This window comes from Stenella coeruleoalba (genome assembly GCF_951394435.1).
Source record: "Stenella coeruleoalba genome assembly, chromosome: 11".
In the NCBI taxonomy this organism is placed as follows: Eukaryota; Metazoa; Chordata; class Mammalia; order Artiodactyla; family Delphinidae; genus Stenella; species Stenella coeruleoalba.
This window is the reverse complement of record NC_137157.1, coordinates 48,042,444-48,095,964: the sequence shown is the minus strand read 5'-3', so window position 1 is coordinate 48,095,964 and position 53,521 is coordinate 48,042,444. Positions and strand designations below refer to the sequence as shown.

The 53,521-nt window shown below is 37.6% G+C and overlaps 1 protein-coding gene and 1 pseudogene across 3 annotated transcripts; one reads left to right on the top strand and one right to left on the bottom strand.

Moving 5' to 3' along the window:
* The first annotated feature begins 6,348 nt into the window (after positions 1-6,348).
* On the top strand, positions 6,349-53,239 carry RAP1B (RAP1B, member of RAS oncogene family). Of its 2 annotated transcripts, XM_079938445.1 has the most exons (9): positions 6,349-6,792; positions 13,713-13,881; positions 43,129-43,210; positions 44,283-44,351; positions 45,609-45,665; positions 46,590-46,730; positions 48,746-48,889; positions 49,563-49,679; positions 51,915-53,239. In XM_079938445.1, the coding sequence occupies exons 3-8, from the start codon at positions 43,154-43,156 to the stop codon at positions 49,647-49,649; spliced, it is 555 nt and encodes a 184-aa protein (XP_079794571.1). In that variant the 5' UTR covers positions 6,349-6,792; positions 13,713-13,881; positions 43,129-43,153; the 3' UTR covers positions 49,650-49,679; positions 51,915-53,239. The 2 variants fall into 2 exon arrangements, with proteins under 2 accessions (XP_079794571.1, XP_079794570.1); XM_079938444.1 differs by lacking the exon at positions 13,713-13,881 and having other exon boundaries at positions 6,353-6,792.
* On the bottom strand, positions 39,136-43,104 carry LOC307194950 (small ribosomal subunit protein uS8-like; annotated as a pseudogene). The gene has a single exon. The product of its transcript is annotated as a small ribosomal subunit protein uS8-like (transcript).
* Positions 53,240-53,521: the final 282 nt, after the last annotated feature.

Genomic DNA, 53,521 nt, shown 5'->3' with positions numbered 1-53,521 from the left:
TTTGGAGAGGTCAACCAAGGAAAGCTTTCCAGGAGGCAATTGGCCCTATGCAACTGGAGCTTGGCAAAGAAGTCTGAACTGCAGATACAGATCTAAGAGCCACTGGCATTTAAATGGCATATAAAGCCATGGGAAAGACTAGAAATGCCTAGAAGAAAGTATCCAAGAAGAAAAGGACCCAGAATCAAGCTCTGGGGACTCCGACCCTTAAAAGTCAGGAGGAAGAAGGGATAGCATAAAGAGGGGGAGATGAAAAAGCTAGAGAGAAAAGAACAAAACCCCAAGAATAAGGTGCCATGAAAACTAAGGGAACAGTGTTATAAATGCTGATTAGTAGCAGTTGAAATAGTACTTTTGGAACTGTGTTTTTAGTGTCAATGGATTAAAACAGGTTTTTTTTTCAGCTTTCTTAATAATCAGATAATATTTTAAGGTACCCACACCATAAACTTTATAGCATTGTTTCCACTGCGTAAGTATTTTTGAGTTACAAACTACTGACATAAAGAAACTTTAGAACACAACCAATCCTTCACTGAGAACTGTCATAAGCAAAGCAAAAGGAAAGTTTAACAAGGATCTGTTGAACTCTTACCATGTTTGTAAAAAGTTTTATTGTGCCAGAGGATGTAGTAGGAACCAATATTTATAGAGAATCTTTTCATGATGACGTACCTAACATTTACAGAGTGCTTACTTTGTGGTGGGCACTATTCTATTTGTATTGTTAACTCTTTTAATCCTCACAATAATACCATAATGTAGGTTCTACTGTATTCATTTTACAAATGAGAAAACAGGCACCAGAAGTAAATTCCCTAAGATGAATGGAGCCTCCATTTGAATTTGCAATCTGACTCCAGAGCCAATCCACTTAACTGTTACCCTGTATTACTTCCGTTTTTATACCTGGTCCCTTATTATTATTATTATTTTTTTTGCAGTACGCGGGCCTCTCACTGTTGTGGCCTCTCCCGTTGCGGAGCACAGGCTCCGGACGCGCAGGCTCAGTGGCCATGGCTCACGGGCCCAGCCACTCCACGACATGTGGGATCTTCCCGGACCGGGGCACGAACCCATGTCCCCTGCATCGGCAGGCGGACTCTCAACCACTGCGCCACCAGGGAAGCCCCTGGTCCCTTATTTTTAAAAAAATTAAAACCCTACACTTTAGATACTTTTATGTACATTTTTAAAGATTACTAATAAACTCTGAAAGGTTAAATAACGGCCAGAGGTCACAAATCCACTATGATCAGCTTGGAGAATCACACCAAGATTAGCAAGACTCCCCACACTACATTTTATTTATAATATGTGATGCCAGGCAGTATGGTAAATACAAAGAAGTGTAAGATATGCTTTTGGTTCTCAAGGATCTCAGGATAGAGAGAAGACAAAAGCAATTTAAGTAAGGCAATGTCTGATAAGTACCAAATGAGTGGTACAAACAATAATTATTAGGGAGACTCAGAGAAGCAAGAAACCACTAGATCTAGAACAATGACTAAGATTTAGATAAATACAAAAGAGACAGGAAAGATTTTCTGGCTGAAAGAACAGCATTAACAGAGGAATAATAGCACAGCATGGTGCCAAAGGAAGGCAGGCAAACTAAGATATAAATTTCAACTCTGCCCACATATTTATATATAGCCTTGGTCACTTAGCCTTCCTAAGCTTTAGGCTTCTCATCTGTATAATGGATCATTCAAACCAACCTCCTGAAATTTGGTCATCATTATTGAGGTATGTGATTCATACACAAGACTTGGGAGTGACTGGGAGTAGAAGCCAGGACTATCATAATGATAAGTTCTAAGGGGATGCCTAACTCTTGAGCATCTTTGGCATGATTTTATTAGCTGTTTGATTTGGAGACAGCCCAGATTCTGAAAGTATTTATATGCGGTTTTTGAAGATTTTCTTAACTTAAATTTCTTTTGAAAATTCATGACAGGGGGAATTTCATGAAGCTGGTTCTTCCAGTGGTTTTCTACTTCAACATTCATTTACATGATGGCTCTGGGAATGTCATTTTCATTTGTATGGTTTTTCTCAGCTACAGCTTAAGAAAGGGGGAAATTTTAAGTATAATCTATTCCTTACACCATAGACATTATCAATGACAAAATTACAGAACTGTTAGAGTTAATGTGGTGTAGGCAGGTTTGGCGGTCAAGACTACAACTGCTGAAAGAGAGTACAGACAGAATTTGAAATATGTCTTGAGACAAATAAGCAGTTATTATAGCTATTACACAGAGTAGAAAACATGCCAAACTGCCTCATTTTTCTTATATATAAGTACATGGTTTCCCCAAAACAGAAATCTTAGAGAAACACAAACTACCCTAGGAGAGTATGAGTCCTGAGTTGTTCTCCTATAATAGCAATGATCTAATATGCTCTTACCTGGTCTCTCATGTGATTAAGTGCTAGAATTTCTAAAATAACTGCATAGCATTTGAAACAATCTTAGACCAAGGAAACAGAACAAAACTAACTTGGGATTTAAGTCATTGTTTTTCCTCTTTTGTATCAACAAGCAGCCCTCTTATCCTTCTCAACCTCCAACCCCAGCTATGCAAGGTGTTGCAAAGAAATAGAACTACCTTTATATAATCATATACTATACACACACACACACACACACACACACACACACACACACATACACTTACACGACAGAGGGAAAAGCCAGTAACAATGTGCCTTGAAGGATCAAATTTCAATATTGTTCATTTGTGAATGAAATAACATAATAATATTTAGGGTTAATGACTCTCAATGCTACTGATAACCATGCTTAATTGGAAGTTAAACAGCATGACTCTTGTTAATGCAAATAATCATTAACCATTAATTAGGAAAATTGTAAGTGTGAAGGTTTTTTTAAATCTAATTTTGCAGACCTTTACTTATGTGGACTTTTTAAATGAAACTAATGAGATATAAATGGTATTTGAAGTAAAACTTCTAAAGAGGCAAATACATGGAAAATCAGAAATACCATATCAGGTTAAATACAGCAAGAGTTATGGGTGAGCACACTATTAATTCACTTCCCCTAAAGAGGGAAAAACTAATTTTGAGCTTCTTCTAGTCTCAGGGGCTAAGACATGGCTATTTTCTCTACTTTCTCTTACAACAGTTCTGTAAGGCAGAGGTTATATATCCCCACGTTGCAGATGAGAAAACTATGCCTCGACACGATTAAGGAATTTGTGCCAGACTATGCAGCTAATAAGCAGTGGAGCTGAACTCTGACTCTCGTGTTGTCCACTATTCCACAGTACCTTAGGAACAGAAAATTCAACAATGCCTGTTATATGAAAACCACCATACCAAACATGAGAAATATTTATCCTTATCTTATGGACTTTATCTCCTAGTACCAGTAGGACCTGCTACATAATTTGAGGGACCTAGGGCAAAATGAAAATGCAGACCTCTTGTTGAAAAATCATTAAAAATTTCAAGATGGTGCCATCAGAGCATGAAAAGGATCATGGGGACTTTCTAAGCACAGGGCCCTGTCACATGCCCCCGAAGCTGGCCCTGAGTACAAAAGGGCAAACAATGACAGCCTGTTTTTGTTACAGACATGAGCTAGGATAGTTTTCACATGTTTAATGATTTTTTTTTTAAAAGAAGATTTGTGAAACATGAAAATTACATGAAATTCAAATTAGTGTCCATAAATAAAGTTTTATTAGAATACAGCCACACTCATTCTTTATGTATCCTATGGTTGTTTTTGCACAACAAAGGATTGAGTAGTTGTACCAAAGACCATCTGGCCCACAAAGCCTTAAATATTTACTATCTGGCTTTACAGAAAAAGTTTGCAAGCCCTTGTTCTAGTAGGAGGGTAGAAAACAAGTGACAAAAAAAGAGAGCAATAGTGTTATGGGGATTCAATAGAGGAGAGCCCACATTAAATTGGAAATATCAGAAAAGGTGCTCTTTCTTGGAGAAAGTAAATGGACCTTGAATAACGGGCAGAGGTGGGAAGGGGCATTCCAGACAGAGGAAATCACCTCTGCACACCAGAGAAGTGGGAAAGCACTATGTCTGGGCAAGATGAGAAGTCTACCTGACCGTAAGGCATTTTTTAAGTGAAAGGGAAAAATAAGATACAAGGATTTTTAACTTCAGTAGGGCAGGGGAGTAAATGAATGCTCTTTGGCAAAGAGAGTGACTTGGTCAGTATGCTTTAAGATAATTCATCTGGCAACAATGTGTAGAATGGATCACAGCAGAAACAGACAGGAGGCCACAGGCAAGGTAGGAAGGTTCACCTGAAGTCCAGGAGTTGAGAAGTAATGCCAACCCAAACAAGTGTGGTCTCAGTAGAAATGAATTGCTATCTAATAGATGTGCCAATTGACTGATGGTTTCAGGAAAGGCAGAAAAAGGAGTATCAGGATTGAAGACTGGGTCATTTAAAAGATGGCGATACAGTTAACAAAAGGAGAAGAAACTGGTTTGGTGACAAAGGTGATGAGTTCAGTTTGCACACATGACCTGTTCAAGTTGCCAGTGGAATATCCTGGTGAAGTTTTCAAGGGGATAGGAACGAGGAGCTCAAACCCATAAGTGAGTTCGGTGCTTAAGAGATGTACAGTCTGGCATTCTCTGCATAGAGATAATAGCTTAATACGAGTGAAACGATTTCCAGTGTAACAGAAGAAAACAAATGTATTTTTAATCTAACTATTTTACATATTCTCTCAAATTCTAAATAATCCTAGCTCCAATCTTCTGAAACTGACTCTTTCTGGGGAAAAAAGAAAATCAATTGCACAAAGGTCAAAGAGTTAAAAAGAGAGAGAGAGGGCTTCCCTGGTGGCGCAGTGGTTGGGAGTCCGCCTGCCGATGCAGGGGACACGGGTTCGTGCCCCGGTCCGGAAGGATCCCACATGCCGCGGAGCGGCTGGGCCCGTGAGCCATGGCTGCTGGGCCTGCGCGTCCGGAGCTCCACAACGGGAGAAGCCACAGCAGTGAGAGGCCCGCGTACCGCAAAAAAAAAAAAAAAAAAGAGAGAGAGAGACAAGAAAAAACAGTATACCCAGGTAACATTTTCTCCCATGAACTCAGTTTCAGGCTTTCAGACTTCTCAAAGTTTCATGCAATAATTGAAAAGTTAGTAAAGTCAATTTATTTGAAATTCATTCATTCAGAATTTACAATATTTCCTACAGACTGCTCTGACACGTGCCTTTGAAATTCCCATCAAAAAACGGTTTTTCTAAGGAAACAAATTACCAAAATATTCAACATATTCAGTTAACCTAAATCGTGAAACACCTAGAAAGCACTTATACAGAAAACTTAGGATAATTATAGTTCATTCTTATCTGTTCCTTTAGTTTTCAATTACTAGTATTCTTAAAAGGAGTGAAATTAATCATATTTTTTGCTCATCTTCCAAATTCATAAAAGTTCATAAAAATTTATTTCAAGAATGCCTGATACGGCTTCCCTGGTGGCACAGTGGTTGAGAGTCCACCTGCCGATGAAGGGGACATGGGTTCGTACCCCGGTCCAGGAAGATCCCACATGCCGCGGAGCGGCTGGGCCCGTGAGCCATGGCCGCTGAGCCTGCGCGTCCGGAGCCTGTGCTCCTCAACGGGAGAGGCCATAACAGTGAGAGGCCCGCGTACCGCAAAAAAAAAAAAAAAAAAAAAAAAGAATGCCTTATAACACAGGGCCCAGTTAAACTCTGAACTAAGCAAAAATTAGCCTTTAATGACCCCCCAACCCCTACTTTTCCCTGCATATTTGCCCATCTTTGAATATTTTTGCTCTCTCTTTGAATATTTTTGCCCATCAAAACCCAGTTTTCATAAAAAAGCTAATATCTTGTATAAAGGGTAGTCGTATTTTAGTCTTTTCTCTAATAATGGTAAATTCCACTGTTAAGTTCCCACCCATTTTGAAACAAGGCATTTGGAACAGAAAGTCCTTTCTGTTGCCCAGTAGTTACATCATAGACCACCTATGGGTAACCCTTTAAAGTACTCTAGTCACGCATTTAAATGTGCGATTTATTTTACTCATATAAATAGTTGATTTAGGTACAAAGTTGTTTGGAATCTTGGATTAGTTAACTGAGTTTGACAGGATAATTTGCAAAGAGTTGTCCTGGGTGAAGACGCTTGACAATTCACGAGAAACCACTTCAAGAATGAAAAAGACTGTGCCCTATTCAAGGCACCCTCACGGGAGCTCTAGGTGTGGAAATTGAGCGCTGTTACTTCTCCAGCCACTTTCCCCAGCACAAAGGAGTACGGGAGCACCAAATGTTTGGTGGCGTTGGTGACTGAATTACAGTTTGCATGAAAGGCACCTTTTGAATTCGTACGGTTTTTAAGCTCTTCGCACCGTTGTAACCCGCTAGGATTTGGGAAGCCGAGGGAAGGCCGAAGAGGCAGTAAGAGGGAGAGAAAAACACCGCGGGTGAAACGCCACGAAGAGCGCCGCGCGCTCCCGGTTTGCGCTGCGGGGACGCGGAAGGCCCCGCCCCTCGGCTCCCCTCGCCCCTCCCCTAGGCCCCGCCCCTTCCCGGCCGCGCACCCGCGCGCCCCGCCCGCGGGCGGAAGCGAGAGCGAGGCTGAACGCTTGACGTCAAGGCGACACCGCCAAACCTCGCCCAGAGTCAGGCGTGTAAGCCAGCCGGAGCGGCGGCGGCGGCGGTAGCGGCAGGACCGCCGTGGCGCCGGTAGCAGCGACCCGGAGGGAGCGCGAAGCGACGCTGGCTGCGGGGACCCGGTGACAGCGTGAGAGGTTCGCAGAGTGCGTGCGTGGCCGCTGAGGGGAGCGGCGGCGGTGGCCGCGCGGGGCGGGGGCCGGGCGCCGGCAGAGGGGAGCGGGTGGGGTGCGGCGCGGGCCGGGCGGGGCGCGCGCGCGGCGGTCAGGGGGCCGGGGCGGCGGCGACGGCGGCCTGAGAGCGCGGCAGGTGGTGCGAGGGCTCGGGCCCGGCCGGCGAGTGCGCTGCCTCCCAGGCCGGCGGGCATGAGCCGCCGCCGCCGCGGGGGAACAGCGCGCTTTGCGGAAGGGGTCAAATGTCTGAAATATGGCGGAGGAAGTGAGAGCCCGAGGACCCCCCCCACCCCCACCCGCCTGCTCCCTCCTGCCCGCGGCCGCCGCAGCCTCTCCCGCTGCCCGCGGTCCCCCGCCGGCTCCCCGTAAGACTCGTCCCCCCTGCCCCGGAGCCCCCTCGCCGGCCGCCTCTTTTCCTCCTGGGTGTGAGTGGAAGTTAGAACGGAAACCAGAAAGTTATCCTTTGAGGAGACCCAGCTTCCCCCAGTCCCGAGCTGGGGCGAGGAGCGTTCGGGGAAACCACTCCCCGGCGTCCTGCGGGCTCGAGCCTGACAGGGAAAAAGTTTGCCTGAAACGGGGCTGGTTTGCTCCATTTGTTGCGGGAAGTGGCAGGAGGAAGGCAGCGGAGGGAGCCCCACCTAGTCTGGCAGCGGCCACCGCGTAGAGAAAAACTGTTAAAGGGGCCTTTCCCTTCGTCAGCAAGAGGAAATCTCTTTCTCTTACAGAGGGAGAGAAAATCCAGGAAGTTTGTCTTCTCTTTTTCGCCATCTCGATGTGTGTAATCCTAACGTTGACTGTCAGCGCCGTGAATCTTATTTAAAACTACCCCCAATGAATCGGGCCATCCGAATATTTCTTGTGGAAAAAAGAAAAAAACCTGATGGCTTTTGGAGAAAAGATCATCCTTGCTGAGTTTAAGCAGACGATTTTCTTCCCCTTCTCCTGATCCCCCACCCCCTTTTATTAGTTCAGAACCATTTTTGCCCTGCAGCTCTTGTGTGAACATAAGCAGTTCTGTGTTACAGTAACGGGAAATCACATTTTTAACGGGGTAGAAAGTTGACCCTAAATGAAGATTGTGATTTTAATATTTTAAAATTAATTCAACCTGATTGGATTTTTGTTTTGCTAGTAGCACAGCATCTAATATATAAATATCTAAAATATAATTTATCATGCTTATAAAACTTAAAGGTTCCAACTCGTAAATTCATTTTTTAACCCTCTTTTTTGTAATTAGAATGCTATTTGGACTTGTTCAACAAAACCTTAGCTTAGCAAAAAGTAACATAAAAAGGGTAGACGTTCATTTAACTTAAGGCTGGTATTACTCCTAAAAGCTGACCCTTGAATTGTGTTTGAGTCATATGGAGTCATGGGACTTTTTAAGGGCCGGAAAGGGCTATTTAGATCATCCAGTCCCACCCTCTGATTTTACGGAGGAGGAAACTGAGGCCTGGAAAAGATAAGATAACTAGTCAGTGGTCCTGCTGACTTGTAGGACAGTAACGTACCATAATAGAGAACCTGGAGGGAAATATATGACATTTTTATAGTGAATTACATTTTACAGAGAATGGTCGTCCCATCATACCCCAAAAAAGGTGAGTACGTTAGTCAAACAGTGTAGAATCATTTGGGTAGTTTCATTACCAGGTTTTAAGAGAGGAAGTTGATATCAGAATGGTGAATTAACTTTAAGGACACAGAGCCCTGAATGATAGTCTTATTTGAGCCCATCCCTGCTTTTGATCTCTGCACTACGGGAAAGTAGTTTCACTTGCATTTTCTTTTTGTCATTCATAATAAATTGTGAAGCTCCCTTATCTGAAGAAGCCGGAAAGTAAGTCTTTGAAACACGTGTATCCAGTTTGGTTTTAATGTGCCAAGTATGGGAATACAACTGAAGAACCCAATAATAAACTGGCTTAATTTTAAACTTTGGTGTGGGTTCATGAAAATGATTGCTCTTTCTGCCCCTTCCCACCCTCCCCCACCCTATGAAAGTCATCTCTCTTCCTTTCTATGACAAGCGTCACTTCCTACCTCCTGTTATCATTATATGTGTTTTTTCTTATCCCACTAAATTATAGAGTCCATGGACAGGATGTGTTCTTTGCACAGAGACAATACCAGTTTGTTAAATGTAAACACCATGAGGGTAGGGACTTGGTGCATTTTATTTTCTACTGTATCTTAGTTACTAGAACCTTGCCTGTGCACATAGTAAGTGTTTAGCACTTAGATTTAGGGATTAACTGTAATAAACATTTAAAGAGATGATATTTGAAGAGAACTTTGTCTTCCTTCAAAAAGAAACATTTCCACATTGGTTTTGGAACCATTTTAAGTTTACAAATTGATTTCGATTTTATCCTCAAAACAGTCCTTTACTGTGGAATTTCAGTATTTTCTCTTAGCTGTGTAAAGGGAAAGTGAGCCCCCATGGTAAGGAGCCACCATGTAAGGAGGGTCTAGCGAGGTGTGATAGGGAATTCATCATAAAAAACTTTGATCCATGTACAGTAGGATCTTACAGGTGTATCTTCCAATATAATTCAAGATTGGTAGAAGACCTATGCAGAGATTGATAACATAGTAACTAATTATACATGTTGTTTTAAATATAAAGTCTAAGATTTGAATGAGAAACTGTCCATGTTCAGTTTTCTTTGACTTCTGTTGTAGGTATTTGATCAATATTTATTAAGGCAGTGAAATTAAATAGGGAAACTGGATCTCATACAAATAGGATTTGACTGATTTTGCAAAGGTGTCGTTTATTTTTCTTCCAAAAGTGTAAGTAGGGAGTTTTATTATTGAATATCAAGGTCTTACTGGTATGCATTTGTCGTCATTTTCCCAAAGGCTCAAAATAATGTGTTTCTGTGTTATGTATTGGTAAAGAAGGGGTGGGTATTGATCTGTAGTGTTTAGATTTGACTGGCACCAGGAATAGTTTAGTATTTATGAACTGAATATTCAAAAGCTGTCTTTTGTATTATGGCAGTAGTGTCACATGTTCAGTCTATAGAAAATCTTGATGAAGATTGATCTTAAACTCTGTAAGACCATATAGGGTTGTGACTAAATTTATGCCTTGATTTTTCTTCCCCCTCCTATAATTTTTGAGACCCTTAGAGTCAGAGATTAGGCTGAAGTTTTTACAGTTACCCTTTTCAAATTGGATTTCTTTTAGAAAAAGTTAAGAAACAGATATTTTGGCTGATGCAATGATTCATTGTTAACACTGGATAGATTTTTCAGCAAGCAGGAGGTCTGTACTGTGGCTTACCCTTGTGCTGAAAGCCTGATGTTTTTCAGTGTTAAGATATTTTGCAATAGTACTTAAAGGTACTAATTACCATTTGAGAACTTAAGTCTTTTCATTTATTAGTCCTTTGGAAATGTTATGAACACAATGGAAGCATTAGGTGCAAGGAATAGGATGAATTTATCTATTTGCAGTAAAGACTGGCTTGCTGTATAATCTCTTGTACTTTGTTTGAACCTAGTTGATCACTGGATTCTAAGACCAATCCCTTTAGTCATAGAATTTGTATTTTAGAGAAGAAAGACTATCAGGAACTTTTGTGCTGCCTTCAAAAAATTAAAATCACTTCTTAAAATACACCACTAACAAAAAGAAATACCACTTCTCCATACTTCCTAACACTGGTGTGTTTATTCCCAATGTTAGTCAAATTAAGGCTACAACAGCAACTGATTATTATTTCAGTAGCGATTTATGAAGAATTTTTCTTTGCATCAATAGTGGATCAAAATTTGTAAACAGTTTCCAAGGAACCTTAAAACTTATAAAAGAAAGAAATGAATATTTGGGGAATTCCCTGGTGGTCCAGTGGTTAGGACTCCCCACGTTCACCGCAGAGGGCCGAGGGTTCAATCCCTGGTCAGAGAACTAAGATCCCACAAGCCGCGCGGCGGCCAAAAAATAAAAAATAAAAAATTACAACATAGATTGCAGAATTTCCATTTGGTTTTTACTATACAGAACAATATTCTGGAGTATTACCACACTTAAAATTATATATGAGGTGCTCAGGTACTAGAAATGTGTTCACTTTCAAATTAATCTTAGTCTAACTATACAGAATAATTATCTAACGTTCTGATTTTGAATTTTATATTGGGCTGGTTCCTAACGCTTAACTCTTGTAGTTATGCTGTTTTGTAATTTTGTAGTTGTATGTGTGTGCGTATGTATGTATGTATTTATTTATTTCAGTGAGACATTTTAAATTTAAGCTGGATTCTGATCCCATGAGATAACTTGCTAGGTAATCTTTTCCAGTGGTGGGGATAGAATGTTTTTAACTGTTGTACAGGCAGACTAAAGATGTTAAAGGAAGAGAGCATCCATTAAAAGTAGTTATACGTAATTTTGAACATTTTCAGTTATTGACTTCTTGGAATCATCACTTTTGCTACATCATGGAGCGTCTTGCTGAGTTTTTCAGTAGTTGCCTTGAATATTTATTTCAGTAAATATGTACTTTTAATTAAATAGTTTTCTCTCCTCTATTTAAAACTTAGCATTTTGTTAAGTAACTTTATTTTGAAAATATACAGTGAACTAATTGCCCCATTGGTGGATCACCTTTACCTGTTGCTTTCCTCCTCTTTGCCTTGTGGGAAGGGCACAAAGATGAAAGAAAATCTGTTTGTCCATTTAATAACAGTTTTTGGCAAAAGCTTCTAGAAAGGAAATGGAAAATGTTATGCAAAATTCTAATTATCTGAGTTTTCTATAATTTATCCTTCTTATTAGAATATATTTTTCAAGTCACTGTATTCTATAAAAAGGGGGGGGAGTTTCTAAAAGTTCTTAGTTACTGGGAATGAAGACTATAAATATAAGCTCTTTTTGTTTAATTAATAGTTTGTAGGTGTCAAAGTGGTGTGCATATCGCATCCAGCTGTTACCTACGTGTTGTTAGATTGCAGTGAGACTACATTATGCTAACATAGTTATAGCTGCTGCTTCTAAGATTTATAAGTTATCATTAAGCTCCTCAGTAACTATAGCAAAACTTGGGAATTCCTCAGGAACTTTGAATTCTGTACTGTACAGATAATAACAAGGGATAGTAATGAGGTATATAAACATGTGCATCTGTTATTCTGCTCTTGAAATTGTTGAACTTGAGATTTTGCACTAAAGTGTTTTGAATACAGAAAAGTATAATGAAGAAAATAAGTATTGCTTGTAATCATACCAGTGCAGTGAGATTTTAGGCAAAGTTTGTAAGCTTTCCGAACCTCTTTGCTTCCTCAGTGGGAAAGATGACGTATAAAGCTTCTGTTCACCTGTAGCATCGCTAGTGCCAATTGAAGTTGATTAGATTGCTTAATTTTTAAGATTCCTATTAAGGTATGAATGAGAAGTAAGGAAGAATAATTGTGATTGTGACCAAATAAATTGTGTAGCTCAGTGGTTTTTAAAGTATGGTTCAAGGAATCCTGGGGATTGCCTAGACATTTTGAGGGAGTCTACAAGTACAGAACTGTTTACAATAATACTGAGATGTCCTTTGCCTTTTCTCTGTGTTGACATCTATACCAATGTACAAAAGCAAAGGTGGGTAAAACTTTTGACATCTAAGAACAAATCAGGTGAGAGTACCTCCCTGTATTAGCAGTCATGGTACATATCCTTCAGTGCCATGCACTCACAGTTTAAAAAAAAGTCTAAATGCACTTGATGAAGAAGTAAAAAAAAAATTATCAGATCTCAACTTTGTACATATCATTTTAATGTACTGTGACAAAATAGGAAGTATGCTTAAAACGCTTTTTCTGCTGTCATACTGAAATATGGTTGCCTCTAGGGAAAGCATTTGTGTGATTTTTGAGTTGCAGGCTGAATTAGCCACTTATTTCATGAACACCATTTTTACTTAAAAGAATGCTTGACAAACTGAAGAAGTTTTTCAGACTTGGGTATTAGACTGACATTTTCTCAAGAAGCGAACCTGGATCTTTAAAAGGAAAAGATTGACAGTATTTATGGGCAATGATAAAGTTCTAGTTTTCAAGGGAAAATTAGAATTTTGGAAGATTTTTCCGATGATATTGGTGATGTTAATGGACATGATTTTTAAAATAATGTATAATGAAATATGTCAATATTTGAAGATCCACATGACTCTGTAAGCCAATATTTTCCAAGTCACCAGTGCATGATATTATAAGATCACGCAAGGATAAGAAACAAAGTTCTAGCTAGACCAATGGATCATTTTTTTTTTAATTTATTTATTTTTGGCTGCGTTGGTCTCCGTTGCTGCGCACGGGCTTTCTTTAGTTGCGGCGAGTGGGGGCTCCTCTTCATTGCGGTGCATGAGCTTCCCATTGTGGTGGCTTCTCTCTTGTTGCAGAGCAGAGGCTCTAGTAGGCACGTGGGCTTCAGTAGCTGTGGCACATGGGCTTAGTGGCTCCGCGGCATGTGGGATCTTCCCGGACCAGGACTCGAACTTGTGCCCCCTGCACTGGCAGGTGGATTCTTAACCACTTCACCACCAGGGAAGCCCCCAAGACCAGTGGGTCTTAATGTGAATGTAGAGTTTATTGATAAGGTTACCCATTCCAATATATTTCAGCCAATTGAGTTTTGGTATAGTATCAAAGGAGAATATCCACATTTATCTGAAAGGCCATTAAAATATTCCCAAATGTCTGGTTATTATTTACTTTTTTGTGTGTATTACTCATTTTTCCATGCTTTGCAGTATATTGAACATATTTTTGTTGGAGGAGTAGAGAAGAATAGGAACCATAGATAAATGTGAGGCAGTGTTTTCATGTGCTTTATCTTAGAATCTCATTAATATATAATCATTTTAAGTTTAATTTCTTTGCAGTTTTTTCCATTGAGCAGTCCATTCAACTTGCTGCGCTGCGCTGCTTGTGGGATCTTAGTTCCCCAACCAGGGATTGAACCCAGGCCCTGGCAGTGAAAGTACCAAGTTCTAACTACTGGACCGCCAGGGAATTCCCCCCATTCAACTTTGGATTGCAGTAGGAGATTAGGTAATTGTTATTTTTTAAGTCAATTTTTGGTTTTAATACTTGTTTTGTACGTCTGATTACTCAACCGTAGATAGGTTGCTTATATGTTCAAGTTTTGACATAACCCTGAACAGATTTTTATTAGTTGACTTTCACAATTTTAGGATATGTAGTAGCTTTCATGTAGTAAAGCTATGTACTTTTTCCCACTTCTAGTTTAATCATGTGTCCTTGACCTGAGAATTTGATGTCCTTGACCTGAGAATTTGATGTTGTCTAGATACTTTTCCAAAACAAATAAGAATGTTTTTACCTTCTGGGAGAAAGTTTTTTCTTTTTCATGTTTATTTAAGAATAATTGTAGCAATCCTTGTTAAACAACTCTTTTCATAAAAGTCATGTCTTAGGACCATTCCAAATTTTAAAGGATTTTTAGGACAACCTGCATTTGGTTCAAGTAACAAGTTTCAGGTTATGAAAGAAGTAAGATACATAAGTTGTAGTTTGTAGTTTGTAGTTGTAGTTTGCACCCAGTTTCTTGGAAATTTAGTGCCAGTTATTTCCCTAGGAATAATAAAATGGGTGTGAATAAAGAGAGTATTGAGTCTGAACACCACTGTTTGTAAGAACAGGGTTGGCATCAGAGAAAGAGAAAGATTCGGAGTGGTTTAGGGAAGAAATAAGTGTAAAAAACTAGCTTCAGGATAGCTTCAGGGAATAAGCCCTATAGAATTCCTGCCCCCATGAGCTAATCCCACAGTAGGGGGCGTTCATTTAATAGGAAGCTTTAGTTCTCCCTATATTAAATAATTAACTGGTCAGCTGTTCTGAATTAGGGAACATACTGAGATCATATTTTATGTCCTGGACATCCAAATTAGTCACAAAGTTGCCACTCACTATTGCTTATATAGTTTAAGTTGCTAGCTGAAAAATGTTTGAAATTCCCTGTATTTTAGGTTTTTTATACTTAAGTTTTTTTTTCCTCCAAGAGCCTTGTCACCTTACTTGATCTTCGTTGAACAAAGAGAATACAGGATTTGCAAGCTTTTAAGGACGGAAGAGCATTTATAAAAGTTTTCTATTGTTTCCATGAAAGTGATGATGGTGATAATAGTGAAGAGGTGGAAGGGCAGGAAGTAGAACAGAAAAGAGTGAAGACGGTGATTAAGAGGTTCTCTTTCTAATGAGCAGGGCTGCTGTTACTGCTATTCACTTTAGAGTTCTGGTTGAGCAAAAATGATAAACTCCACTTTGAAAAGCACTTACGGTGCTTTAGTGATTGATACGTCTTGTCCACCAGTGGGTCCTATGTAGAGGATAAATTGATATTTTCTGTCAGTTAGAGATTATGGTATTAGAGTAGAAGTTTCATAATTATGCAGTGTGAGTTGAGAGTACTTTTGCTCTTTTTACTCCCAACAGGCCCTTATGCACTTTTCTCTGAACCTTCAGGTGCTCGGATTGGACACTTACTTATTTCACTTTTTCTCATAAGTTTTAACTGATTCCATTGAGCATGAGGGCTAAACTGAGAAATGATGTGCTAGTTTTGCTTTTTTGTTTGTTTGTTTTAGAATATGCTGTATTTATTTTTTGATGTGGACCACTTTTAAAGTCTTTATTGAATTTGTTACAATATTGCTTCTGTTTTATGTTTTGGTTTTTTGGCCCCGAGGCATGTGGGATCTTAGCTCCCCCACCAGGGATCGAATCTGCACCCCCTGCATTAGAGGCAAATTCTTAACCACTGGACCGCTAGGGAAGTCCTGATGTGCTAGTTTTGACTAGTTTGATTCTACCCTGTTTAAGTAGCATGGTTTAGTAGTGGTAACTTTGACCTGTGTGATCTAGGCTTCAGTTCCCTCTGGCACAGGCCATGAAGCCTAGAACAAGTTAACTCCTCTCTTAGAACTTATCTTTATGTAGACAAAGTTTGATTAACAGTTAAGGTATTTTTGAGCTCTAAAATCCTGTGTTGCTGTGATATCACCCTTGTTAAAGCCGCAGTCATCTTTGCCTGGACTCCTGCAGGAACTTTCTAACTTGTTGTCATTCCTCAGTCTTCACCCAGAAGACAAAGTCATCCTTTAAAAATGTAAACCAGATCATGTAATACCCTCCAGTCCCAATTTCCTACCCCAGTGGTTTAAAATAAAAACCAGGTCCATTTCTTGCTTACTTCACAACTTTATCTTCTTTCCATTGCTCACTAAGCTCCAGCCATACTGGACTTCTTTCTGATCTCGACCCCACCAGCCCTTTACCACCTTTTGAGTTTTTGGTGCTTACAACTGCTTTCTGTCTGTCATGCTCTTTCTTCAGCTGTCCGCAGTTCTGCCTTAGTCTGAACCTTACATCTCAGTTCAGATGTCTCATCTGCAGAGAAGTTTTTCCTGATCACCTTATATAAAGGACTATCCCCTCTTTATTACCTTCACAGTTCTTACCAAATAATTATATTTATTTATTCATCTATCCTCTCTTCCCCTCGAAAATGTTTCAAGAGAGAAGAAACACCATGTCACTTTTCCAACACAGTCTCAAATGGTAATTGGCACACATAGTAAGTGCTCAAATTTGTTTTATTTTAATTGAAAGAATACATGAAGAGTTCAGTGGTTTGTCCTTATTAATTCCCATCATAGGCTACTTCTTACACTAATTTTTTTAAGTGTTACATTTATTTCCAACTATAATCCCTCATTACTTAGGGCATCTGTCTTTTGAGGAGTCGTTCATCTGACTGCCTATAATTGGAGCTGGTTGATCTCAGTTGCTGTATGTTATGATTAAATTGAGTAGTTATGCACAAAAGGTTCTTAGCAAAGACATGAAAGTTTAATCATCATGAAATGTAAATAGTTCAAAATAATAATAATACCCAAATGAGTGATATAGATGAGTGCTTATAGAATCAAAGGAAGAAGTGAAAACCTTTAGGCTTTCGTAGTCCAAGAAGACATTAAAAATGAGGTGGGGGCTTCCCTGGTGGCGCAGTGGTTGAGAGTGTGCCTGCTAATGCAGGGGACACGGGTTCGAGCCCTGGTCTGGGAGGATCCCATATGCCGCGGAGCAACTGGGCCTGTGAGCCACAACTACTGAGCCTGCGCGTCTGGAACCTGTGCTCCACAGCAAGAGAGGCCCCAATAGTGAGAGGCCCGCGCACCGTGATGAAGAGTGGCCCCCGCTTGCCACAACTAGAGAAAGCCCTCGCACAGAAACGAAGACCCAACACAGCCCAAAATAAATAAATAAATTAATTAATTTAAAAAAATGAGGTGGGATCTGTACATGATATTAAAAGGGTACGTAAGTTTTAGACTAACAGTGAATCAGGGTAGACAACAATTTAGAAATTGAAAAGTGCAGAGAATGTTTAAGAGAGTATTTTGCTCTAGTACATGTTTGTGAAATGGATTATAGGTCTGTAATACCTTACCTATATAACCCTTGGTGCCAGGTATTTTGGAATTCAGAACTTTTTGGAAAGATTTATTTTGCATATTAGTAAGAGTAATCAAGCACTTAATATTTCTAAAGTGAAATATGAATAGTTACACTTAATGGGATAAATAAAAACTAAATAGCCGCACATCAGTGCTTGGGTGAAGTTTTGCTGTGAAAAAAATTTATGTTGGGTCAGGTTTTGCCGCTAAATTAAACTTGCAGATTTCAGAGATTTTCTGATTTCAGAATTTCTGTGAGAAGTGGGTCTGAAATAGTTGGAAAGGCTTTACTCTTTATTACTTTGTGTCTTTGGGGAGGACATCAAGGTCTGAAAATGTTAGTTTGAGGCAATTAGCTTAGAAACAGTTTCTGCCAAGGAATTTTTGACACAGACTCAGGGTGGAAGGCACTACTGAGGGTGATGAGTCTTTACAGGTATGGGAGAACCACCTAATTCCTTAGAGTCCGGTTAAATGTTTGGAAGTAGTGGAGATTCATCAGTGTATATAGGTGCCTGGAAAATAGTAAATGTTAAAAAAAAGTGTAATGCTTGAGAGCTCATATTTTAGATGCGATTTCTTCTTTATCAGTTTTTAAAGTCTTAAACACTGCAGTTTGTGTCCCAATTGATAGATTTGTAAGAATTACATAATACATATAATTGTGAGGTAAGAGCACAAGAGAAGGTTAGAATAGGAATACTGTAGGACTAATGTAATCTGTTTTAACATCCTTGATGGAATCACTTGGTATTGACAAGGAAAGAAGTAAATATCTGAAGATGCTACTTTGAAACTCAGGATTGATTATAAGAAGTGCCTGCTAGCTTTCTGTGTTTTCCCCACTGCTCTCCTTATTCTTGCAACCTAATTAACACCCAGATTCAGTCCTCATTGTCTTTATCCATTCATTTGGTGTATATTAATGTCCAAGAATGAAGACATGTGTGTGCTATTTTTGTATATTGACTTGTATCTTATAGAATTGCCAAGATAGGCATGTTTCAAAACTACTTTATAAAAAATAAAAGTGCTTACTGACCTAATAATTATGCGAGTAAGTGGAATAATGTATGGAAAAGCCAAATGTAAGCATTATTTATGGCTTACAAAGTGTGGCGTGCCTTTTATTTTTCTAAGTGGTCTTTATTATACTGGGTACTAAATGCCTCTTTGAATAAACTGAAGAGGCTAGAGTATAAAAGGAAGAACTGTTACATTAGTCTAAAACAACTTTATAAGACAGCTAGCTGCACAAGCCAGTGTGGGCATTAACTAGCATAAACTGCTGATTAGATTAAGATGTTAAAATTATTAGAGAAAACTATGAGAAGTACCTGTGCTTCCACTGTTTTTTGTTAGTTGGTTAATTTTTCTCCTCTGAACTTGTGGCACATTTACTAGGGGATTTTCCATTAGGAATGTCCTGGTCTTGAAATTTCATTTAGAATGTAATGCAGATTATAAACCCACAATCTGAAATTATGGCATTCTTATTATGGCTTCAAATGCATTTGGGGGCAGTCATATTAAGCTTTGTCTTAATCTTAGGAAGGTAACAGTAAAATGAAATAAAAAAATTGTAGTCATTTTTTCCTTCTCTCATGAAAGACTAATTCTGTTTATTTCTGAATTCAACCTTGTGTTGAAATAGACTGTAAAATTGTTTAAAAAATGTTCCCCCATCCTTGTGGAGGGTGGTGTATTATAAAATCTGAGTATCTATGTTAAAAGAAATATTTGTGGCATTCTTCCAGTCATAAAAGTGGGTGTGGTTTGTTCTGGAGTCCTTACCCTTAACTTGAATTCTGGTCTGTCTGCTGGTAGTAAAGAGCCTCACTTTGATTTCTTAAAATGCATGAAAGCACATATTTTCCCTAACTACTGGGGATATCTCTGTGGTTGATGTAATCATCTCATTCTGCAACCTATTCAGCAAACATTATTGAACACCTTCGGTGTAAGTGTTACATTCTGGAATCACAAATTCAGGAGACTTGGAGAAAATGTGGCTTCACTAGGAACAGAGTAAAACATCTGGTTAACCTTCTTAACCCTTTGCAGTGGTGTTGTCCTTTTTTTCTGTGACATGTGGAAGCTAAGATGTTAAGAGTGGATTATTTAAATGACTGAGGATTATTTAAAATACTGATTTCTGGAGACCTGAGGAACACAGAGACCTTCCTTTTCTGTGCTAAATTAGGGGACACTTACTTGGAATCAAAGAAGACTAATAATATGAGCTCTGATAGACCCTGATCTTTCTTTGCTAGGATATAGGTCTTAGGGTCTTAAGGAGGAAGGGAGGTGTTAAGAATCTTCCAGAGGTGCTTTTTAAAACTTACACACACACATACACACTCCCACTCCCTACAATAATCACAGAAACCACTGCTCTAATGTCACTTTAATTTCTCCCAGGCTTCTGGGTCTTCAGATTTAAATTTGATCTGACCTTGAGACATCGCCTCCCACCATTCCCATCAGTGATTTTGTTTTGCCACCTCCTCAAATACCCTATGCCTGGCTCCTTAACTTCCTATCATGCCAGGGTGTGGCCCATATGGGCCAGGCTACATCTAATAGAAACATAATATCTGATGAAAAATGTCTTATTATATGGACATACAGATGTGTGTGTTTACATTTATCTTTAGAGAGACTCATCAGTGTCTGAATAGATACAGACCTAAATGAGTCTTGATGTATAACCTTGCTTTATAGAAAATGAAAATGGTAGGTTTTTCAGCCTCTCTTGGTAGCTAGGGTGCAAGTACTTAACATAGGACCAAGACACAAAGGATTTTTCTGAAACAAATCTGAAAGGAAACTTTGCAGAGCCCTAGTGGCATGAATGCTTTAATCTTAAGCTGTTTATTATGTTAACTACTTCCAAAATCAAAGTGAGCAGATTTAATAGATCAGATTTAGCTCCAAATGTAAAAATTTAGTGCTTTACCCAAGATGCCCTTTTCAGTTTTATCTGTAAAGCTTGATGGAGTTTTGGGATATGTTGGGGTCCTACATTAGGTTCCCCTAATAACACTGTTTTTTATCATCCTCACAAATGGCCTTGACAGCTGAATCTGTTGACTAAGTGTATAAGGTGCCTGTTGAATGTTATAAAATAGAGCAACATCAACTATGCCAGAACCAAAATTGTTTTTGATAGACAGTCTTAAGCATTCAGGTGGACCATCCTCAGTGATTCCTTTCAAGGTTTTTGTTGTTGTTGTAGAGGTTTTTGCGTATTATTTTGCAGCTAACTAATTCATCTTTGTAAAACTATCAGACAACATGTTAGCTATGTGAAATATTCTACAGCAGAAATTTTCAAATGTTTTTTAGTTACAGTCCTGTTTCTCCTTTCCCTAAACCATAGTAGACATTGATAATTGAGAACTCTTTCCCTTTGAGTCCAGAATCATTATTAACACTGCACTCCAGGTAGCCATTAATATTTTGAGTTGCTGTTTGAGCTAAAACCCATTTGCCACCAGTGAATTAATGGACAAGATCTATCCTTATCTCTTCCAGGGCATATCAGCAAACTTTCTGTAAAGGGCCGGTTAATAAATATCTTAGGCTTTGTGGACCACGTATTCTCTGTCACAACCACTCAACTCTGCTGTGTTAGTAGGAGTAACCATAGACAGTACGCAGTTGTATGGCTGTGTTGCAACAAAACATTATTTACGAAAAACAGACATGGTGAAGTTTAGCCTGTGGGCTGGAATTAGCCAACCCCTGCTCTAGGGCAAGAAACTGGTTTTGATTCATTCAACAAATAATTGCCTTGTGTATTCCAGGCACTGTGTTAAGTGTTGGTTATGCAACAATTAACATTATACATAGATCTCTGGCCATGAACTATTTAAGCCTTAACTGAGTATTTTTTATGCTTTAGGCATATCCAAAGGGGCTTTTTGAGGAAAAATATGGCCTGGCCCATACATCTGCCTCATTTGTCAGTACAAGTGAGATCTTAGGCAAATACCCTAAGTACCATGTTCTGTGGTCGTGGTGTTAACTAAAAGTAATCTCATCTCAGTATGCTTTAAATATCAGATGCTGTGGTATCAAAGTGAACATCCTGTTATTAAAAGGGGGAGGCTTAAGATGTGTGGATCTAGTATCTGTACTGCCTGAACATAGTAGGTACTTAGTGTTCGTACGGCGTTGTGGGATAAAACTGAAATTACCAGTTGTCTTAACTATCTTCTGCCAGTCCCTTGCAACTTCTTTCCTCTATGCAGCATATTGTTTCTGACCTCTTAATTTTGGTTTTCATTTTGTTACAGGTTTTTCTTGCAAATCAATCCATGCATTTTAAAAGTAGGCCACATATTAATCATATTTAATAAAATGCTTAACTTTTCTAGATGTATTGTCCAGATTTCTGTTAGAACTCCTTTTATTTAAAAAGTAGCTTTAGGGCTTCCCTGGTGGCGCAGTGGTTGAGAATCTGCCTGCTAATGCAGGGGACATGGGTTTGAGCCCTGGTCTGGGAGGATCCCACATGCCGCGGAGCAACTAGGCCCGTGAGCCACAACTACTGAGCCTGCGCGTCTGGAGCCTGTGCTCCGCAACAAGAGAGGCCACGATAGTGAGAGGCCCGCGCACCGCAATGAAGAGTGGCCCCCACTTGCCACAACTGGAGAAAGCCCTCGCACAGAAACGAAGACCCAACACAGCAAAAATAAATAAATAAAATTAATTTTTTAAAAAAAAGTAGCTTTAGTTTTTCTCAATATTGGTATGTTTTTCTTCAAAATATCCAGTACTGTTGATTACAAAATGAGTCAAATCTCTTGACTAATACTCAGAGATCTTCATTATCTTAACTGTAGACTCTCTTGCTATTTTTTTTTCCTGTCCCTTTGTACCTTGAGGTCCACTCAGACCGTGCTTTCTACTGTAGTCTAATCATATTCCTACATTTTGCTGCCGACCTTTTTCTGAATTTCCATAGTATTTTTGTTTTTCTCATGATATTTTCCATGATTTTTGTCTCACCTTTCTTACAAAATTGTAAGCTTCTTGAGAGCAAGTATGTTTCGTTCATCTTTGTAACCCTTGTGATCACTTGCACTTAATGCATATTCAGATACTAATTCTATGAAAGCTATACTTTTCTAATTAAGGGACAGTGTTCCTTCATGACAGATTCCTTGAATTTTTATCCAAATGAGAAAAGTCGTGTCAAAATACATTGTAAATTGTAAAGGCCATACAAATATTGTTTGTTACCATACACACTCAAACTTTGCTCTTATACTAAGTGATGTACACAGTTTGGTTTTTAGTGTCCATGTTTTATTTCAGAGAAGAGTATGATCACATTGTGAAAAAAAAATAAGCTTGTTGTACATTTGCAAGATTTTTTTTTTTTATTGATTGCCGGGAAGATGTTTTTATTTATTTATTTGGTTGTGCTGGGTCTTAGTTGTGGCAGGCAGGCTCCTTAGTTGTGGCAGGCGGGTTCCTTAGGTGTGGCATGCGAGCTCTTAGTTGCGGCATGCATGTGGGATCTAGTTCCGTGGCCAGGGATCGAACCCTGGGTCCCCTCGCACTGGGAGCGTGGAATCTTAACTCCTGCGCCACCAGGGAAGTCCCTGCAAGATGTTTTCTAAGCCTTCACAGTTCCACATCTTTAAAATTATGAAACATGAGAGGAAGCAAATTCCTATCAATATGTATTCCACAAAAGACGACCAGCCACCTTGTTTTTCTCAAGACTGAGGATTTCTTGGGACATAAGACTGAGTGCTAAAATCAGGACTATTGGTCACCCTGATTTCACTTTGATGTGGCTATCTTTTTTGCTTATCACTGTGTTAGCACAGTTTAATAAATGCCTGGTAACTAGACAGTTGGCTTAGTGGGAGAGGGGTGTTGGGACACTTGGGCTTTTATTTCTTAAGTTTCTGAATATTATTTATTTTGGATAGATGTTCTTTAATATTCAAATGAAAATACAGAAGTGCATTTGATTAATTATTTAGGAATATATTTGTGTATGACATCATGGTGTCCTTATCAGAAGGTGGTGCTACTAAATTTCTTAAAATTGTATCATCTGTCGGATGATTAATGCTTTATTTAAATGTACTTTATTAGATATAGCAAAGTCCTAGGCAGCTTGAAATTTTTCTCTTAAAGCGGTTTAAGCTTTGATCACAGATTAACAGAGACAGTGTTTGTAAGGAAACATCTAGGGTAGTGTGTGCCTAGTCATTCCTGTGCTGCAGTTAGCTTTTGTATGTGTTCATGTTATGTAAATCAGAGAACACCATGGCTGAGATCTCTCTAATAGCAGGTATATAACTTAAAGTGGCTACTAAAAATCCTTACAAATTTGGTCAGCAGTTGAGCCATTGTGGGACATAAACTATTCTGAGACATGCACTGTGCCTGGTAGTATTGATGGAAAGGAGCCATTAAAAATATTGTTACTTATACCAAAAAGATGTCCTTAATTTGATTAATCTATTGGCTAAAATAGGCTCTTCTGGGATGGTGTGCTTGGTTGTTATCCTTTCATTATTTTTCTTGTTTTAAGAATGTGAATAGAGTCCTTTTGTTATTTTAGCTTTTTATGGTTCTTTTTGCCACCTTGTGAGACTTGCCAGCTTATATCATGGACATTGTTGAGCCTTTAAAGCAAGTGTATCCAACATTATATTCCTGTATAGAAATGTAAAGGTCAGATTTGGGTGATGAAAAGACTTGAGAAGACAAGAAAATGGGAACATTTAGATTAAAGTCAAAAAAGAATGGTGTCCTTTTCACAAGAGAAGGAGGAAATCTGCATTTCTTTGCTTGTAGTAGTTTTTGTTGATTTTTAATAGATACATTTTATTTTTAGACTAGACCTTAAAAGAATGTTGAGTAAACACTAGCAATGGTGTCACCATAGCCGTAGTATCTATTTATTCCTAGAGAAATCAGAAATAGGATGTAAGGTGCTTACTTCTGCCCTGTTTACAGAAGGCTTAAGATAAAGAGGAAAAGGACGAAGGACCAAGTCCAAAGACACAGTCTAGGCAAGTGATTTTTATATGTTATGGTTTATTGTACATACAATACAAGCTAGTCACTGAGTATTTTACACTGAGAAGCTCATTAAGCCTAGAAAGATTTTTGGTTTTGTACAGTGCTAATTTTTTCTGTTCATATTCCTTTTTCTCATAAACTGGCAAAAGACTCCATCAAAGATAAAGGCTTACAACTAAAATTATAAAACCTTAAATTGAGATTTGTAATCATCTAAATAAATTGTATATTTCAAATTAATACACCAGAAATATTGAGTGAAACAAATTACACATGGTACATTTATAATCTTCCTAAACAAATCAGTGTCCGTTCTGTACCTGAAGCCTTTTGAACACAGGCATTGAGCATCTTCTTTCTAATCGCTTTGAGAATAAAAGATGCTACTGCCATGTCCATACTGTTGTCAGTTTTTCCTCCATTGTCTTTGAGACCTATTCCAAAAGATAAAAGATACCTCCTAAACCAAGTGTGTTCCTCTTAGGCTCCCTATCTGTTTTAATGGTGTCACTATCCATCTTTTTGATCATGCTGCATCTCATCTTCCTTTCCTCACCCAGTGTTGTCTGTCCTCATGTTCTCTTGAGTCTGACTTAGAAATTTCTCAAATATCCTTTCTCTTTATTCCTTCTGCCACTACACTGACTTAGGTCACCATCTCTTACCTGCATTAAACTCCTACTGAATTCCCAGAGTTCAGGAAACTAATACTCTGCTTCTGTATTCTTTCTAAAACACAGATATGTTCATATCATTTCCCAACTTGCAAACTTTGTTTCTGTTTCTTATAGAATGCAGGTCAAGGCTCCCCTTCCTCTTGTACCTAACCCCCTTCCCCATGCACTCATGATGTAATGAATTCTCTCATGCTAGTCCTTTTTCCTGGAATGCCCTTATCTCTCAGTGAACCTCCCTATTCCCTTAAAATATCCACTGGTCTGGCTTAAATATCCACTTAGTGAAACCTTGCCTGATATATCCTTACAGTCAGACAGTTCTCTTCTCTGCACCCATAGCATTTTGTTCTGTAAAATTGACTTGATTGCGAGCTAACACAGTACAAACACTATAAACATTTTAAAGTTCCATACTTACAAAGCATCTTCTGGGATGTAAAAGCCACCGAAATATAGCTGTCATATTTGTTTTTTCTCAGATTTCTGGAATGCCCTACCTCTTTGTCTTCACAGTTAAAACTAACATCTCTAATCTGTTCATGGACATTCAAGTGTATAGTAAATTAACGTTTTCCCTTCATATTTGCATCCTGTATCCCCCCTTTTTCCACATGAGAAATGAGAGTTCTTATGAGGTAATGGAGTGGAGAGAATGGAATTGATTTCAGAAACATCAGGGTAGAATGGATCAGACTTGGTAATGGGGTGGAGAAGAGAGACAAATGACAACTCCTTAGGGTATACAATTTTCTGTAGTATACTATAGTATGCTTTTGAAGTCTTATAGGTGCTTCAAGTTTTAAGCACTGTAGACAGCTAGATAGGATAAAAAAATTTTCAAGTACCATTTACTGACTGCTTATTTTGTGTTAAGCATTTTGCATGGAATAATTTATTTTATTTGAAATTTTTTTTAATTTTAAGAAGTACTGTTTTTTCCCATTTTCAGATGAGGAAATGAGGCACAGAGAGGTTAAAATATCATGACCAAGGTCACTTAGCTAATATGTGTTAGAACTGGCATTCTAATCCAGGAAATCAGATCTAAAGTCTATGCTTTTTTTTTTTAATTAATTTATTTATTTTTGGCTGTGTTGGATCTTTGTTGCTGCGTGCTGGCTTTCTCTAGTTGCAGCGAGCGGGGGCTACTCTTCGTTGCACTGCGCAGGCTTCTCATTGTGGTGGCTTCTCGTTGCGGAGCATGGGCTCTAGACGTACGGGCTTCAGTAGTTGTGGCATGATGGCTCAGTAGTTGTGGCACACGGGCTTAGTTGCTCCGCAGCATGTGGGATCTTCCCAGACCAGGGCTCGAACCCGTGTCCCCTGCGTTGGCAGGCGGACTCTTAACCACTGCGCCACCAGGGAAGCCCTGTGCTCTTAACTGTTGTTATATTTTCCTATTTTACCATTTGTTTGTTTGTTTTTTCAATTTAAAATACAGTTAACTAAGGCCTCCGTGTGAGTGAGTGAGTATGTGTGTGTGTGTATCAGATTCTAAGATATATAGCAAATAATACAGTTAATGTCCATACTTGGGTTACCTAAATTCAGTTCAGAAGACACAGCAGATTTTGAGTTATGTATGCCTATAGAATTTACAGCTAGATCTGACAGAGGAAAAAAACTGACAGGTTAATTTTTAGGACATGTCCAAGGACCTGGGGAGCAGGGGAGAGGAATCTGTCAGATCCCTCCAAATCCAGCCTGTTTGGAGGGATCTGATAGAAACTAATATGGTGATCTTGAGCCCCCATTATTTCTTCTTGCCTGATTTTGAAACATTTTTGGGATCTCTGTTTTTTTTGTCACTTAACTACGTTGCTCATGTATTGTTGACTGAGAAATCTATTAAGATTTCTTTATATGGTTTTTCTGCAGTTGTTAGATTAGTGATAAATTTTTATGCTGTAGTTAATATATTCTCTCAGAGATGTGATCAAGTACTGAACTTCGAAAGGTAACTACAGTGAAAAGTCCAATAATAAAACTGGAAACATGACTTTAAATTGCATGTCATAGTATATGTTAGAATAAGCTTCATTTACTGGCAACATTAGTCCATGAAAAGGGTAAAGGAAGAATTTTATTCCTCTGTGAGGTGTTATAAATATGGTCAGAATAGAGAAAATGCTGTAAAACAGTTTGACAGTCTACAAATTCTATGCTCGACTAGATTTAGAAATCTAGTTCACAGAGAAGACCTTTCTTGGCAGAATTTAAGTTAGTAAGATTGGAAACATTTTTAAAAGAGGGTGTGAGGTAATGTTTGGACCTCTTAATTTTTCCTCCAAAAAATAATTTTTTAATCTGCTCAGAAGTTTTGAACACTGTCATTGTGTCCAAAAGATTAGTCCAGTTTCTTTTAATGTTTGAATTAGTTAATTTTATTTAGGAGTGAGAAGAGAGCACAGTAATCCTCTTTAGCTGCTAAAATACTACTTCGGGAGTTGGAGGCGGAAAGGAGAAATCAAGTATCATCTCCCCAGAAAGTGCTTAGTGGGAGTAGTGTCACTTGACTTCAGGAACCAGTAGTTAAGTGTTTTTACTTAGCCCTTTATTTATAATTTAAGATCACAGAATTTCAAACTGGGGGGGATGAAAGGGGGGAGGTCGTAGCTGAACAACTTGAGGATAGGAAAATTGCTAGTTACCAATGTTTTGGAAGAATTTTAATTTGACTGTAGCTATTTGGAGAATTTTAATGGAAAGGAACTATGAAATGTCGCTGATCACTTTTTAAGTATTGTTTCTTATTATAACCTATTTTTTACATTTATTGAGACTGATTTAAAGAATAAGTCAGATTAAAAATAATAATAAATAAGTCAGATTATGGGGTTGAGAGTAGGTGTCTCTGGAACCCAAAAGTTGTTGGTTTTAATACTATTTGTGCTGTAGAGCTTTTTTTTTTTTTTTTTAAATTCCTGGCTGCTTTGGGTCTTCGTTGCTGTGTGCAGGCTCTCCCTAGCTGCAGTGAGTGGGGGCCACTCTTTCACTGCGGTGCACAGGCCTCTCATCGCCGTGGCCTCTCCTGTTGCGGAGCACGGGCTCTAGGCACCAGGCTTCAGCAGCTGCGGCACACAAGCTCCAGAGCGCAGGCTCAGTAGTTGTGGCGCACAGGATCAGCTGCTCCGCCGCATGTGGAATCCTCCCGGACCAGGGCTCAAACCCGTGTCCCCCCCGCACTGGCAGGCAGACTCCCAACCACTGCACCACCAGGGAAGCCCAGAGCATTTTCTTTTCTACTGAAATTTCAATTCCTACAGGGCAAATATAAGAAACTAATATTAAAAAAAAATTTTTTTAAAGATATATGCCCAAAGCATCTCAAACGTTCTTTCTTCTCCTCCCCTCCCCCCCTTTTCCTTTTCTTTTTTTTCTTTTTTTATTTTTTTGGCCACGCTGCGTGGCATGCTGGATCTTTGTTCCCCAACCAGGGATCACACCCATGCCCCCTGCAGTAGAAGTGCGGAGTCTTAACCACCGGAACTCCAGGGAAGTCCCCTCATTTTTTTTTTTTAAGTCTTCTCTTTTTTATTATTTTTATTTATTTATTTATTTTATTATTTTTGGCTGCATTGGGTCTTCGTTGCTGCACTCAGTCTTCCTCTAGTTGTGGCTAGCGGGGGCTACTCTTTGCTGCAGAGCGCGGGGCTTCTCATTGCGGTGGCTTCACTTGTTGTGGAGCACCGGCTTTAGGCGCACAGGCTTTGGTACTGGCTCAGTAGTTGTGTCTCGCGGGCTCTGGAGTGCAGGCTCAGCAGTGGTGGCGCACGGGCTTAGTTGCTCCACGGCATGTGAGAATCTTCCTGGACTAGGACTTGAACCCGTGTCCCCTGCATTAGCAAGCGGATTCTTAACCACTTTGCCACCAGGGAAGTCCCCCTCATTTTTTTTTAATGTCAAGAATTCCATTGGAATTCATGACATCTGTCAATAACTGATGAACTTACATGGCAATTTACCTAAAAAAGTAACTTGTTAGTGGTCTTTTAAAAATCTAAGTATTTCTTTCCTTTGCTGGAAATGAATTATTAGTCTTTAGATAGTCATTCTTTTATTCAACAAACATTTCTAGACCAAATAGGGAACACCAAAATAAATAAATAATGGCTACTCTGCATCTAATTGATAATGTTAATGACTAACACTTAAGGCTTTTATAGATAATATATATTCTTATTTAATCTGCCCATCAACTCTGTGAAATTGGTATTATCATTGTCCACATTTTACACATAAAAACACAAGCCTAGAAATAAGTGACAGGTCACTTGTAAATTGCATAGGTGGCCAGTTCTAGGTTTTCTTATTTCTAGAATCCATGTTTTACCACCCTGGGCTGCAAAGGTAGTATAAGTTTTACTTTTATGGTATAAGGAAAAACTAAGTTTGGTCCTCAAACTTAGCCAAATGGCTTCTTTATTTATTGATAATGAATTAGCCACACTTGGTTAAGGAATGTCTCTAAAAATATCAGTTGATTATTTGTTTTGCTTAAAATATAGGATTGCTTTGTGTTATTGAAACATAGGTCCATCATTTAAAAACAAAGAATCAGTGTATTTGCTTTTCAAGATAATCTTGATTTCAAGCATTTTCAAGGTAACCTTGTGGATACAAATTTTGTTACTGGATTAATATAACCAAAGTTTCCTTAATTCCTTTGGTTTGATGGTGTATTATATTTTATCCTGGATAGGATTAAAGCAGTCTTTAATTAGAATCTATTATTCAATGTTTTATGGGTCAGCCTGGTGACATTTGGTCCCCACTCCACATTTTTTGCATATTTTATATATAGACTTCTCCTTTACAACCACTTTTTACTTCTTTTTATATTTTACTTCCCAATCTTAATCCCCATAATCAATATGTATAATCCCCTCTACAACCAATCTCTTCTTTTGGGGTGATAGTTGAAGAGAAGTATATTTCCTGAGGGAGAATCTCATGCCCATGCCCTAATCTTAAATTACTTTGAAAGAAGCCTTAACTGCACAAAGCATCTTGGACTAGCATGCCAGAAGGAAGAAGAAAATGTAGAAGGCGTTTGCATCTTGCCTTGGTTGAATGCCCAGTAGTTGTTGACAGATTTTCCCATAGGACAGCCTATGAATAGGGAGATTGTCCTTATTGTTTCCAGTCTTTTATTTAGTTTTATCTATATTATATTTGAAAGATGATAATTCTAAAATGTCTATATAATATTAACCCTCCATTATGAAGTTAGGAAAAGAATATTTACATTATCATTAAATTTTATTACAAACATAGAATTTTACAATTGACCCTTGAACAACACGAGGGTTAGGTGGACCAATACACGTGCAGTCGAAAATTCAAGTATAACTTTACAGTCAGCCCTGAGCATCCAAGGAGTCAACCAACCTCCAATTGTGTAGTACGTATTTATTTTTAAAAATTCATGTATAAGTGGATCCCACATGGTTCAAACCCATGTTGTTCGAGGGTCAACTGTGTATCGTTTTTTATATTAATTAAGAAGAGGGAATATAACGTTAGGATACTTTAAAAATTATATCTGAATTATAATTCTTCAAAACTTGATGTAACAGTACATTTTGGAATTGAAAGGGACCTTAGAGTTCATCCAGTCCAGAAGTAAAAAACTGGTGTCCAAATCTCCGTAACTCAAATAGATTTGTTGGTTTTCACAGTATTCACAGTTTTTAGAATTTGAAAGATTTTAGCTGTATAAGCATTCGCTCTATTTGGCTGCAATCCACACCATTCCCTAATATTAACACCTTGCTGCTTGAGGCATTTGCATGCCTACCGGGCTGAGTAAGGCATCTCTGCTCAATACTTCACTTTCCCTTATTTCCTCATTTTACAGACAAAGGAACCTGGAAATTGAGAATAAATTTATTTATCTCAAATTATTTAACTTCTAAAATAGAGCCAAGCCTCTTAAATCACAAGATAATGTTGCTTTCTACAACTTTTTTCCTCCTCTTAGAAGACAAGATAGTGTATGATTAAATCCTAAAGTATTTGGTACAGCCTGTCAGAAAGAGGAACGATCAATGTGGGCTGAGATAGTGCGAGGAATACTTCAAAGATGTTTCCTGGACACTACCCTCCTAAGGACTGCATCCTGAGTATTCATGAGTCAGGAGCATTCTCTTCTATCCTGATCTATGTGTTATTCTTTCTACACAATGGGGGGAATCATGAATATCCTCCTGTCCAGAGCTGGCAAAGGAAATCACCGAGGGGCATTTTGTACATGTTGAATAACGGTACCTCCTAAGACCAGCTAATGTTTAGATTCCTCCAGAAATCCCATTTATACCCCTATTAGCAAAGGAAGAAGGGGCATAGAAGCCATGAGCTCTCTCGTGGATCCTAGACAAATCTCTGTGACTCTCCCCAATCCACATTTAACTTCAGCCACAAATTAGTTGGAACATTATCCCACCAAAAATATTAAAGTTACTGAACAGAACAAAGCCTAATGGTAGAGTGTTTTGTTAAAAATAGGATTTAATATCAATTTGTTGAAATGACTGGGTACTGAGCTATAATCTCTCCATTCCCACACTATCTCCCTTAACTTGTTTTATATGTTTTTCTCCATAATGCTTGTCAGATTGACATATTTTATATTGATTTTATTTGTTCCCCCACCCCACCCCGGGGCAGTAAATTATTGGGGCAGTGTCTTTTATTCACTGCTTTATTCCCTTTGCCTGGAACAGAGCCTAACATACAGAAGGGACTCACATATGAATGTTGAATATTGAATGCTATAATACAGTAATCTTGATTAGAAGGTGTCATGTCTTAGGTTTTCTTTTTTAATCATCAGGTTCTAGCACAATTCTTGGTTCACTGTAGGTCTTCAGTAAATGTCAACATGAAGTAAATAGCCAAGAGGTTTTTTTTAGTACATCTGTTTATCATTTTGTAATGCTTTTTAAAATTCCCCCGATGATATTTAGATTTACTCTTATAGTTCTTAATTGGGGACAGTAATATCTGAACTTGGGTGTGCCCTAGGTCTTGTTAAGGAAAAATATGCAATACAGAATGGTAGATAATTGAATCAGTTGTTTGCTTTTTGATATGTACTTTTATATAGTGAATACATTTAGACTAAAACTTTACTGATTTTTATTTTCTTTGACTCATAAATGTCTTCAGAATTTTCTGCTCAGAATCGTTATAGCATCCATTATTGTTTTGTATTTTTGTAAAAATGCCAATCATTTCTGATTGATGAAATATTATCTTAAATAAATTTACTGAACTTTATGTAGAATATGATTGTGTCTTCTTTCCTCAACTTTCATTTCAAGCAATTACAAAGCCGACACTGAAACTTGACTTGAGAAGGAACCATAGGGGTTTTATTTTCTTGTCATTACATATCTTTGCTATGATTTTTCTCTGAGACTAGAATTAAACACTTGCTTAAACTGATAAAAAGAACCAGTGAAAGCAAAGATAAGTCTCTAATGTATCACTTACTTCGATTGATCCAGGAGTTGGTTGTAGTCCTACAAATTTTAGGGGATCTATGTAAGTAACTAAAATTAGGAATCTTTAAATGCAAACGACATATAATACCGAAAATTACCCCCTAAATTTTTTATTCATAGATAAGTAGCAGAAATATTTATACATTTGAAAAATTAGTGTAGAAAATAGTTCCAGTTGTAACCATAGTGGAATTTTCCGTGTTTTGATAGTTCTTTACAAATGTAATTGATTTTCTTCATCTGGAATGTTAGATTGTTGGAGAAGCTGTGTGAATCATGCTTCATATTTATAACTGGATAAATGTCTACTTGTATATATGCACTTTCTCGCTGATGAAGAAGTATAAATGAGAAACGGCACTACTGATAAATTCATTTTGCACATATTCTATGTTCTTGCCTGTTTAGCCACCCCCCAAAAAATGGGCATTTGAGTTTCCCTCATTAACTAATGAGTTAATATAATTGGTGAATTCATAGATTAAAGCTTGATTCAAATAATTCTGGAATTTCAGATTAATATATAAACAGGTTATTGTTCATTTATAATTCATTACAGATAACTTCCAAACTGCATTCAGATTTTTTGGATAAATGCCATTACGTGCAAGAAATGCCATAAAAGAGAGCATATATAAACCAACAAAATCAAATCCCATCACCTACAATGGAAATCAAACTAGAATGTTTTACAGTTGACCAATAGCACCATAATTCTTGGCAAAATGTTTAGCCGAGATATCCGCCATTGCTGACATCTTCATCTAACACTTTTTGATGGTGTTGCCGTTAACTTGAAGGTTGTTAAAGTCTCTTTCAGTGTCAGTTTTTCTGTTGATTATAAAATAGTTTTAATTGTTCTTCCCATCTCTTTAAATGGCAGTCCACTGCAATAATACATAATAGTCAGAACTCTGTAAATTTTTTTTACTGAAGTATAACAATGTTATATTAGTTTCAAGTGATTCAACGTTTATATGCATTATGAAAGTTATGATCACCATGATGTCTAGTTACCATCTGTCAGTAATTTCTAATATACTTCTAATAATTTCTAAGATACTTTGTATCTTTGTGTGTGTCTTAATCCTTATTTCCTACTTATGTACAAGAAGGCACAACAGATCAACAGGCTTCTCAGAATACAATCCAAGTACTTAGAACTTAAATACTTTGCTACCCTATTTATCTTTTCTTTCCAGATTTTTTAGCATGATAATTAATAAAAAAGACAAATACAGCTTATATAAGAGAGGAAAATGTTTAAAATGTCAATATTTACATTGTATAGAGTATTTTTCTATAAAGCACTTAAAATAATAAGTTTAATTTTGTAATGTTTAATAGTTAACTCTTAGCCCTTTTTGAGAAGAGGCATACTAGTTATTAAGGTTTAAAAATAGAATTGAAAGAATTTTAATTGGTTCTTTTAAGCTTGTCTTTTCTTTAAACATACATCACAATCAGCATGTTATTTATCTGAAAAATTCCCTTTTTTGCCAACATGAATATTTTATAATTCATTGTGAGTTGAGTGACAGGCTAAACTTGGCATTTTTGATTTTCTAATGGCCACTTTTTTTCCTGGTTTTATTGAGATAAAGTTGACGTACAAGCGCTGTATAAGCTTAAGGTGTGCAGCATAATGAACTGACTTAGATACATCATGAAATGATTACCACAATAAGTTAATGAACATCCATCATCTCGTATAGATACAAAATTAAAGAAATAGAAAATAATATTTTCCTTGTAATGAGAACTCCTAAGATTTATTACTCTATTAGGAACTTTTGTGTAATATAAGCAGTGTTAATTTATCATGTTATACATTACATCCCTTTTATGCACTTATAACTGGAAGTTTATACCTTTTGACTGCCTTCATCCAATCCCCCCCCCTTTTTTTAACTGCCAGTAGTTACCAATATATATATATATTTTTTTTTCTTGCGGTACACGGGCCTCTCACTGCTGTGGCCTCCTGTTGCGGAGCACAGGCTCCAGACGCGCAGGCTCAGCGGCCATGGCTCACGGGCCCAGCCGCTCTGCGGCATGTGGGATCTGCCCGGACCGGGTCATGAACCCATGTCCCCTGCATCGGCAGGCGGACTCTCAACCACTGTGCCACCAGGGAAGCCCCATTGTAATGTTTTTTAAAGACTTACAGGAGAGTTATTTCCCAGTCTTTCTCCCTAAACTACATTTTTAAATGATTAAAAATACTGACATATAATTAGCTTTTTGTATTGACAAGGGAGTTTGCTATAAGGTACATTCCAGTTTCAGAGATGTTAAAATGTATTCTAAAAGTGCCTCTTAGAAAACCATAATTCAAAAAGAGTCATGTACCAAAATGTTCATTGCAGCTCTGTTTACAATAGCCAGGAGATGGAAACAACCTAAGTGTCCATCATCGGATGAATGGATAAAGAAGATGTGGCACATATATACAGTGAAATATTACTCAGCCATAAAAAGAAACGAATTTGAGTTATTTGTAGTGAGGTGGATGGACCTAGAGTCTGTCATACAGAGTGGAGTAAGTCAGAAAGAGAAAAACAAATACCATATGCTAACACATATAAAAGGAATCTAAGGAGAAGAAAAAACAAAGGTCATGAAGAACCTAGGGGTAAGATGGCAATAAAGACACAGACCTACTAGAGAATGGACTTGAGGATATGGGGAGGGGGAAGGGTAAGCTGTGACAAAGTGAGAGAGTGGCATGGACTTATATAAACTACCAAATGTAAAACAGATAGCTAGTGGGAAGCAGCCACATAGCACAGGGAGATCAGCTCGGTGCTTTGTGACCACCTAGAGGGGTGGGATAGGGAGGGTGGGAGGGAGGGAGACCCAAGAGGGAAGAGATATGGGAGCATATGTATATGTATAACTGATTCACTTTGTTGTAAAGCAGAAACTAACACACCATTGTAAAGTAATTATACTCCAATAAAGATGTTTAAAATAAATAAATAAAAATGCCTCTTAGATGATGCTTAAATAGTAAGTATAGCTAAAGAATTATAATATAGTTCAGTTGATTTTAACATGTTCCAAACTGGTTGTAGTGACAGGAGGACTAAATTAAGGATAGAAACCCACATATGATTGGAAAATAGTTTTAGGCTATGCATTGTATAAAATAGTTCTGGCTATGCATTGTACCTTTTTGCCTAACTAGAAGAAACTTTCTAAATTAGACAGAAGCTGGATAGCAGCCCTCCTCCTGCATTCTTAATGTTTTATTAAGCTAGTAGGTAAAAGGGTAGAGCAGTGATTCTCAACTGAGGGAACATCAGTTCTCCTACACTGTATTGAGCAGTAGCCCAGACCATTGCTGTTATAATTATTTTTAAAGCTATCTTTTATTGATTATTACTATGTGTAAGTACTCTTGAGGGAAATCACTACATTTCATTCTTTAATTAGTTGAGCACATACTATATGTCAGTCACTGTTTGAGGTTCGGGGATATTATAAAACAGACAAAAATTGTTGTTTTTGTGGAGTTTATGCTCTTGTGTATCCATCTCACAACCTTACCATGTAGGCATTACTGTCTCCATTTTCCCTGTAAGGAAAGGGAAGCTCTGAAAGGTTTCATGACTTGCCAAGGTTATACAGAACGAGGATTTAAAACTTAGGTGCTGTGAACCACTATGCTGTGCTGTCAAAATTGTCCCTCTTTTGGAGTTCAGTGAAAGAGAACAGTTGTTCTCAATGTCTCAAACAGCAGTTATCACAAATCCCTTTGAAATTCTGTTATAACTCTACCCATCTTAAAATTGTGCATGAAATTTTTAAAACAGAAGTAATGGTCATTGCCAGTCAATCAGAGTTGGCATTCATAATGAAATCCACGTTTTATCCCAGGCTTAGAATATGTGAACAGTTTTTCAAAGCTGGTGTAGTAGAAGGCACAGATTTGAAAAACAGGTATTAGCTCAAATCTTGGCTTTCATACTGCTAGACTTTTTTTTTTTTTTAAGGAAAATAATATCCGTAGCATTGGTATTTATTAGGATTTAAATAAAAATATTTTGGTCGTTTGTCCATATTAGGAAATACTGGCCAAAAAAATTAATGAAAGAGAATGTTCATTTGTGGTTGTTACTTACCAGTGTTCCTTGTTAGAAAGCTGCTTATTGGTAAGTTAGATGTGTTTTGTCACTATGTTTTTAAATTTGAAAGTCTATTGATGACTTTCATATTTCCTACTTCAAAATTTGAAATGTTCTCAATTTCCTGTGATCTTAGAGATCTGCAGTAAAAATTCTTGGTTGAGTTACTAAAATTAAAACAAATTGATAAGCATTATTTATAATATCCACAAGCTGGAAACAAACCAAATGTCCATGAGCGGGTGAATGGATAAAGAAAATGTTATCTATATCCATACAGTGGATCTGCTTTTTATCAATAAGAGATAGAAGGAACACAAATTACTGATAGAAGCAATAATATGGATGAACCTGACTCATTCTAGCAACAAGTAATACTCATTTATGGGTAAATGAAGCAACTGGGAAGTAGGACCCCAGGCATCGCATTAAGAAATGCAGTTCACATAAATGTTTACTTTTTTTAGTCAGTATGTACAAGTTTCCTCACCCATAGGCCCCCATTTCTTAGAAAACAAAGACCTTTTGGTTTAATTTTTCTTTTTAGCTTGTTTACTTTGTGAGGATCTCTGAAAATGCTCAACTATTGTAGATTTTCTGATTTTCCATTTTCAGTTTCCTATTCAGGTCTGAGCCCATTTACAGAAAGAAGGGACATGTCTCCCTTTAAAATTTCCTGGAGTCAATTTTTATTTTGTTTCCTATCATGTAGTGTTCATTTTGTCTACAATACTAAATGTTGACCAATCTAGCCCTGAAATAGTGTATTTCCTAAATAGGTTCTTGTTCTCTCAAGGCCAATTTTTTTTTTTTTAACAGGCTGGGCTGTTTGAATCTGGTCTTGACTATCATGCTGCTTTTAACCTTTTTCCTCTATGATGAAATTGAGTAATTAGTAAGTAAGTTGGGATCCTGCAACAAATTTCTGTCAGTCTACCTGAGATTTAGAAAAATCTTTAAGCATAACTCCCAACTAAATTCTAGACCAGTCTTTAAATTCAGTTTCTATAGCTCTGACTTCCACTTCAGCAATTTAAAGAGGCGGTTGTTTAGTATAATTTTTCCTTTGCTGAGAAACCCCCAAGAAAGGTAGTTCATTTTAGAGGTATGGGTAAGGAGCAGATGGAATAGAAGGGTATTGTGGATAGTATAAAGAGACAATGATTCAGGGAGGGTAGGTTTCCAAAGGTTTGAGCAGGGGAGTAAAGAGAGACAATCTTAGTCATTTTATTTTGAGGCTTCAGAATACCAATTAGAGAAGATTATTGAATGTTATTTTTGTCTCATAATTTTTCTATATTTATAATTCCTCTTAAAGTATTAATTTTGACATTTTAAAAGTTGGCCGTGGGCTTCCCTGGTGGCGCAGTGGTTGTGAGTCCGCCTGCTGATGCAGGGGACGCGGTTCGTGCCCCGGTCTGGGAGGATCCCACATGCTGCGGAGCGGCTGGGCCTGTGAGCCGTGGCCGCTGGGCCTGTGCGTCTGGAGCCTGTGCTCCGCAACGGGAGAGGCCGCAACAGTGAGAGGCCCGTGTACCGCAAAAAAAAAAAAAAGTTGGCCATAAGTCCTGTTGTTATGTTGCAGTTGTCAAAGTCACAATTTTTGTAATTTACCAGTGTAAGTGCAAGAGTTGAGATTATATTGGAAGTTTATAAAAGACACAGAAGTTTTTCCTAGAAGAGGTATGGCCTTGGCAAATAAGAAAGAGATCACTAGAGTCAAGAAAACGGTGTTGGGGTAATTAAGTGGGAAGAGGCACATTGGGAACTGTCTGGGTAATGGAAGTGTTTTAAATCTTTTTTTAATATAAATTTTCAAATATTTATTTATTTTGCTGTGTCGGGTCTTAGTTGCGGCACACGGGATCTTTCGTTACGGCGTGCAGGCTTCTCTCTAGTTGTGGCGTGCAGTCTCAGTAGTTGCGGTGCGCAGGCTCAGCTGCCACATGGCATGTGGGATCTTAGTTCCTCGACCAGGGATGGAACCCGCATCCGCTGCATTGGAAGGCAGATTCTTAACTGCTGGACCACCAGGGAAGTCCCTGGAAGTGTTTTAAATCTGAATGAGGGCTGTGTCTGTGGTTGTGGGGGTATTGGCATATGCCCAAACTCATTTAATTGTATGCTTAAGATCTGCTTGTTTTACTGGATGTAAATTATTCCTAGATAAAAATGACTTAAGAGTGCTTTAAATTTTTTTTCCATTGGGGCTTTTTTTTTTTTTTTTGGCTGTCAGGTCTTAGTTGAGGCACATGGGATCTTTGTTGCCGTGCGCAGGCTTCTCTCTAGTTGTGGCGCATGGGCTCCAGAGGGTGGGCTCCAGGGCATGTGGGATCTTAGTACCCCAACCAGGGATCGAACCCGCATCCCCTGCATTGGAAGGCAGATTCTTAACCACTGGACCACCAGGGAAGTCCCCATTGAGGCATTTTATTTGCATGTTTGTATTACATCCCTAGAAAAAGAATCCCAGGATTTTCTCTCCTGTGTTTTTATCTTGCTTCTTCATGGTCCGTGATGCCATCTGAAGTTGTCAGCTCAGTGAAACCAAACTGATAGGACAGGAGCAGGTTTTTCTGTCATTTTTCTAGATCTTTGAGTTGCACATCAAATCTAGGGACTGATCACTTCACACTTGTTTGACCTGCCTGTGAGGTTCACAACAGTTTTCCCAGCCCTGTGATCATTGATTTCAAATTTGCTAATGTAACCATGCTTCATTATCACAGAAACTGGATGATGACTTGGGAGCATGGCCTAATAAGAACCTGGCACTTGCCTCTCCTTTCAGCATTATTGATGCTCTTGAGAGCATCAGCTAGGACTTTCGTGTGCACCATTATATCAGCACAGAAAGATGGCAGAAAGAGTTTAAATTTTTTTTTAACAAATGTGTCCTTACAAACAGATTCTCAGGTTCCCTGATCAAGCAGAAGTTAGGAAGGTGCCACATAATAAACCCCATGGTTATTGACCTTGTAATGCTGTCATGAAAGTTTAAGTGACCCGAGGTGATGTTTGGCCCATCACTCAACTTTGCCTGAATTGGTCACTGATGTTACTCATCTTTAACCTTTAGTGCTTGGGGCCAGTTTGAATTGCATTGGAGGCTCTCAGGCCTGTGTCCATCCATTCCACACGGAGCACTCCCTTATTCAATGAATGGAAACAAGACAGTACAGGACAAAACAAAACATGTGAGACAAAATTTTGAGCAAGTAGATGAACAAAAGCAAAGCAAGTAGCTGAAGAATTATAAACTAATGGCAAAAATATTTATCAAATAGGACACTCCAAGCCAAAGCCAAAAGGCCTAATTGCCTTATACAAAAACCTACTTGGTACAAATCCTAGGGTAACAAAGTTAGCAATGTGAGCTCAAGCACTGATTGGAGCACCCGTCATTGTTGAGATTGACTCATCTGATAGGAAAATCAAAGAACAAACAAGTTGGACACAGGCAGCCCATTCAGTACACTTGTTTGTCTAAGGGCATCATTTGGAGTGATGCCAAATGAGGGTCTTAGGTTGACTGTCCCAAAGAACGAGAGACACCATTCAATATATAAACAGAAAACACAAAGCTGAAATTATTGATTACTTAAGGAAAAGCTATCCTGGTCTGATACTGCCTCCCCTGAGCAGAGCAGATTGCTAGTCTTATAGGGTTTTTAGGGAATTTCAGAGTCCAAAGATTCACAGACTTTCAAAGGCAGGAGTGAGTTAATGTCAACAAGTAAAAAGCAGTGTTACTCAGGTGAGGCAATTGCTGATTGGTTGGCATTTTGCTGCGTGTTCACTGAAGTGAGTCTTTTTTTCTTTTTAAGTTAATGATAAACAATGACAAAGAAGGCATCAAAAAGTGACACAGCCCAGCTACCTAAAGGATAAAAGATGCAGGGAGATGAGTCTAATTTTATTTGTGTTACAGTTAGTTGGTTTGCTCTTTGGGATGTTTAGGAAATTCTTGTCCCCAAAGTTACCATATTCCCTCTAGATGGGTTCAGAAACAAAAATTTATTTGAAGGCATCTTTCATGAAAATCCTAAGTTTATTTTTAAATATTTCTCAAATATTAATGTAGGTCCATGGGGTTGGCTAATGTGTGCATGGAACTGAATAGAATTATCACCTAAGTAATCCGTTTTTTTTTCTTTGCGGTACGCGGGCCTCTCACTGTTGTGGCCTCTCTCGTCGTGGAGCACAGGCTCTGGATGCGCAGGCTCAGCAGCCATGGCTCACGGGCCCAGCCGCTCCACGGCATGTGGGATCTTCCCGGACCAGGGCACGAACCCGTGTCCCCTGCATTGGCAGGCGGACTCTCAACCACTGCGCCATCAGAGAAGCCCTATAATTTTTTTTTTTTTTTTGACATTGGGCTCTTTAATCAATTTGAAACTTAGGGTTTTTTTTGTTTTTTGTGGGTTTTTTTGCAGTACGCGGGCCTCTCACTGTTGTGGCCTCTCCCGTCGTGGAGCACAGGCTCTGGATGCGCAGGCTCAGTAGTTGTGGCTCACAGGCCCAGCCGCTCCACGGCATGTGGGATCTTCCCGGACCTGGGCACGAGCCCGTGTCCCCTGCATCAGCAGGCGGACTCTCAACCACTGCGCCACCAGGGAAGCCCAGTAATCCTATTTTTAAATGATTTTTTACATTAAAAGAAATAAACCTGACTGGAGTTATATGTTTACAAAGAAAGATTTATTTGTCCCAAATTAAATGCAGACTACCATGTGGAATATTCTTAAAGCTGAAAGGTGATTCAACTTTTATTTCATATCCTTTTTCCTAAAATCATATCTGGTAAGAACCATGCAGTTCACAAAAGTTATGGAGACAGTGTTCCGGAACTGGAAAAAAGTCTATGGAAATAATGAGTTCAGTAAGTTTAGAAATGTAGGAACTAGTAAGTGAGAAAGTCAGCAGCCGACTTCTTTGGTGGTTTTTATATTTGCTTCCCTGACCCCCCCACCCCCCCCATTAAGGAATGGAGAAAACACAGGATTTAAAGGTGGGAGTGAAGGAGAAATTTTTGAAAAGAAGTCCTTGGAATTAGACATGGCGTCCTGAGAAGAAATAAAGAGATGGCATATAGAGATAGGTAAAACAAATGCTATCTTCTAAGAGTGTGGACTGGAAGGAAAGAACGTATAAAGAGATTTAACACAAAGAAATATTATGCCAAAGTGAGTCCATTCTTAACTGACTGACTTTCAGAAATAAGGGGCTATCAATAATAGGCTGGTTTGCAGAAGCATATTCACTGAAGCAAATGGTTTTTGGTTGGTTAAATGTGTTTAAACCAGTCCTGGTATTGTGTTACTATGACTAAAGAACTGTCATTTCTTGATTAAGAAGGTTTAAAACCTATTCTGGTGGCTACTTTTGTACCATGGCCACTGGCCAATTATTTTTCTCTAGGAATGTGGGAGCTTTGTGTTCTCATGTTGTTCCCCACCCTGAAACTTTTGGGATCTCTCTTTCTTTCTCCTTAGTGTACTGAAATTTTCTAATGATGAGCCTTGGTATGGATTGTTTCTTTTCAGTTTTATTTTGTTTTGATTTCCACCATTTCAGCATACTGAACACTCAGTAGACTTTTTCAGTCTGGGCTTTCGTGTTCTTGAGATCTTCTGATTCCTGACCATTTCAGTTTCCTTGTGCCACCCCATCTGTCCCCCAACCCCACACCCCACACCCACTTCAGGAATATATATTTGGTCTGCTTTCTCTGCTAACTCACTTAACCGTTTATGTATCTCAGACCAGCAAGTTTTTTCTATAAATGCCACATAGTAAATATTTTAGGCTTTGTGAACCAGACAGCCTCTGTTATAATGACTTAGCTCTGCCATTACAAGATAGCAGCCATTGACAATACACAAATGAATGGGTGTGGCTGTATTTCAGTAAAACTTTATGTACAAAAACAGGTAGTCAGTTGGATTTGTCTGCAGACCCCTCCCCTATCGTGTTCATCTTTACCAGAATGTTAGCTCAGTTGAGGTCAGGCATTTTTTTGTTGTTCATTGGGTATATCCTTGTACTTAGTAGGCACTCAACTACTTGTGATTCAGGGTTGCAGATGGTTCAGTAAAGGGGGATAACATGTCTATTATTGCCATCTTATAGCTAACAGAATGCCCCTTAATGTTGTTTTTCAGCCTTCCTCCCTTTTTTTCTTGATGGAGTAAATATTTTATTGTAATTGAATTTAGGATAGGGCTAAAAGTCACGTCTATAATTCTGCAGTTTCTTTCCTCCTCTGATGTTTTGTAAAGGGCACCACCAGCAGCATCCTTTAGTAAGTCTGTTTATGAAATGCTCCATATTAATATGGTATAGTAGTCATTTTAAATAAATGCTTGAATGTCTTGTTTATATAAGAAGGACATGAATACAAAGATAGTACTTAAGAATTCTTTTTGTTTTTTTTTTCTTTAATAAGGTACTAGATTTTACAAATTTGCACCATGCGTGAGTATAAGCTAGTCGTTCTTGGCTCTGGAGGAGTTGGAAAATCTGCTCTGGTAAGATATTCTCACTGTACCCAAGCTATTTACTCCAAGACGTGTTCTTTTTCTGTTGAGTTTTAGGTTTTGCTTATTTGTCTTTATTTGTTAAGGTGAAATCTCGTAATGATTTTAGAAGTAATATAATATTTTTCTTGTAATTTAGTCAACTTTTAGTTGTATCTGGGTAGATCATATTCTCTCTGAAACATGGGTTCCAGACTAGAATACAGTTTGGACTAAGCACGGAAGGGAAAGAACACATAAAGAGATTTAACACAAAGAAGTATTATGCCAAAGTGAGTCCGTTCTTTAACTGACTGACTTTCAGCGCATATAAATGGGTGTCTGCATTTCAGAGCCAGACAGGAATAAATTTTGGTCCATCTCATTGTGAGTTGGCTTACAATACAAATTTTGTTATAAAAATTAAATACACCTTATATAAAAAACTTTTTCAAAGATTACCTTTGACTGTCCCACCATGTTTTCTGCATCAAGAAATAGTAAAGCAAGAAAGAAGACACAACTTGACAGTGGTGGGTGGGGAAGGAGAGAAACTTAGGGGAAATAACTTGATGCACAGTTCAGAGTTTAGCAAAGCCCCACAGTAAGATAGATTGACCATCTTACTTTGCCACTTAAACACCTAGCACAGAATTTGACATGCTTGGATCAAACTGAGAAGTGTGTACAATGGAGCATGAACTGCTTTTTCATTTGTAAATATATCCAAAGTAATGGGGAGGTGTTGTGAGTGTGCACATATGTGTGTACACAAGATAATTAGCCACTTTCTAACTAAAATTCAAATTTAAGCCCTTAGGACTGAAACAGGAGCCATTTAATGATTTTTCAATATATGATCTCTAAATTTAGACTTAACCAATAAGGAGCTTGGTGGTTATTAACTTTTTTTAAAAAAGCTTTCTAAAGTAATTTTCCCACCACATGCGTATATTCAAATATAGTTGCGGTTATGTTTTTTTAATCAATGGTATAACTAGCTATATGAAGTCAATACTTTAAAATGTGCAGAATTGAATATGTTCTTTTGGGGGGAGTATAATGGTATGTTAATTTTTTTCAGACTGTACAATTTGTTCAAGGAATTTTTGTTGAAAAATATGATCCTACGATAGAAGATTCTTATAGAAAGGTATGTTAACTTTAGAAGGCCTTTTGCTTTTGACTTTACTATAAATATAAATTCTTGTTTTAGCTTAATAATTATTAAATGTTGTTTACAAAGTAGGACGAAGAAGCAGAGATAATTTATAAAATTAGTGGGGAAAGATCACACCTGATTATTTCCTGGCATTGTGTGTTTACCAGCTTGAGAATCTCAAACAGTCACTCTTGTTCTCTGTCTTATCTCTCTCTCTCAAAGAATTTTAAGTTTATACTGACCACAAAATTGTAATTTGACACACTAACCTTAGAGCTGGGCCATGCATTTCAAGTGGTAGCTCCATGTTTCTCTCCCCTTTCTGCCCCCCAAAGACTGAATACTCTCAGGCTCCCTTCTTTTTAATATAAAGATATAAGTACAAAAGTCTCCCTAACCTTCCTACTTACAACTCCTTGAGAAAGTTCCACTGCTCATAATAGTAGAAAGGTTTATTTCTGTCCATATGTTCACTTGTACAACATGTGACAATAAAACTATAAATGCGCAGAGATTTTTTATTTAGCAGGGAGAGAGTTATCCCCCCACCTGGATATAGTGGCCAGCCTGGCCCCTGCTGCTGTGCAGACATTGTGTTTCCGTTCCTCCCTCTGTGTCCACAGTCTACCAAAACAAACTGGAAACCCCTTTCTGCACCCCAGCAGTGAGGCAATATTACTCTTCTTTCCACGTATATAACTTTGTTCCCTAGGAAATGTTAGGTAAAAAGGGTAGCAGGGATATATAATTTATTTGATAGCTCTCCTCTGCTTCCTTGCTCCCAGAAATTTTGTTGTTCCAATATGGTGAAGGGGATGTGGTTATCTAGAGAAATGAAGATATATCTAAAGTATGGGAGAATTGAGATGGACAATTACTTCTGGTATTATTGGAACTATTACTGGTTTTAAAATAATTTTTTGAGCTATTTTGAAATCGTTTCCTCTCCAGATTTAAGTGCTGAGTGATTCATATTGAGGTTGGATCTTGTGTATCTTGTATCAATAGATATCCTTGTGTTAAATTCAGAACACATGGTTTTTGCACCTAATGCAATTTGGGGGTCAGTAGACCTGTTTTCTAGCTATTTTTTTCTCCTGTTTTGTTAAAGTGAGTATTGCTTGAAATTAGTTGTGAAGTTGCTATAATCTGTGTCTCTGTTTTAAATATCATATTAGCTGTTGGGTATATTAAAGTAGTCTTGTATACGTTTAAAAAAATGAATATCTATTTTAATTTTTCCCCAAGCAAGTTGAAGTAGATGCACAACAGTGTATGCTTGAAATCTTGGATACTGCAGGAACGGTATGTAAAACAGAGTACCAAAGTATATGCACAGCTTGTGCAGTATTGACCTTTAGATGCTAGTATTCTGTAGACAAACATTAGTTAAGCTTATTTAAAAGTACTGCTTGCATTAAATCTTAAAGCTGTTTTCCTTATCCTCTTGAATTCTTTTCTTGTGTGTGTGCTTTGCCATTGCAGTGGGTCATTTATTGAAGAAATAAGTAGAAATTTTGTATGAAAGTTTTCATAGTCCCGCTAGTACTTTTAAAACAAGTTAAACTGTATTACCATTTATTAAATAATGTGGAAAATAATATTAGAGTGTACATTTATTCCTCAGTGGCTGTATGAAGTATTTTGAATGCTATCTTTCCTCCTTCAATATATTTACAGACCAACTAGATTTGTTGGTACCTGAAGGTGAAGGGAAAATTTATTCTGGATATGTGGTATTCATTCAACTAATGTTTGAGTACCTGATATGTGCTGTGTATTGTATTCTTACACTCAAAGGCTTACAGTTTAGTGAAGGAGGAAAAGTGGGGGAAAATGGCAAGATACAGGTAACGTGCTGGTGGCCCCCATAGAACCTAGAGCATTGTGAGCTAGCTGTGGGTAACGTGGTGATTTGATTTGGGTGCCTTACACATTATGATATATTAAAAAGCTGCCTTTAGCATTTGGACACAGGACATTTCTGTTCCACTTGAGTATATTTACTGCACATAAATCTGCTCTGGTGTATTATTTTTAAGTAAAACACTTATTTCTTGAAATACTGATTTTTTCAAATAGCCACAGGCTGTAATTTTAAGAGATGTTACATAACACTACTGCATTCTTCTTTGAGCTCTAATTATCGACTTCGAAAATTGTCAAATTATCTGTCAAAACATTTTTTTAACATTATTTTTTTTTAATGATTCTTTCTTTCTACTGTAGGAACAATTTACAGCAATGAGGGATTTGTACATGAAAAACGGACAAGGCTTTGCATTAGTTTATTCCATCACAGCACAGTCCACATTTAATGATTTACAAGATCTGAGAGAACAGATTCTTCGAGTTAAAGACACTGATGATGTAAGCTGGCTTCGTAATAAATAAATATATTTTGTTTCAAACCCTTATTATAGTGATATCCAACTTAAAGGTTTGAATTTAAATCCAGTTTAAAGTTAATGTATTTGGGGGGCTTTGTTTGTTTTTCAAAAGCTTTTCCTTGATGGGGAAAAACATATCTTTAACACTATATATAATGTAAAAAGTGAGAAATACCCTCCTCTCCCCTGTGTAAAATAAACTTTATACCCTTCCTGTTTTAAAATCATGCATTTGGTGAAGAAGGAGAGGTGTTGGTGGCAAATATTACTAATAGAGCATATGATGTTCTGGCCATATTTCTGGCAGATTTAAGAGCCTTTTTAACATGAATCAAAACAACATATGAACAGATCTCAAGCAACTATGACAGAAGGAGCATAATGATAATAATTTTTAAAGAAAGGCAACAGATATATTCGATTCTAATGTAAATTTACATGCCCCTTCAGAGTACACCATAATGGAGTTTAATCCCTTTAGGAAACTTCAAATGGATTATTTTAATTCCTCTTCACACTATATATAAATTCATCTTGCATCGAATTGATCTTGCATCAGAATCACCTGTAAAGCTGGTTAGATTGCCAGGCCCCACTCTCAGAGTTTCTGATTCAGTAGGTCTGGGATAGGGCTTAAGAATTTGTATTTCTAACAGATTTCCAAATGGTGTTGATGCTGCTGGTCTGGGCACTTCACTTTTAAGAACCACTGTACTATGTATAGTTTAATTATAGCAAATATTTCGAGAGCTTGAGGGCACCTATGGGAAATGCTGCCATTTCCTGGACTTCTAAAGCAGGAGAACTTTGGGGGACCCTGACATACTTACAGCAACCTCGGTAAAGCTGTTTGTTTACCAGTGTCTCTGGTAACTACTATGGTTTTCTGTCAGTTGCATTAAACAGGTATTTATTAATATAATACTATAAATCTGTTCCTTAAAAAGCCAAAATTCTTAAAATTTTTTTTTTTTTTTTTTTTTTTTTATTTTTGGCTGTGTTGGGTCTTTGTTTCTGTGCGAGGGCTTTCTCTGCTTGCGGCGAGCGGGGGCCACTCTTCATCGCGGTGCATGGGCCTTTCACTGTCGCGGCCTCTCTTGTTGCGGGGCACAGGCTCCAGACACGCAGGCTCAGTAGTTGTGTAAAAAGCCAAAATTCTTGATTTTCTAGTTTGGATTTTTTCCAAAACTTCTTTAGAAAGACAATCTCTAAATGATTAATAGGAGTTTTGCAGCATAAGTAGTATTTTTCCCTGTAGTGTCCTTCTAAAATTACAAACATCACATGTATCCAAACACGTGATTAATATGGTCTAGATTTTTAGTAAATTAAGATGATTTTACTTTTTGGCTTTTTAATATACACTGTATGAGAAGCTAAAAGTTCTGCTTTGGGGGCTTTCCAGATTTCTCCTTTTTGTGTTATGAAATTGGGAATGAGTATTTAATAAATACATGTTAGAAAACCAGAAAATTTTAAATTGATTTATGTCCCTTGGAGAAACATTTTAAAATTTTGGAATATATTGGCTTTTTATGTTATACCCTTTTGCACTTCCTTTTAAAAAGGTTTTGTGTTTTGCTTACTATAATTAGTTAAAAGTCCACTGTGAGGGACTTCCCTGGCGGTCCATCAGTTAAGACTCTGAGCTTCCACTGCAGGGGGCACGGGTTCAATCCCTGGTTGGGGAACTAAGATCCCGCGTGCTATGCGGTATGGCCGAAATAAAATAAAAGTCCATTGTGTTACAATTTTAAGGGTTTTTCACCCTCTTTTATAAGTAGATCATAGCTTGTTTTCTAAAAAAATTTCATGTGAAAAGTTCTTAAATTAACATTGTCAAGGCTTTCATATTTAACTGTAAATTGTATTACACGTTATTAACTTAGCATTTTTTCTGGCATAGTATAAAAAGTAATCCTTAGAAATATTTTAATTTGAATTTTGATTTGAATTTATATTGCATATTTGTTTACTTGTTTTTACCCTTTTTAGGTTCCAATGATTCTGGTTGGTAATAAGTGTGACTTGGAAGATGAAAGAGTTGTAGGAAAGGAACAAGGTCAAAATTTAGCAAGACAATGGAACAACTGTGCATTCTTAGAATCCTCTGCAAAATCAAAAATAAATGTTAATGAGGTATGGTGAAATAGAACTCATGATTTGGAATTTAGCATTCAAATTAATGGAAAATAATGAGTCTATATTAACACAACCCCAGGTTAATTTGTACTCAGGGTGCTTTGTTGATCATATAGGCAGAAGTCTTGTGTTAAGTAAATGCATGTTAATAAGCAATAATGCTCTTTGAGCCTCTTTATTAAATACTGGTACAGTGGAATTTACCATAAAATGAAGGAAAACTGGACAGAAAATAATAGGGGTGGGGAAGACAGATTAAGTCTTCAGGTATATGAAGGCAAGGACAAATTCAAAAAGGCATGAACGGTTGTTGCCTTGAAGGGACTTAAAATAATGTTGTAGAATAAGGATACATAGAGTTGAAGAAGAGTACATAATTGTTCTCTTTGGATGGTGGTAAATGTTCTGTCTGAACTAAGATCCCTGCAGCTCCTTCAACTCCGTATTTATTTTAAGGAGAACGATTTTTAGCCCTCCCAAAAAATAAACAAAAGAACTTGGCGATTATAAGAATACCTGGCTTTACTCTCATTCCTTAACTGAACAGAATATTTGCTTTCTGGGAAAAAGTTCATGGAAAGTTCAATTTTTTCATTTTACTCTTTCACTTTTAGTTCTTTGGGGGCTTTTTTTCCCTGTAAATTTTTTTAAAAATTTAATGTGTTTGCAGATCTTTTATGACCTAGTGCGGCAAATTAACAGAAAAACTCCAGTGCCTGGGAAGGCCCGCAAAAAGTCGTCATGTCAGCTGCTTTAATATACTAAATGCATTGTAGCTCTGAGCCAGGTATGTTGATTTATCTTTTCCTCTGTTTTGTTTGTTTGTTTCCTCTAATTTTTAACCTCAACTTTATTAAGGGTTAAGAAAGTAAATATAGGATTTTTTTTCCTAAAAGAGAAATGGTTACTTCCCTTTTAAGATACGAGTTAATATGATATCCTAGTAATTAAAATAATTATTTCATTTATATATCATCATCAGAAGTAAGGTATTCCACATAAGTGAGAATTCTAGATGAGTTTATCCAGTATATACTCATGCCTCAGTGGGTCACTGGTTTGTGTTGACAATACAGTGGTGATGAAAACCAGTCTTCTCTGCTTTCTTCTTTGTTGCCTTAAGCTAACTAAGGTCTAGTTGGAGAATTAGACAAACAATTGCAAAATATGATAAATGCTATTGCAGAATAAGTCCAGCATGGTACTGATAATAAAAAACCCCTTATATATTATGCTCCAGGCAGTCTTAAGTACTGCCTATATATGTTAATTGCACTCTCACAACAATCCTGTGAGGCAGAATTATTATAATTCCCATATTACAGATGAGTGAACTGAGGCACAGAAAGATTGTTACTTGTTCAAGCCCTGCAATTAGTGAATAGCCTAGTCAGAATTGAATCTAGTGATCTGAGTACATCACTCAGAATTTGAACTGTGATCTGTCTCCCAAGTCCATAATTAGTCACTATTATGGGTGCTATTGGAGCATTTAACTGGGGCACCAGACCAGTCAGATGTGAACTGTGGATTCAGGGAAAGTCTGTCAGAGTGAGATATATCTAAGTCGAAATCTGATGGATAAGTAGAAATTGTGTAGGGGATGAAGAGTTCCCAGGAAGAGAGAACCACAAATACAACCCTGAGATGAGACAGCAAAGGAAAACTGAGCATACAACACTGTAACATAGTTTTTGAAAACAGTCATATTAAATGAGTTAATACTTGTAAAGCAGTTAGTTCAGTGTCTGGCACATGGTAAACCCTTACCTATTAGCTGCTGTTTGCCAGGTATTGTTAAACCATATCTTACTGTACTCTTATCCTTGGGAACTTTGAATGTTTGTAGCTCTGCTGCTTCCTGTGTTAAATGGCCCTATACTACCATAGAACTCTGATTCTGTATCTCTCTAGAGTTTTTGTCCCTACTCTCCATTTAAGGCTTTCTGTTTAGAGATACAACCTCTCATGTTCTATATCCTCTCATTTCCAACCACATGCGCATTCTTAGCAGCACACATGTGCCTGAGCTCACACACTCCCATCTGTCCTTTCCAATTTGCTACATTCAACCTGCTAAGATTTAGGAAACTTAGAAAACTCAGACTCCAAACGAGGGCTTAAAGTTCAAAGCATTTGTGGAAATTATTTCATCAGCTACATCTATATTAACAACGTTTCTGAAGCTTGCAACAAATCTGATTCCCAGAAAACCAGTTAAAAAAAAAAAAAGAAACATTTTTTTAGCCCAGGCATGTGTGCAGAAAATCATCCAAAGTTAAACAAATAAATGACAGAGCCGTGAGTTCTGATTTTACCTTCTTTACATCACTCAAATTTTTTTAAGTTTAATTTGGTATGATTTTAGTGTAATAACAGCCTTTTCTGACATCTATCTTAGAGTTGGTAGAATCTGTTTATGTAGAATTAAAAAGTATATAGCTGTCAACTGTAGAGAGCCTTCGTGAAATAAATTCTATCTTGTTCACTTCTCTGCACCAGCTTTTTAGCCACTCTTATTGGAAGAGTAGGGAAGAAAAGTCTTGATTTTCTAATACTAGAAAGCCTGGTTAGATGTGCATTCTGTATTCCTCATGTAATTCTAGGGTTGTAAACACTTATAGATCAGCCATTTTGTTAATATTGATGTCTGTTTTATAATCCTAATTCTAGTAAAGGTGACCTAATGTACAATTTTAATGTGGTGGTTTTTTTTTTTTCCTTGCTTTTAATCTTTGGAAGGTAATACAAAGAAATTTGCATTAAGGTACACTCAACTTACATTTGACTGACTTTCAAGAAGGCAGCAGAATAGATGAAGTCATTCCAAAAAAGATGAAAATGTCTACCTATGCTTTGCCATGATTCGTGGTACCTGGTCATAATGTAATGACGAGGATAAGAACCTGTATTATATTTATTTCTGACACTTTAGCACTGTTGTCTTAATATGTCCTTTGGATCTTTAGTGTGCTGTTTACACCCCATGTTTTCAATTAATTTAATTTCCTCATTTTGACAGGTCTGAAGAACTGTTGCCCAATTCAACAGTGCCAGCATTCCAACTTTGTTAAACCTACCAACATCTTAAATGGACTTTCTGTGGTGGTACCCTTTAAGAGGCGGATGAAAGCTACTACATCAGTTTGCACATTCTAATCACTTTCCAGTATCACAAGAGAGATTTTTACTTATATAATAGTCCTAGAGTATGCAGCTGGTAAAACCAGAGGCTACAATCCAGTATTACTGCTAAGAGACATTTTTCATCCACCAATGTTGTACATGTATGAAAATGGTGTACTGTATACTTTAACACGCCCTATACTTTGTATTGGAGAGTACAATAATGTAAATCCTAAAAGCACCACTATTTTAGCATAATAAAAGAAAGTCCAAAGAGCTCCTATATAGACTACTCCAGATAACTTCGCTTCTTTGATACTTGTAGCTTATTGTAATTTTTTTTAAGAAATTCAAGGTCATTATCATTGTATTGTACAAATAAGCGCTTTGATTAACACAGCTATATAGTTTTTTTAATTTTTAAAAACCTGTGGAGACAGTGATCTTGTCTTTAAAATATGATAGTCCTTTCAGTATGTCTTAGATTAAAGACGTTGCCTTTAATATCTGTTGGGAAGGAAATGTCCAGACTTTTCAAATCTTTTATTATATGTTTCCTTTTTTGTTTACATAGGGAACAATGTTTATAGTTGTGTGTACAGTGGGGGTCTACAACAAGAAGTGTATATTTTCAAACAATTTTTTAATGATTTAACAATTTTTGTAAATCATTTTCAGGCTTCTGCAGCTGTAGATTCTCACTGTGAATCCCCTGCTTGCTCATGCATAAGTGTATTTGCAATACCAAATATACAGGTTTAGTATTTTTGCCTGTTAGTGATTGTTTCACATGTGTAACGTTTTGGTTGAGATGTTAAATGGTGGACGAGTACTGTGGATGTGAATGTGGGAAGTAATTTTAATCATGTGTAATTGGTCACAAGGCCTAAGTTGCAGTAACTATTGCTGTTTTATTTAACAATGCCTTGTTGCTTTGTATGCATTAACGTTTGGGTGTAAAGATTGTGTGTCTATCCAACAGGGAGCCACAGTATTTAAATTGACCAACCTAATGTTACAACTACTTTTGAGGTGGCCAAATGTAAACTAAAAGCCTTAATTAAAGTGGTGCAATTTTGTATAACTTAGCATCAGTAGTTCAATAAATTTGGATTGCCATGCAAGGGCTTGCATTATAATTACTTGCCACTTGAATGTGTTTTGTGTAATGTTTAACAGTGCTAGTAAATAAATATGGGTTTAACTTCTTTTTAAATGGAATGGGTGCATTTTGCATAGCGTGGTTTCATAATTTAACATTTGGGCAGACTCATTAATTACAGAAATGATGAGAGAAAGAAGTCAGATATTGTTCTTAGTATTGTTTGAATATCCACATAACCATCTTTTGAATTTTTCCTTTGGAAAGAATTTTGTAAATCAAGCAATATTACTTATGAACGTATGCTTTCTGGGCAGTGTTCAGTAGCTCTTTGAGGTATAGGAGGAAGAATTGAAAATACTTTGGCAGGTGTTACACTTAGATTATTTTTAAAAAAATAG

Coding starts and splice junctions, on each gene's coding strand:
- RAP1B (XM_079938445.1), top strand. CDS start 43,154: ATGCGTGAGTATAAGCTAGTCGTTCTTGGCTCTGGAGGAGTTGGAAAA. Junction 44,352..45,608: donor TAGAAGATTCTTATAGAAAG/GTATGTTAACTT, acceptor TTTTTCCCCAAG/CAAGTTGAAGTAGATGCACA. Junction 48,890..49,562: donor CAAAAATAAATGTTAATGAG/GTATGGTGAAAT, acceptor ATGTGTTTGCAG/ATCTTTTATGACCTAGTGCG.